Source organism: Eleginops maclovinus, chromosome 22 (assembly GCF_036324505.1).
Source record: "Eleginops maclovinus isolate JMC-PN-2008 ecotype Puerto Natales chromosome 22, JC_Emac_rtc_rv5, whole genome shotgun sequence".
Lineage (NCBI taxonomy): Eukaryota > Metazoa > Chordata > Actinopteri > Perciformes > Eleginopidae > Eleginops > Eleginops maclovinus.
Window position 1 is genome coordinate 19,775,515 of NC_086370.1, and position 72,089 is coordinate 19,847,603.

A 72,089-nucleotide genomic window follows, 5' to 3' on the forward strand; every position below is an offset into this window, starting at 1 on the left:
TGACCTCTGCAACTACAATCTTTTCACTAAAGATATAAGAATGTAGATCATCCCTATTTCTAACTTTTTGACAGGTGTGTTAATCTGTCAGAGGACCAGAAGGGAAACGGTTAAAAGAAAGCATTAGATTAAGATCCAGAGACAATGTGTGTGCAGGAGACAATGAGAGGAAAGGTCATAAAGAGAGGAGAAGAAGAAGAGGGAGAGAAGGAGTGAACAAGGCAGAAGAAAAGCAAGAAAGAGGAAAAAGAGAAAGAAAGCAATGGAAGGTTGCTGCTAATTCTTCCATATCTAAGCCTCTTTGCAGAAACTCCCTTTGTCTTCCAAGTCCCAGTCATTAGAGCCTAATCCTATCAACCAGGGGCTAATCTGAGGGCAGAGAGTTCAGCCCCCTCAGCTCCACAGGCCAACACACACACTCACACAACCAGGTACACACATAAATGCACAGGACATGTAAACACGTGAAGAAAAACGTGAAGGTTTGGATCATTTATGCACACAGGCAGAAAACGCAAAGACGTTTGAACAAACACACACACACACACACACACACACACACACACACACACACACACACACACACACACACACACACACACACACACACACACACACACACACACACACACACACACACACACACACACACACACACACACACACACACACACACACACACACACACACACACACACACACACACACATATACTACTATACACAGTATTCATAATATCTCTCCAAAAAGTTCACTTTCTGACCAAACTTTTAAGGTTTTGTGTGTCTGGGTGGATCAGAAACCTGCGTACGTGCCGGTGTGTGTGTGTGTGTGAGTGTGTGTGTTGGGAGGTGGGAGGTGGGGGGCATCAGTTTCCCACACATTCCAGCAGAGCCTCTCCCCACTGCCATCATCATTCTCCTCTTTATTTCAGCGCTGACTATGCCCCAAGATTAGTTATTGATCAGCGGGGATATAAATTATTCTAAAGTGAAAGCCCAACAACACAGTCGTTATAGATCGACCATTGACCAGCTCCGATGCATCATTCCACTTCCACCGCACTGCACCCCTGCCACCGGCCGGAGAAATGCTCAAATAATGAGATGGGGGATTTTTATGACTCGGGCACACTCTGCTTGACCTTTTCCGGGGGAGAGGTAGATGGATGATATCCGCATCGTGTTCTCGAATGCGATGCCATTCGGAGAGTTTGGCCAGAATGACCCGGGAAATTAAGACACAGACGGATTTTGATGGAGATGAATAGCCACCATGAGAGGTAGCCTGGAGTTACTTCTCGGTGTCAAGTAAAGGATCAAATATGAAGAGTTTGCTAGAAAATTAATTATCCGCCTTGTGGAAACTGCCTGGCTGCAGCGTTGACTTACAGAATGAATGACAGCCGAAAATGGATTTAATGAGATGAGTCTTTGGTTGACAAAGAATTGACCTCGCTATCTTATTAGAGGCATTAGATGATGGCTAGGTGATATTCAAAGACCAAATGGGCTTGTATAAGTCCTTCCAATCAGATAACTTATTAGTAAACCTGTGTTTTAGTCTAGTATTACCTAAGGGCAATGCTTTGTACTTGGTGGCAGTTAGTGATTATTCTAAATATTTTCTGTGTCGTTTTTTTTAAGTCAATTAATGTGAAAAATGGTGAAAAAATCCACGACAGAGATCAGTAATCACGCTTTTAAACTGCTTGTTTTAATGTGGGTTAAAAATACTCTGTTAACCTTAGGAGAGCGGGGTAGACATGGCTTAATTAATAACCAATTGGTTCATTTTAACCATACAGTCTGCCACCTCCATCCACCCTGACCTATTCCACGTATGGACTTTGTCGCTCTACAGTAACTGGATTTCTTTAATACTTCTTTATTTCTCAACCTCCCATGGACGACAGTGTTGTTCCTAAAGCGCCTAGCAGCCTTTGCCACTTAAACGTAAACATTTCAGCGCAGTTTTTTTGTTAGCTTTCATTACATGAAGCTGTTCAGTGTAAGCTGCGTCTCGCCTCGTGTTGCTTCGAGGTTTGATCACAGTTTGGTTGAGTTGTTGCTTTGTGCAGAGTAGTGAGAAGGCGGAGATGGGGCTTGTACAAACGGGGGAATTTATCCATGGAGGTGTCAGAGAGTTTAGTAAAGTGTAAAATACTTAAAGCATCAGGGCAACACAATCCCTCGCTGGTCACAGTATAAATCACCATATATTCTTATTGGCCTAAGCCCTTGTTATGAGTAAATACATCCACAGGCAAGAGAGGCTGGCAAGGTTCACAGGAGACTCATCCAGCAATGGCAGAGGGAAAATCAGTGTGTGTGTGTGTGTGTGTGTGTGTGTGTGTGTGTGTGTGTGTGTTCGTGTGTGTGTGTGTGTGTGTTCGTGTGTGTGTGTGTGTGTGTGTGCCGCTTAGGGAGGCTAAGGAGAGGATAAGGAGATCAGCAGAGGGGGAATATCACGCCTCTTAAGCATGTATACACTTTCTAACTTTTACTTTTTCACCCAAAACCTAAATAAATCCCCGCTCATCTGAGCATAGCCTCCCCTCACCCCGCTGTATTTGTCCGTCAGATAATCAAACTTCCCTTATTGGCACAGCCTGAAACACCCTAAGCCTGACAAATTTCAAACTAAACCAAACATATTTAACAACAGCGTCTTATTTCCAATCAGTGCTGCCTGTTTACGACGTTTCTTCCTCACTGTGTTGGAACAAGCCTCCCGTATATTAACCGAAAGCACACAACATCTAGTCATTTTCCATCCCAGGCCCGAATTATTTATTGCTTTCAGTTCCTTGTCTATTTAATGGATGAATTGGGTTAACGGACAGAAGAGGGAGTGGGGTAGGGGGGGGGGGGAGAGAGTGGGAGGGAAAAAAACAGTTTCATATTTCTGTAAGCCTCAAACTTTTGGCAAACAGAAGAAAAGAGAACTTGGCCCTAATTCCATCTCACGCTGGCGTTTGTGCATTCTAAGTTCTCGGGGGCTGCTCTGGCGGAGGGCCTGAGCCCGTAAATTGGATATTAGGGGCCGATATAAAGGAGCCTGTGTGTGCTCCCGTCCCGGGGAATTATTGCCTGCAATATCCCTGCGTATGCGTCTGGGGCTTCCGAAGCCAGGCCAGATAGATCCTCATCTCATAAGGGGGCCAAGACTATATCCATCGCTCCTTAACTTTTATGAAGCTCCCAAGCTCTACAATGGGATTTGCCAGGGTGTCTTTTCCCCTTATCCAAGCAGTAGGGGGGGGCAGGGCTGGGGTGGGGGGGGGTGACAATGCAGATATAGCTGCATTCTTCGGGCTCCAAAGCTCCGACTTCCTATTTGAATACAAGCATCCAAATTGTAAAGTGGCATTCTTCTTTTCCTCTGTGAAGCCTGCTCCGTGGCGAGATTTCTTTCGGTTTAGGAAATGCTCCCCCCACCCCTCACTTTCCCCTCTTTTCCTCCTACTCTCTTTCTGTTTATTCCTTTCTTGCATCTTTTTCCTGTTGTTTACTCTCACTCCCAACCTCTCCTTGATTGCCTCTCCCTCCCTCGGCTTTCCTTAAGTCTTGTTCTCTCTTACGAAGGGCTTCAGTGACTGCCCTCCCCTCCTCCTCTCTCGCCATGCCCTTGTGCCCCCCCCCCCACCTCCTCCTTCTTCCCTTGGGTAATCCTAAGAAGGGGCAACACCATCAGAGGGTGTGAAATTAAATACATTACAGCATTGCGGATTAAAGTGTTTCATAGGCAGTTGCTCATCCACATCAAACTTTAGCTTTTTAAAGCCTAACATTTGATCTAGGTTAGAAACCGAGGCCGGAGGAAGGGATTGGGACACTTGTGGGCCCCAGAGAGCCGTACTCAGTAGAGGAGAGGATGCTGAGTAGATGCAGACAGAGGGAAAGTAGACCAAAGCTCGAAAATTATTCTGTTACTGGTGCAGGGAGAAAGAGAAAACCCACTGTCGAAATGAAGGAAGTGGCCGTAAGAAGAGGAGTTGGACTTAAAATTTACAGCAGTTACTGGAAGTGCCAGCGAGCAGGAAAATAAAGCAGTCGTGTGTTCTGTTTCACAAGGCGTATATATGAGCATAGCGTAATCTGGGAATTAAAGTGTCTGCACACAGGGCTGTGTTTAACCAATGCACACGCAGGTATTTCAAAAGTAATAAATGTTAATGTGCCATTTCCCAGTTAATGAGAATTACTCACATCATCCATCACATCATCACAATCTGGGCCACACATGGCTGCCATCTCACACTGGACCTCAGATGCACGGCTGTGGGAGAGTTTTGTCCCTGAAGTCGGGGCGGGTGGAAGCAGAGCCGCTGATGAAGTGCGCCGGAGCAAGCCTCACAATGGCGGAGCTGTTTAAAGGCCAATGGCAGAAGGTTGTGGTGGTTCAGTCATACAGTAGCTTACATGTGTAAATGTGTTATAACTATGCACAGACATGGACAATTGAAATGAGATTAGTTAAAATGACGTTTGTCCGAAAAGCCGACTGGGAGAATGTGTTGTAGCATGACAAAATCTTATCAAGATTCTGATTGGTTTGGACAAAAATATACAAAATTAAATGATTAGGTGTTTATCCATTGAATTGCCAACCTTTACTCATTAGGAATAAGATGCTTAAGTTGTGCATGAAGCAAAGGTGGTTGTTTTCCAGCTTCAAAGTGTGCTTTTTCATTAATATCATTAGGTGTTGTTGCACAAAACCAAACATGTAAAGATATTAAATGCAGCACAGCTTCTTCTGCCGTCTGCTTTGGGTACCTGACCAGATGGACGTCCATGAAGCCTGATGAGGTCAGATGTGAAGGGAAGTCGGTCCAGCTGGGATCGGTCCTTCTCTCTCTTTCTCCTTATTCCTCTCCCCTATTCTAATGAGTCTCCGGGGACGTCGGCTCTCATTTAATCCACTCATCTATTTTGACTTCCTCTGCTGGAGAACAGTAACCTCAGAACTCTGGTAAAGGTCATGTTCTGTCAGCTTTGCTCAATGACATCTATTGATGCGGCGCCCATGTACAAAACCCTGAGTTTGGGTTACAAAGCATCGGAGGGGAGAAAAAAAGAGATATTCCACAGAGACAAGACTTTAACATCAAAGGCGTCAAAACAGAGAGAAATGTGACATTATATCAGCATTAGAAGAAGCTGGGAAGGAGAAGGAACAGATGGAGTGTAAAGATTATATTCTTATAACTTTTTTATTTATCCTGGTTAGTCAACCGAGCGCAGAAAACTTTTCCCAAGATGGACAGAAACCGACGGCAGCTGTCCTAAAGACTTAACACAACAACTACTTAAAGATCTGACAGACACAACAGGAACATCTGTTGCTGTCTAGACATAGCAACTTATTAAGAAAAGGCCTGAAAGCAGGACAGGGCTGCAGCGCCTTCTCTGGGAATGAAAATAAGACATATTTTTATGTGCTTTATTACAGAGCTGTTGGCAGCACCAGCAGAAACACAGTACAGAATGAAAGGCGTCCCTCCAGTTTAAAGGAACTTAATTTTGTGAAATAGTTCCCATAGAATAAAGTGCCTCATTTTATCAGGTCATTCCAATAATGAAAATTCACAAAACTGCCTTTTTCTTTTAGTTGCACAACAATGCCAGCTGAGGTTAATTGAGGCGACTCAAGCTAAGAGTCAGAGTTTTCCCGAGCAGAGACTAACGACTTGCCACATTCAGACCAACTCGTTCTCAGCTGGAAAAAACAACCCTCTCATTAAAGTGAACGGCGGCAGTCCATCAGCGCAGATGCCAATACAGAAGGCTCCGACAAAACAAGGGTCGTTCGGCGAGGCGCTCGATGGCCAATCACATACGTCAAGGAGCACATTCCTGCTGGATTATTTTGTAACATGAACGCAGTATTTCTACTGTGCTGCCATGATCACTTTCCAGAGTTTCAAAATCCTGTCTGTTAGCATTAACAACAGTTGTTCACTGTTTTGGCATCTAAAAGGCCTTCAAATTCTGTTACTCCAACTGGACTCAAGCCTTCCTGTCGCACCAGGCCTCAAACAACAAGCCGTCCCTAATGCAACCCCTGGCATTGTTTTAAACTCAAAGCTGTTTTTTGGTCTTATGTGCCCTAAAGGGGTGAGTATGCATCAGTAGTAGTGCTGGTCATTTGGCCCGAATGATGTATGAAACCAGTTCTAACTTCCATTAGGACTGGGTGGGCCGGCATTTGGACATTTTTTTGACCACTTTCCAAAACGGACAGCGATGAGCAAGCTTTCCCTGGAAGAAGCCAGCAGGAGTTGCTTTGTTCGCTAAAGCTTTCTTTTTTAATTCTTACCATGAACATTCGTATCATTTCTCACCATGTTCAACCCTATGACCTCCAACAGTGCGAAAGAAAGCACATTTGTACCATCATTGTGTCTAGCTCCTCTCTGTGATTGCTTTTCAACCAGACTTTGAGTTTGGCTCTCTACCTTCAAGTACAGTTCACTTTGTTATACACACAAACCATGACATGTTTGAGATGTAAATCCACCAAACACCCCTATATATTTTTCTATACGTTTCTTTTTCCTAGTCTTATGTTTGTCACAGGCAAGCTTTCTACTGGAGATGGTGCCGTCCTTGATTGACAGATCTGGTTAACGGCAAATCCTCTATCAATGTTCAAGTCTTGAAATTGTTGCATCTGGTTGATTGTGTTACTGGGAACAGAATCATCCTAGGTATAAATTATTGATTGAAGGATTTCAGGTTTACCTATATCGGGTTTATAATGAATGTTAAATATCCTCCATGTGATCTTCAATCGTTCATAGATTGACAAGGGAAGTAAATAGCACCAAAGATGGAAGAATATTTGCTACTTATCTCAGCATGAATGGCCCAAATGACATGCTCAGTTCCCAATAAAGCTAACCTGACAAATGTCTTAACATCTCCTTTGCATAGACGAAAGCTGGGGAGGCCTTTGTGCACGGGCTGACTGAAACATCTAGGTTGATGCTCCTGTCATCCTATATCCACTGTATGAACAAGCTTTCGCCAGCGACAAGTCAATCATCCTCAACCCTCCTCCGGTAAACAAGCGGCGCTGAAAGAGCCGCCACGTGCTAACCAGCCGGCGAGCCAGGACACTCGCTGACAATAACACTGAGGGAAAAGCAGATTAATAAAGAGAGAAAAGGGGAGTAAAATAAAGATAAACACAAACAGAAAAGGAGAGCAGTCGGAGGGGATGGTTGAGCGGGGTTAAGAACGTTTGCTGGCTGTGTCTCTTTGGTGAAATCTAAATGAGAGTGTATAATATGGGCCCTTCATAGGATTGATCCAGAACATTCCCCCCTTCACTGGGCTTTTCTTCCTGCTCAAATTGAGGGATTACCCCAGGAGGAAGTGCTTTGATTAGGCACAATAGGCATCTATCCTCTGTTGATTTGTGGGATTGAGGAGGCAAATCCCTGACAAAAAGCTGATACAGAGAGCGAAGGCCGCTGGATGATGCCTGGCTGGGGGGGGGGGGGGGGGATAGTTAACCCATAGAAAAACAACCAGGGATGGCCTCTTGAAAAAAAAAAAAAAAAAACTTTGGCAAACGGTGAAAAAGGAAAGAATCAAGGATGGGTCGGAGGTCGCATGTGAGGGAGGGGGGAGGGAGGGATGTCTTGGGAAGTTCATGGCAAAGGAAGACAATCAAATAGAGATGGAGGTTGTTAGACAGCTGCTTCTTGGGAGACTTTATCCAGAGAGGTTTCACAGTACGTCTGTGCAGGCAGCGTAAAGAGTTAAAGGACATTGGGAGAAACATCAAGGTATGATGACTGAATCCAAAAATCATATTGAGAAGATTTTTGCTTTTCTGCTCGAGACAACCGTTCACTTGTGTGTTCTTTGATGACTTTCACAGATGTGAAAAACTATCAGAATGCCCATTCATAACTACGAGGGAGGCTTTTCATTGACAAAAACCCACTTTTGACCTCTTGTCTCATCTCCTTAAGATGAGCCACATAACAGTATCAGTAAAACCCAATAAAACCTGATTGGTTCCCAGAGTTTGGGGTACAGAGGGGTGTGAACAGGTTTATGTTACCCAAGGGTCATGAAATTCTCTCCTCGCCCAAACCAAGCACTGCACTTGTGTGTTTTTTGTTAGGGTTAGTTGCAGTGAAGTAAACAAGAGGATCAGCCTCTTTTGCAAAACAGTTACTGCTATTCCTTCCATTTTAAGCCTCTAATCTGCTCTCTCTTTCACCCCTCTCCCTCTGGTAACTGTTGCAAGAGACGCCGGGTCAGCCTCTCAGCCTCAGTCGGGAAAGCCCTGTTATCCCAACTGAATCCAGATCTCCTCTAAACACTGCTGTTATCCAGTTTCCGTGGGGACCTGGAGCTACAAGGCACAGACAAACGTGGGCTGGGCGGGGGATTTTTGTTGGATTTACACATATATACGATTTCAGGGTTAGAAACTAAGTCCCCCCTCCCCAAGGTCAGAGCCAAGGCAGACAGGGGGCCGTCAGTTTCCCCAGCTCGAGCTGCCAGTGTGACACCCAAAGGTCACATGTAATACTGAATAAAGGGACAACAAGTATTGACAAAGTGGGCGTGTTGTACCTGTTTGAGGCTAGAAGAGTAACTACAGTGAGGGGCAAAACTTCAAAGGAGGAGGGGGTCTCATTTAAATTCTTCAGTCCAGTCCCTGGGATTTGGTTTAATGAGCTGAGAAGTAGGGGTAGACAGCTGACTCCTGACTGTGTGTGCACGCCTGTGTGTGAGCGTGCATACACACATGTTGGAGGAGTTTTCCCACCACTAAGTCCCTATGTGCACGTATGCACGGTACGTTGCCAGACTACAGTGGCCGTGCACACACACACACACACTTTCTCTTCTCTCTGAAGCCTCTCCAGCAGTAGATACTCTGCGCACACACACAAGCTCACACACACTCGCACTGTAAAGGTCCAGAGGTTTGCCAAACTGCAGCAGACTGTGTTTCTACTCAGAAGCCGCAGCTCTCCTCTCTGTCGCTGAAACTGGTCAAAGCTGGCTGTTTCAGTGGCTCCAGAGCTGTTGGCAGTGGATGTTGGCAGCCTTGTATCTCTTTACTTTTTATTTCTCTTCATGCCTGGGTCTGTATGCGAGTGTTTTATTCACTCAGACAACTGGCATCCAAAGTATGGAAGCGTGAGCCCTCACACTAACCCTGGATGAGCGACACTTACGTTAGTCCGTCCTGTGCATTCAGCCTTGTGACGTCACGTTGGGGACAGTCACCGTTTCTCCCCAACGTTTAACCCTAAACCCTCAACCAACGCCTTTTTCTTCTCCTGTTGTTCTGTTTTTCCACACACGTCACCAGCCTAAAGGAAATTACGTTGTAGGCCCTTTGCTCTCTGGCTGAGAAGGCGAACCTGGAAAAATGAGAACGACACAAGAGGGAGGCCTTTAGGTATAACGGATGTTCGCTTACATCAATATATGAAGTGTGGTTAAAGCTCCAACTTTGCACGTTTCATTTAATCTGTGCTGGATATAGATGTTACTTAAAGCCAATTTACTATATTAAATTCATAAAATATAGATTTTTAATCCGTGGACTATTGTTAACATGCTGCATGAAGTAGCAAACATAAATTAAGACACTTTTTCGCAAAGAAAAGGCTTGAAGAAAAAACTCAATACTGTGTAGATATTTGTTCTCAGGCCTGTGAAATGTTCAGGCTTGTTAGGGAGTGTGACAGAGAGCTCCGTCTCTGGCAAACAGAGGCGAATATGACACTAGTGTTAATCTCCGACCCTGCAGGGGAAGCAGGCATACAGAGGGATCCTATTACATCTTTCATTGGGCCCCAGCGGGCCCCATCGCGAACAGAGGGATTACTGGGGGCTCTCACAGTCACTTAGCCATACGCTGCCCCCTAAACCAAAAAACCCACAATCCACCTCTGACATCATCAAACGGGGACAGGGCGGAGGAATGTCGGCGGGAAAGCAACTGAGGTAAACGATTAGACGGCAGATTTTTCACCCTGGCTCCAAAAACCCAGTCAGGATTACTCATTAATTATGACCAATCAGCAGGTGACGGTGAAACGTTGCTCAGAAGTGGGGAAAAAAAGAAACGGGTGAAAGAGTAGAATGAGAATGAGGGTTGGGATGCCTTTGTATGGGAGTGTGTGCAAGAGAGAAGGAAAGTAAGGACACGAAAGAAATGAGAGTGAGCTGTTGGCAGGAACAGCTGCTCCGACCTCAATGCCCGGGCTCCAGATTGAACTGGAGGCTCGTACTGTAAGGCAGCGTGTAGGAGCGCCGCTGTATGCATGTTCTGTCGACTGCGAGATAGATAGCGCAGATAAAACGACAGCTCTATTGAGCGGCTCTGTTGTGCACCTGTCCAGCTCCATTTTTTTCTTCTGGCTTCATTCTCCTGGATTCCTCTGTGATTACCCGGCAACATGCCTCTGCGCCGTGACATCAGCCTGCAATTTACATCCAAATTAGAATCAGATGAATACGAAGCGGCTCTTTTCTTTTCTTGTCTTTTGGCCATCCTTCAGCCATTCTCTTCCTCCATCTCTTCATTTCCCCCTCCTCCCTTCTTCCTCTCTGACCATATTGAGGCCAAGTAAGCACGAATGAGACATGACTTTCACTGAAAACGGGCTGGATGTCTCTATCAAAACAGCTTTCTGAAGTGGGCGAGTGCCTCAGTTCTGGGATAGAAAACGTTTGTCTGACTCACTCTATAGCTCCTATGAGACTAGTAAACGTGCAGAAGTGCAATAACAATGCTGATTAAACACTCTGAAATATAAACTGCTATAGAGAATATAATCATTTGAGCTTTAGCTCGGCTTCTCTCTGGTGTTTTATTTCCTTTTTTAAATTGGTTTGGGAGTTTTCTGACAAAGTTTCAGTAAGAAACAGACAATTATATTTATCCTAGCCCCCTCTTGTGGTACCCAAAAGTGTTTTAAAAATCTGATTTCCATCCCTAGTGATCCTTCTTCACATAATTGTGATTATATATGCAACTACAGGACTATCATCTTATGTGAAAGTAATCATTGACCAGCACTTATTCTCCTTCTGTTTTTTTATAGAGTAATGTGAGCAGCATGATGGTCAGAAAATCAAGACAGTCTGTCAAGAAGGTATTTCCAAAATCCCAACACTTATTTGTGGCAAGTATAGTTTGACTTGGTTGACCGTGGTTCAAAGACATCACCCTCCTTGGCCCTTCCCAGTTGCTAAAGCTCTACACTGAACGGTTGGGCATCCTAACACACTCTTATGTCAAAGCAAAACATTTGTACTGATTCAAGCAATCAACTTTGAGACAGGAATTATCAAAATAAACAAACCACTTCTTGTAGAAGTCTTGGCCATTCCTACTAATCAGCATTATGGGGTCTTTTTATTAATAAGTCCATTACTAACCACAGCATTACCACTGTCTTTTTGGCTCTGGTTTGGTCTTCACTCCTTCCTTAGGAAAGTATTTTGCTCTTTAATGCTCCACTATGTTCACTAGGTGGTAGCTATATGTGTCAGTCTGCCCTTTGGTGCTAGCAAAGTGGCTTAGAATGGGTTCATATAGATTTTAGCAGGAAACTGTGTCTGTAATTATGAGAGCATTGCTTGCAAACCAGAAGAGTAAAGTCAAGTGTCATATGACAAACAAAAACAATGAGCTAAAAGACACTAAAAACCTTCAGGTGTATATACATTAAGACTAAACCGGGGTTAGAAACAGATCCACAAAAGGTGTAAACCCATTTACAGTATCTGTCTTACCATCCACATGGTCTGCAGAATATTCCCAGTAGCTCATGGACGAGACCCCACCATGAAACTTCTTATCTGGATCATGCATACACTACTACATGGACCACAACGTTAAGCCACACAGCAGACAGGGGCTCTAAACCTGAAGCAACTCTCCACCAAGTTGGCTCATCTCTGGAAAGCAGCGTCTTCACATCAACATGTTTGCTCTCCTGGCAGTGGTGGGGTCTGAGGGGACACACACAGCGAGCCTCTATGGCTGCTGCGCCAACAGATCACAGAGACAAACATATGTTCACTGGCTGCACAGAACCCTGGAGAATGGAGACTGGCAACCTTTTAACCTCTACACACTCGCATATGTGCAATAAAATGTATACATAAGCAATACAAAAAGGGAGGGATTACCATGCATGCATGCACACACACACACTTGTGGTTTCTTCATGCTTAAGCAAAGGTGCACACGTACACACACACACACACACACACACGAAAGCAATATGTTGTATTATTCATCAGGGAGAAAATATTCAAATAACTATAGTAGAGATAGAATCGGAGGATGAAACCCTCTTTATTGTCACACACACGCACACAGCAGAGCACACACAGTGAAATTGGTCCTCTGCATTTAACCCATCCTAGTACTAGGAGCAGTGGGCAGCTATTGTGCAGTGCCCGGGGAGCAATGGGGAGGGGGGATTGGAGGTGTCCGGTGCCTTGCTCAAGGGCACCACAGCAGGGCCTAGGAGGTGAACTGGGACCTCTCCAAGTAGCAGTCCACTTTCCATATTTCAAGTCTGTTCGGGGACTTGAACCGGCGGCCCTACGATTCCCAGCCCAAGCCCCTACTGACTGAGCCACTGACTGAGCTTCTGCTTCTGCCAAACGCTGTTTCTGTGGTTAATACTCTCACAGAAATGCTAACCACCAACACACTCTATCTTCAACTATGTCACACCTAAGTTTGACCAGAAGAAAAGTGGTTTGAATTATGTGTAAACGACAACAGCATTGCATATGCTGAGAAGAAGTTATTACTCAAACTAAAAATAGAAACAATATTAAATGGCATTTAAGAATACAAAGTTCTTTGGAAGACAACAGAACAAGATCAAAAGTGAGCATACTAGATATACTTTATGGCTCTTTGGTAGTAAATATAGTTGTAGTATGTTGACCCTCGGACAGACAACATTTCCTCCACCTGATTTTACCACTAAATAAAGTGCAGAACATCCATTCAGTAGAGCACTGTGTCTCCCAGCGTCGAGGTGTCACTCAACCTCCTTCACCAACACACCGACTAAAACAAACTGGCTCAGCGGACCCCGTCTTTGTTCTCCCCGTGTTAGCTGTCCATCACTTTGATTGACAGACAAGTGTCAGAGTGAGGGAATGTCGCGGGCAGCCGGGAAGAGCAAAAAGCCAGGGCGTCAATCTCAATATTTCATCTCGACCCCTGAAGAAGGGCTCGCTGGTCTCATAGTTTAAATTCTAATCGTGTTAAGCCACAGGGGCATGTCATTTAGAAAAAGCCAGCCTCCGACTCTCAGTCCCTCTGCTTTCCTCCCTGGCCCAAACAAATTATTAGAAGATTCCATTATTTCTCCATTATGCATATGTGTTTGCGTGTGGCTGGCTGTTAGTGGTCGGGGAGAAAGAGCATGGGCAAATAGGCTTGGTTTAGCCCATCATGAGCCAATATGTCTAGCCCCTGACACAGCTGGGGTCCTCAGGGGTCTTCAAATTGGTCATCATTAGAGCCATAATGCTGCTGTTTTGCTTCTGCTAATGCCTCTGCCGGGATAATCAGTGTGCAAAAAGGTTACTCCTTTCTCTGCTCTTCTCTCTTTCATTGTCTTAAGTCTCATTCACAGGGGACAAGTCGTATTTGAGGGCCACAGATAATTATGGAATTACCCTCCAACCTTTGCACTTTGACGAAGCTTGATCAAATGTGCTGGTTGTCACTTAAGACCTGCATAAAACAGCACAGGGGATCTTTGAGGAAGTTACACTTTCAGATTCAAAAAACGTGCTGAAAATGAATTGAAAAGGTCTTGGATATTCTGGTGCGGTTTTTCTCTCTGCTGCTTTTTCTAAGGAGTTCATTTAACTTTTATCAAGGGCTAAAAAGGATTTTTTTAAAAAGTGCTTTAAATTTAGCTTGTATTTGCTCACTACAACTAGTTTAAATATAGATCCATTTTGTGACCACCAAGGAACCACAAAACGTTTTTCAAATCACAATAATGTCTGGGTTTTAGATTTGTAATATCCTGTTTGGCAGCAGAACATTTGTACTTTTTAAAATATCTTTTATATATTCCACTCCTCCCAAAAAGTCAATTTGTATGAGCACTTAAAATTTGGTGCAGGATTTCTAATCTGCACAATGTTTTTTACACAATTCCTACAAAAAGTTATGGCTGATTCATTCAGGACTTAAATGATTCATATTTCCTGCCCTTTGTTCAACTATGGACAAATGAGACAATACTAGTTCTGTGATGATGGAATTAGTTGAGTCTTAGATACTTGGTTCCTACTCTCTGAATAAGATCCCCATTTACAAATAATCTCAAAGGAAATACACAATACCCACACTCCTCCATGGACATCCTCAGGTTTTACCATTCATTATAAATGGGAGCAGAGGGAGTTTTCCACATCATGAACGATATAAAGAGAATTGTTTTGCATTAGACGATAATCCATATTGTGTGTCAGGGTTACTTTTGGCTATGTCAGCTGGCTGTTAACGGCCGGCATATTCATAATGTCAGGGTTTTATATTTTACAGCCTCAGACGGATTTCCTGCCGTTGCAGGGCCATAATCATGGTCAGTTCATAACTCACCTGGGATTATTGATGCACTTTTACATCAGCATAACATTTCCCATTTGGTGCAGCAGATGCCATTAGCCGATGCACCTTACAGTATCAGGGGTAAATATATTCTCGGTGTGGACGGCTGCAAGGGCAGTGAAACATCTGAAACTGGCAGGGTTTATTCTACCACTCAAACCACGGTATAAACACGTATCACACTTAAAATAAATATCCAAGGAACCTCATGAAGACTTTAAACGTAATGAAAACAAGCAGGTTAGTCTAATTATGCTACAATTCATTTTGCACCATCTGTACATTGTGCCTATGATTTTCCAAGCTCATGTCATATTACATCTTGTTTGCCGTTTTTCACTGAGGTACTTGATATTTGGGCACAATGGCACTTGCCTGTCATTTTTAAAGTGTATATCCAACAATTGACAGACACATATGTGACCCATCGTGCACCAGTGTTTGTATTAGAGATTGAATCATTACAGTTTATGGGTTTTAAATACACCTACATTTATAACACTTCCCCATTTTAATGCCGATTTTGTTGTAGAGTTGAAATTATTGGAACTATTTGGCCAGATGTCATGATAAAAATCTGTGTTTCACCTATCAGTTACACACTTTTATTAACAGTGTGCCTATTATATAGTGCTATTGCCAGAGCAGAAGAGGTAAAATAAGGGCAAAAGTGTCTTGTGTTTAAAGTTCCTCTGGTTTGGTTACTTTAGGGCCATAACATTTAACTTATAATCACAATATCACTTTTCCTTAAGATTGGGAACGTTGACCAACATGTTGTTTATGAAATCCCAATGACAAAATATGTTGCAACCCCTTGTCATAACAGCCCCCATATCACATGAACAACCCCAAATTGAGTCACATTAATCCATAAAATGCAGCGCTTCATCCAGATATGGTCTCAGCGAGTACAGCAGCAGCATTCAGCTCCTTCACCTCCACACAAAATGTGAAGACTCCTGTCAGTAAATCAAGTCAGAGGGGATCATTTAGTTCTAATGGCTCTACTACAACTGGACCCCCTGTCTATCTAACAACAGGCCCCTCAGCACTGCAGCCCAATGTAGCAAAATGTCACCTCTGAAAATTAGCCATCAAGCGGGGGGCAATTTTCCCCCTAGCTAAATTGCTAAATAAGTAGGGAGGCTGTAATAGGTAGCAATCTGGGGCTAATCTGATGAGATCATTTGGAAAACGCTGGACTGGGGGTTGAGGGCACGGGGAGGGAAGCTGTGTGTGTGTGTGTGTGTGTGTGTGTGTGTGTGTGTGTGTGTGTGTGTGTGTGTGTGTGTGTGTGTGTGTGTGTGTGTGTATAAGTGAAGTGTGTAAAAAGTCATCTGTGTGGATGCATGTGTGTGTATTTACAGGTGTACTGCCTTAGTAGACCTCTTAATGGCATACTGTACATGCACTCTTTACATCTTGTGTGTGTGTGTGTGTGTGTGTGTGTGTGTGTATCGTAACTAAACGTCATCTAAGCTCATGTAGTGAGTATAGACACAGCTGGTGGGCCATGTGACCACAGACGTATAGCAGTATGTATTACTGTGTGTGTGTGTGTGTGTGTGTGTGTGTGTGTGTGTGTGTGTGTGTGTGTGTGGGGGGAGGGGACATGATGGCAGGGGTGGAGGGTGAATATTACTGTCGGCGGGCACCAGATGCCAGCTGGCAGGGGCACAAAGGGAATAGACGGGGAGTGGGTTGAACAATTACTGTTATTCATCGCTGAGCCAACAGAGAAGGTCTTCGCCATTGGGAAGCACACAGGGCCGGATTCATGCAGATACGTGTGGATTTAGAGCTATACAAACAGGAGAAAATAGCTGTCGATCTTCCCCTGGTAGCAAACACACACGCTCACTGAGACCTACACATGTTGTATGAACAAACACATGATGTCTGTCCCTGACACAGGAATGTTAATATGTGTGTGCAAGCAATCAAACCAACAATAAGATCCTGTATAAACAGTGTCATCACAAGGTAACACAACCCATCTCCTCACCATTGTTATGATTAAGTCATAGTGAAGTGAAACTTGGACGATGGGTTCTTCCTTTGTTCCAGTAGTAGAGTTTCTTGCCACCGTACAACCTAATTTTCTCATAACCCACTTTCTCAGAGAGCTACAGTAATTGTTATCAAGTTCAATCAGAATGGGGTCAGCACTGGAAGCCACTCGGCCCTGTGTTTAGTAATTAACATTTCACAGTGAATATCTCATTACGGGAGACAAAGGTTGCTAATAGGAGGCTCGGCTAGCGAGGAAATGTAGCTGCAGCGACAAAGCCCCTCCAGTTTCAGTCTGGATGTAATCAGTCGTGGAATTCAGCAGCAGCTCAGACATTTCTGAACCGAGCAGCACTGTGCTGAAATTCCTTAATAATGTAACAGTGTAGTATCCACACACGAGAACAAAGAGTACACTAAGATTTTGAAATGGTATTTAAGGATACATAGTCCTAACATCCTGGTGTTGCTTTGAGAGATGCTCACAGCTGTTTCGATGGTTATATTGGTTTGTCTTGATCGGATTGAAATAGCTTCAAAAATATAGGATTGATTTGTGACTTTTTAATCCAGCAACAAATGTTGGATGGACTTTAATGCAATGTGATGCACACATTCACAGGCTTTGTTATTTAAATCATGTCATCCCACTTATCCAGCGCCATCATCAGGTCGATGTTCCAATTTGTCCAACATGTTACTTTAATTTACTACACACCTTTAACTGCAAGGTGTGAAACTAATGTAGTGTTTTCTGACATTTCGAGATGTAGCTGTGGTTGTTTCACATGAAAGGAGTTGAAAAACAGGTCCTGTCAAGGCTGGGAAATGCTCTGGCTTTCTTGTTCTTGTACAGTACGTGAGATCTAATTTAGTTTTTTCTTTTGTACTTCAACACACATTCAGACAGAAGTTTGATCAACCACTACACCTACTGTTCCCTGGAATATCCCTCTCTGACTATGTCATAATTCAAGCATTATCTAGAAGGAAAAAGGGTCACCATAGATTAAGGTTAGAGGACGTTCTCTTCTTCCTTTTCAAGCTGGATATGGTAGCTATGAATCTGAAACATATCCACATCTGGATTCCTATCAGACAGTAACAAGTCAGTTATTCTCTTTCTTAAAAAGGCCTCTAAATGGACTTCATCACCACTACGCTTCACTTTAAATGGGAAGCTATAAGTGATAATGAAAAGGTATTGAGAGATTGCTGTTACGACTCCTTTAAATGAAGTTTGGAAGTTATTTGAAACACCGTAAAATACAGACATTCAGACAGGTATGGAAAAAAAGATCCGACACGGTGTGATCGAAACAGACATTAGGCAGAAACCAAACCAGACCTCATATGCTTCTGATATGGTGAAATACCATTTAGTCACGTTTTACCCCCTACCCGGCACAGGAAAATGACTGTCAGACTCACTTTTCTTCAGCGTTATCTCTCTTTCTCCTTCATATGACGAGAGAAAAGAGAGACTGAGCGTTTGGATGACTGCCTCTATTGGAAAAGCACCTTCTTTGATCTGGCATAGGTCAATGCTGGACCTCAGAGGCCTCATCTCCCTCGATAACAAGACGAGGAGGGTAAATGTGTTGATGGTGGCAGACGGTGCAGGAATTCTGGGCAAATGTGTCAAATTAGTTCTCACGTCTGCGCCTCATTCCTCTCCACCTTGCTGTGATCTCTTGCTCCCTTCTCTCCGCTGCTCTTTACACCCCAGTCAGTCTATCCACCACTCCTCCCACACACAGCGCTCCATTCCTCCTGTGACCCTGTCCCTCGTCTCTCTCCCCTTCCTATACGGACGTATAGATGTATACAACGACGGGGTGAAACAGTAAAAAAAAGTGCGGATAAAGCTACAAGCTCATCTGAGGCTCATAGATCCACACCACAAGAGCCATTCTGGGACACAAGTAGATAGAAATCCGAACACCTACTCTGTGATTTTCATGTTTGAGTCTCTTTAAGAGTGATTTCCAGTAGCTAAGAAGGTAGGAGCATTGGTAGCAGTATTAGCTAATCGCAGATACGACCTGAATTTCGGTACACAGCAGGTGCATTATCATATTGTTTGGGTACGAGGTTCATCTGAGGCTTTAAGTGAAATGCTAAAATACTTAAACATTATGAGACTTAATCTGAAGCCTAATCTGCAACATAATCTCTTCTCTTCTCCTTTAATTGTTGACTGTACAATAAGAAACTGCCTTCCCTATATAAAACAGTTATTTGCTTTACTCAGAACTTCTTTTGAGGTAGAGTCATTTTGCCTGGATTTAACTTCAGTTTTCCAGCAGTAAGGTGCCAAGAAACACAACACGAATACTACTAGCAAGCGAACAACTCAGCTTTTCAAACCTTAAGGAAATGTCAATTTAAACATTACACATACGTCATTTTTTGCGATTGGGACTCATTCACAATAAATGCCAAACATTTTAAGGACTTATTTTTCTCACAATGTAACAACGACTGAAGCTAAGAGGGGATATGATATCAGATGATACCAGGTGCCTTCAGTAGCTCAGGTAGCCTTCAGTGTACACTACGTGTCTGTGTCCTCTTGGAGTTTAAAAAAAAGAAAGTCAGGACAGTGAATAAAGTAAACACAAGACGGAATTCACAGGAGTGTGATGGTGTGTATGACCTAAGGATATTCTCTCGTGTGTCCTCCCTGAGTTTGCCTTCGATGCATTCTCCTCCCCTCCACCAAAGGCCCCTTTAAAAAGCACAGGCGTACAGCTTTTTATATGATACCGTATAAAAACCTCTCAGTAATGCGCTCTGTGCTCGGAGCGAAACCCCTGAGCAAGGTTATAGTGCTAACATGTACTGTATGCTTTATTTATGCATGAGCCACCCTTCTCCTTTCCGGGGAATTCTGATTCTTTTCCAGTGATAAAAGTTGCATGGCCTTACCCACTCCAAAGGGAGTAAATGATTTAACACCGAAGCTTATGGTATGATAAGTAAGCAACTAATGTTAATTCAGCCTTTTTTTCTGATAGGGTACCAAGTGAGGGGCATTGCTACATTTACCCTCCTGTCCCCTTCAAACACAAGGAGAGGATACACCAGGGGAAGAGAGAGTGAGCCCCTGCGTGTCATGCTACATATCATCACACGCATTAAAAAGGGAGATGTGAAGTTGTTGGTTCAGCTTTTCTAGCATTGAGGAAACTTTCATTGCATTACCTACACTAGTACTTTAGTATAAAGGGCATACACGAACGCCATGCTCTCTATTTTCTCATCAACGCGCCTTTAAACCTGCATGTTTCTTTATTTCTGCAGGACTTCTATGCACTTGTATATTTCAAAATTAATATATTTACCAGCCTCAGACTGTGCTAATGTGTTTATGAGCTAACGCATCCTCCCCTGATCAGGACTGAGGCAGTGTGTGCTACTTAAGCCCCCCCCCCCTCTTTCCTCACCGCATCAGAGAGCCTCAAAAATTCAAATCAACATTAAAATAGTTTTATGTGTAAGTAAGATTCAGTGAACTCCATTATTTTCCCCACTATTTGCTTGAATAATTCAGGGAAGATAGCTGAATTATGGATAAAGTGTACAGTTTGAAGAAGGGGTTCATGTGCAGCCTGCAGCTATAGCCTGGCTTTAATGATGTCTGGAGATGGTGGACGGGCGGAGGGAGAAGTCGTTAGCTACACAGTCATTTTCTCAAGGATTAAAAAACACGCTCTTAAAGCAGCAGGCTGGATCAGTGAATTGGAAGGGACCAGAAGGACCTTGAATGTGAAATTGTGCAAAATTCAGGGGAATTTCCTGAGTCATATTCTCATCAGGAGGAATGTGAATGAGATCAATTCAAAATGAGAAATGCTTCTTGATTTGTGGGTTGTGTGCTTTTCTACTTTAGATGTATAAAATTGTATTAAGTGTGTTGTTTGAATTATGTTTGGGGGATTTGTACCTCGGTAAAGTGTCTTTGAATTTTTAGAAAAACGCTCTATAAATAAAATTGATTATTATTATAACAATATTAATAAAACATCTCATCACTGAACTGTTTTGGAAACATAAGGACAACAAAAAAATGTAAAAAAACATTCATTTTATAATTGTTGTATTTCTCCTCTCGTCTATTCCCAAATAAAATCTACTACGTGCAACATTACCACGTAAGAGAGAAACCTTTTTAAAAGTCCAATTTTGGAAATAAATATGGATATAAAACTAAAATGTTACATGCAGGAGCTGAAATCTTGCCTTTTGTACATATTAAAATGCATTTAAAGTACGTTATGCACATCAGGGCTTAGCTTCTCCTACCGTAAAGCCACAGTTTCTAGTTTCCTCTAACTCACCACAACCCTATTTTAATGTCTGGAATCCTAAACTGGCACAGCGAGGATTTATACCATTAGCCGGTGGCAATGACATCCAAAAACACACACTTACCCGCTCACACACATAAACACCCTTCAACAGCCAGCAGGGAGTCTTCCTGTTCCTACTCACTCCAACAGGGAAGCCAAGTACAGACTACTCCTAATTACCCACCTTCCTCTAATTATCCAATCATAAAGCCATTAGCAGTCTCACACCATATTAACATGGTCCCGCCTACATGCCAATTTGTGCAGTGCCAAGATGTAACTAAAAGGGATTTTTCAGCATGTAACCTAACAGAGCACGGTGTCATGTAGGGCAAGAATGTGCTTTTTTTCGGGCGTTCAACAAACAAATAATTTCCAAACAGGATTTTACAGCAGCTGCAGGGGTGTTTTTTTATTTCACAATAAAGCTCAGCAGTTGATTCACATGCCTTTACAGGATAACTAAACCCTCAAATTCCAATAGAGCTGTCTTACGGGATGATACAAAACTATTCAGCAGAGTTGTGAGGGATTAACAACTGTTGGAAGCACGGTCCTATACAGTCGCTTCGTCAAGAAGAAGTGGACCAAGTCACTGTCGTCCCATTGGTTTGTGGATCATAGTCATTTGGTGGTCACCATTTTGTTTTCTTTAAACCAGAAATGGCAGGAGAGGCTGGAGCATGTATAACACAATGTGTTTAGCTGACCAAACTGTTACACTCAACTTTCACGGACTCTGAAAGTTCACATTTAAAAACCTAGAGGGCAACCAAACCGGACATCGTCCTGGTGGCGACCTGTCAATCACAATCTAGCCCTGCCGTAAAGCATACCGTGCTTTACTGCCTATTTAACTTTAAATGGGGACATCATTTTCCAAAGGAACATCACGCCACATATACTGTAAGACAACTTGTAACTAATCATGGACACAATAAAGTAAAATGTTTACTGAGGTAACAAATCCAGAGAGAAATAGGGTCCTTTTCTCATAGACTTCTATACAATCGGACACCATACAGGGGAACTGACCGGGAAATCGATCAACATTTTTCCCTTTCTTCCACTTTGTCAAAAGACGTCTCCTGCATTACCGTCAATGCACCAAGCAAAATTTTTGGAGTGTTGTGTTTTGCTACTAGCAGCTAAATTAGCCTTGAGCTGCTAGCCTCAAGCTGGGCTGAGGATCGAGTTGCAGAAGCCAAAAAAAAACTCACTAAAGGATTATATGATGTATATTTTTACATAAACCTTATCCCCATTGACAAAATAAGATGCAAAAGGGACCAAAAGGAGAAAGTGAATCCTGGGTAATTTATTATTGATATGTGTTTGGTCCCAGCGGCATGTTGTGTAACAGAGTATCCAGATTGTTCCTTCCTTTATTCATACCCATCAGAGGGATGGCAGGTTATTGGAGGGAATGGGGCGGACGAAGAAGACACAGAGCACAGATGTTGGCCCAGCTGCAGCGCAGAGGAGAGGCTCGGGTTAACGGCTAGCGTTGGACGTGCACAGACTGCGAGAGGGATACTGCGGCGCTAGCTGTAGAGCTAGCTCATCCACCTGACTGATTTAGAGGTCAAGGCGGAGGTCAGATCTGCCAGAGTGGAGAAAAAACAAGCGGAAAAGTAAAAAAAGATAAAGTAAAGAAGCTAAAAACAGACTGAAGTGCATGATCATCACTCAAAACAAGTTAGATTAGAGTAATTTTGAGAACCACTAAATATGATGTAGGTATAATCCTTCGTTATTAGCCTTAATCCCAAAGTGGGACTGCATCACTCACTCTGATAGGGCTGTGGTGACTGCTTAAGTTCTCCAAAAGGAACAAAAAAATCTACTTTAAAGCAAATTTAAAGCAGGAAACTGTCAACAAACAGTTACTCATCTAAATGTTCTGCTTTTTTTCTTTGTTTTGTTGTACTTTGGCCCCAGTTTTATGGAAATCAAAGCATTATTATGTTATTTGGAGCAGCAAACATGCAAAGTTTTCCAATACAGCCATAAAAACTGGAATATCGACAATTACCATCTACTCACAAAACTTTTAAAAACTGGAGCCAAATCTGTTCTATAAAACTCTTTAGTTTTCTTAATCGGCCTACTCCTTTCAGTCCAAAATCCCACTTGGGTTTCTGTGTATGTCTGGATCCATACAGCTGATGGTTGCGAGTGAAAGGTCCTGCAGTGCGGCGCTTTAATAGACTCCAGCAGAAGCTTTGGCAGAAAGTTGTGCCAAGGCCGGGACTGAAACTGAACCCGTCAACATTGGCACAGGCACAAACAATCCACAGAAAAACTGCATCGGCACAAAAAGTGGAGACAAATCCATTCATTCTGCCTCAACAGCAACTGGCTCCACAATGACATTGTTTTATTTGATGACTCTCTCAGTCTGTCTCTGTGTTTGCCCGTGAAAACATCCTCATTATCTGACCACGAGAGCAAGGTGACGACGAATAATGGCTCTTTGTCAAAACTGATCCATGCCCAAGGTATGTAGTGACAATGAAGGATCTCAGTGTCTCGTCTTCATAAAGCCACACAGCTGTTCCCCCTCCCCTCGGTACACAATCAAACCTCTACCATTCAGTGCCACAAACAAATAAACGCTGCCTTTGTTTTAGCTTGACACCATTGTTTGGTCTTCATAAAGATTTCTCTTCTTTGGCACAGATGGTTTTTTGTTCCGTTTCAAACCACGTTTTTCTCTTTTTGTTTCAACAAGGATGATTTTTTCCCTTTCTTTTCTTGTGATAGTCGCCCTGATCCACATCGTAGTAACGTGAGTTTACAGATGATGCCATGCCATACTAAAATAAAGTGATTCTACTTTATCATAACTATCAAAATGTCTCATTATGGTTTAAATACTCTTCCTTTGGGTCGAAAAATCTCTATAGAGCAGCTAAAACATTACATGTGTCATGTCTTGTAATTGACTGTGAAACAACAGAATCCAAACAGGAATTCAAAGATCGAGTCCTCATAAATCAGATGAGGGTCTTCGTTAACATCATGCTAATAACAGGCCAATTGTATCTGAGAATGTAATCATGTTCATCTTTTTCTTTTTCATATGAAAGCCGACATGGGCTCTGACAGAGATGCAGAAGATTCCAGACACTTCAAACGGACCTCAAAACCATGTTTGGGTTCTGCACGAACACACACAGCGCGAGCAGGAGAAAGGGAATGCCACACCCGTGGAATAAGCCGCACACATGACAGATGCAGAGACAATCTAAAGATAGATTAGAAGTAAAACGCTTCCATGTGTGAATGACCAGGGAAATGCTTTGGTTTGAAAAGTTCTCAAAGCTAGAGCAGCGATCCACTGACCTGCTGTGCAGCACCCCCTGTTGATGTGATTGTTCCCCACAATGGCTTTATTTAGATTGTATACAATTATTCTTTATAATGCACCATATAACTGGAAACTACAGGTCTGCTGCAACTCTTAATTCATTAAGACAAACCATTTGCTGCAGCTTTGTATTAAATGAATTAACTACTTATATTTTAGTGTACATTTCTTTTTATTCAATGTATTTACAATGTGCTTCTTTTGCACTTTCTCTAAGGCACTGGGAATCGCCTTGTTGTTGAAATGATGATACTGCTATATGAATATACCTGCCTTGCCTTATCATATATTCAGTTAATTGAATCAATTATGTTACAGAAAAAAGCATCAAAAATTAAAAACCTTTCAATCCCAAGCTGGTCCCCCAAAGCAGCTGAACTGTCTAATCGACTCTAAGAGCATCATATTATTACAACATATACATAATGATGTATATAAGAAGACTTAAAACAAGCCATTAATACAACACAGGAAATGTTTACTTGGGTAATACCTCAAGAGACAATTCAGGTAATTTTGTCATGAGCTGCTTTATGACTGGGGGGGATGCGACAAGAGATTTTCCACTTAGAGCTTAAACTAAATGACTGACACGCATAATAACTAATTGAAGATAAAGAGTCCTTAAAAGCAGTGCGTTCCCACTAGGAATATAAACACATTTCACAATACCTTTTATTTTTCGATTAGCCGACATGCAGCGAATGCATAAAATATTTAAAACTAGATCTGTGTCCAGAATAATGTGCACATATGAAACCAAACTGTGGACCAGGGTTTAAAATGACCTCAGCTGAGCAGCCTACTCATGCCTCCCTGCCTGCATCTCCTCTTTCTCTCTTCTCTCTCCTCTTTTTGGAGCGATGTCGTCCCCCGTCATCTTCAGGTCATAATGTAACATGACACCAGCGGTTGCAACAAGGCCGGCCGGCCAACCCGAGCGTTTAAGACCAATGAATATCATTTGCTCCCGGTAGGTTCCCTGGCGCTTTCCGACGCTTCCACCGCCAGACTGAATCAGCGTTCGCGCCTGTCATGTCTCTGACGTGACAGAACACACACGGACACACGGACATGCACACAAGACTGTACAAGTGCACACACACACCGAGCTTCATCGCAACCTGCAACATGCACACTGTCAAAAAGAGGCTCAGCTCAGAAGACACACACACACACACACACACACACACACACACACACACACACACACACACACACACACACACACACACAATATCGTCAGCCTCTGGAGAAGACACACACACATACATACATACACGCACACACACACATACACACACACACAATATCGTCAGCCTCTGGAGACCACTTTGTTGTTTCTGATGCTTCTGTCATCCTCAATACACTTCACGCTGCGCTGACAAATCCAGAGATTCCTCGCATCTCACACTTCTTTTAAAAAAAACAATAGCTTTCAAGGGTTATCACCATGCAAACCACATTAGGGCCCTTTACAGGTGAAAGCAGCCTTGGTGAGATCCCCTCCCTCATTAAGGGGATTAAAGACGGGGCTGCCCTTCTCCTAGGCGAGGAGCAGCCACAATAACTCCCTTCACCTCAGCTCTGATTTCCTGGCTTAGACCACTGTTTAAATTCCCTCCCGCCTCTGAAAATGTCCTCCCTGGGGATCCCTTTGATCAGCCGCCCCCAATGGATGCACCCGTCCACCTCCACACACACCCCTAACCCCACCCAACCCTACCACTGGGGGGGAATGAGAGGGCTGGAGGGGGTCAGGGGTAATGCTGCTGGAGATAAGAGAGAGGAGGCAAAGAATGAAAGGGGAGGCTGGTCTTGAAAAGATCAACTGGGGTTGGGTAAAAAGAGAGATAAGTGGGAGGGTGGGCTAATGAACCCCACTAATACCCCCTACACACACACACACACACACACACACACACACACACACACACACACACACACTTAAGTAGCCTAATTACCTGCCTGATCTGGTGCAATGACAGCACCTGCATGGAGGGGTCAAAGCACAGGGATGGGATGTGCTAACAACCTTGTTAAGAAATACCTCACGTTAATGAGAGCTAATCATGGAGCGCATTTAGTTTCATGCTAATAGGGCGGCATGTGATCTTTAAAGATCACTAGTAATGCACAGACCGGGCAATGTCTTTTCATCTTGAAAGTAGCGTGGGGCAGGAGTCGGGTCTTGGGTATCAATGTTACATGACTGGATGTATATTACATGCAAACGTGCACAGAAATTATAATCTGTATTTGACATGCTCATCAACAACAGATTTTGAAGAACACACACATTAGGAGAGCTACAATAAGTCAAAGGTGTGGAGCGACTCAAGTCTCATTTCCCTAGAAAGTAAGAGTGATTTAGTCCAGGCCTGTTTGGATTCAGTCATTCCAGACCCTTGTTTGAGTTCCTTACCTACACTGTATATTTAAATGAGTTATATCACTGAAAAAATCTGCTTCCTGATACAGTAAATGTTCTGTATATATGCGGGGAATCTTCTCCCGGACACCAGCATATCAAAGCAGATCAAAGATAGAGGAGCCTCTCATCAAATTAACATTTATTAAGATAAAATGATGCTCCGATAAAAAATGTGTGTATGACAAGAGCAGAGAAGAGAACTGCCTGAGGCCCGAAGCCGTGACCAAATGCAAAGTTTTTTTAGGAAGTAAATTGGGGAGAATTGGCTGGGAAATGAGACAAGGAGCCAGTGTCATTTTGCAAAGAGTGCTGCTGCCAAAATATTTCCCTTTCCCTATTTAAAAAATGGCAGGTGAGCCAATTTGGACTGAATTATGTTGATCATAGAGGTCTGGAATTGCACATTAGGCTCATAAATGTGAAGAGAGCTAAAGCACTTACTTTCTGCTCCTCGGCCTAAAACTATCATACATTTATTCCCTATGACAATACAGCCTCATGAATAATGACACCGTGCACAATCTTTACTGAAGTTATCATGATGAGATTGTTTTCATACTGAGAATGCTAGGAAATTATTTACTTCTAAAATATATTTTACACATTGATCCTGGGCACAGTTAAAGGAATGGTTAGAGCATATAAGCATCCTTAATTTGGGCATGATCGCATCCTGTTGGGACAGTTAAATGAAGAGGTCCTGGCACACAACGCACTGTAAAACTAACATGTTTTCTTACACACTTCCGTTTTGTACAGATTAAACCGCCAAGATATTAAAGATGTAGTTAGTACAGCCGTTATGCTAAGCTAACAAACGGCTAGCTGGAGCTTCATATTCACAGAGGGACATGGGAGTGATTTCTATCTTCTAGTCTTCAACAGAAAGGGAACTAATAAGGCTCGTAGGTTGTTATTTACATGTCTAAGTTACTATCTATCTCCAAATGAGGTAACACAATCATAATCAAGTATTGCATTTATTAAATATTTGAAGAATTAAAAACTGAGTGTCTTTTGCAATGTTTCAAACTCTTTCTTTTTTGTATAATCTACATTTCCACCAGAATATATGGTGTCCCCAGATCAACAACGTCTAATATCTTACTGATTGCCACTCTAAGAGCCATAGGGACAGGTGGTACAGTGTATTTAAAAGGTAAGATTGCACAAAAGAAGGAGAGGACAAACTAAAGCAAACTCATGTACTTTCTTCACACTAAAAGTACAATGCTAAGTTTGAAATGGCCAGAGTGAGATCATCAGCAGGGCATCACAACTCTGAAGTACTTTTTGCTACTGAGTGGACTCTTCGGTAAATGGGCACCTGCACTTAGGGTGGCTAAGTATTAACGTCCTGCATTTGATGCTAAGTGCTCATTAAGGTCCTTGAGGTCAATTCATTTTGAAATGCAAACCATCTGCATTCAAACACAGAAATGACACCCACATATCATAACATGGAGACGCTCGAGCCAACATCTCCTCCCTGTAGCTCTGAGGACGGTGCCTCACTAAACAGCTCTAAACAAACTCTCTCAAAGCCCTGATGAATAAGTGAAGGGATAAAAGCTACATCGATACCATTCTAACGCATTAACGTGCCAAATAAATAAATAAGTGGTGATGTGCGGGAGGGGAAGCAGGGGGGAGGGGAGACGTTGCACATTCTTTTGTACATTGAATCTATCTTATCGGAGCGTGTAAAAATAGCTTGACAGAGGCTAATTGTGCTTGTTGCTGAATAATGGATCACAGCGGAGAGGGCCTTCCTGGAACTGGGGCGGGAGCGACTGTTCCCTGCTGAACCTCCGGGTTCCTCTCCCCGCTTTTGCCTTCAGGTAAAAAATCTGCCACAACTCCCCCTCCGCCTCTCTCCCTTCCTCACCCGACCCAGCCCTCTCCCTTTTCCTCCTTCTCTCATTTAGTTCCCTCTGTTTTGTTTGCAGGTGTCCAAGAGTTTTCAAATGGGAAAGAGGAACAAAAACTTTAGAGTTATGAGAATGATTTTCTAGGTTATCAGAGTCTCTTTCATTTTAATCAGAAATCAAAAAGAGGGATTTAAAATGACTAACATCCATGTGAAATTTCATATTACGTGGGCATAAAATACCCTCAATGTGTTTCTTTTGTTTCCAAATGTCATGATACAAAAGTCCAGTTTGCTTTTTAGTGAGCCTAATATTTTATTACCTGAGAAAAAGTAAATAATCTAAGGATTTAGCATAATACTGCACCATCATCACTCCTTACACACTTAATGTATAACGGATATATCCTACTTTATATTTAGTGCTATCTTACTTCTATCTTGTCTTTATGTTGCTGCAATGCAAAATGTCCCAAATTTGGATCAATAAAGTACTCCTTCTATATTATCTTATAATCATAAACACCAATGAAGCACTAAATAAAATCAGCCAATAAGGGGGGTAAGGCCACAAAAAAAAAGGTACAAAATAGTGTTTATGTTAATGCACTCAAAGTATATTAACCCCAAATTCCTTTGAGAATCACAGCATCAGTTGAATACAGCATCAAAGTGACTATCTCCTATTATTGGTGGCATTGAAGTCATATAGCATGAAGTCAGATTCCTATGTTTAAGACAACGGAACATCAATTAAACTCAGAAGTTTCCTTAAACCCTGACAGCAAAACAAAGAAAGAAAAAACTAATCCTCTTACTCTTCACAACCCACAAGTGAGAATGAGGCTTTGTTGGTAAATACCCGTATCAAGTTTGTTGCTTCACATCTAATATGGCATCAAAGTTGTCGTCCATGTGACTGGAGGGGGGAGGGGGGGGGAGTTGAGAGCGTGAGGTTGCATCTTTGCATAAATGTCTTAGCCGCGTTCGTCTCATCAGAGGAATGTGTGCAGCTGACGGAAGACTGCCTGCACTTATTCCCCTCAACAACTAAAGGCTTGTTAAAAACTGCTTTTCCTCTTTTCTGTCGTTTGAAATGTGTGTCGCTAATGAATCATGCTGTTTGGGAAGCTGAAATGGTCTTGGCTGTTGATGTCAAAGAAAGAAAATGTAGTTGTTTTTATTTGATTGACATGGCGCTTTCTGGGTCGAGCGTTACATGTCTCTATTGTTCTTGGAAAGCCTATTGAAATATTTCACCATGAAGAGTTATCAATCTGTTATTGAAAAGCTGACATTCTGCAGATAATTCACCAAAAAACAATGCTGTGTTTTCAGGGTCGGAGCTTCTGATAAACGGCAGATAGCTGCTGTGATAATCGTTCTGACAGACGTAACATCAGATAGACGGATAATTTTATCTTTCATTACTCAGATTTTACACTGTGCAGCATATATCAAGATGCACCTCTCAGATAGGACGGCTCTGTTGAGTGTTCAGCGTCTCTTTAACAAAAATGTGAAATATTTCCTAAAGAAATTCAGTCTCCAGTATCTATAATCTCCACCTCATCCAGCTTTCCAAAACAAGAAATGTCCTTTTAAATCCGTCTATATACCCATCTACATATTCATTATTTACCAATTTATCTACTAATTTATTTAGTTTGTTTAATTCATTTTTATAATTCACACCACTGGAAAAGCTTGGTCAGGTAAGTCCATCCATTTAGATTTGACTTACTTAAAAACCTTAAACATGTTTAATATTCTATATTTATGTACTTAAATAAAGCCGAAGAAATGTGATGGAATAAACAACAGTTTTTTGTATCTCATCTTGGCTCTTAGTTACATTTATCATATCTTTTTTCTAAAAGAAAACATATCAGAGAAATCTGCAGCAGACAAGCTTCCAGCCTTCAGACTCCACTCTCATGACGCTCAGTTCATTACATCAGCAGCTCGAGTCTGGTCAGTTGTCCATTTATCCGTCCATAAGGCCTGATGGGAGAGGAGCCCACTCTTATCAATATTTCATATAATCATATGATGTTGTGTTTGGTCAATCTGCCTTTTATGGTCTCTTGCTATCTTAAGCTGAAGCCGTCAGTACTTAGGCCCTCGGAGGAAATCAATGATCAGGATAACATCAGAGGCCTGCTGGTTACTGTAAGTTCAGCATGACTATGTTAACGTTTCCTGTAATGTTGACATCACAATGTTGTTATGACCCACTGAGGGGGAGTTGTAGCTACAGCAATATGTTTCTAATGGCACCCATGAGATCATAGAGCCTCTTAATGTTTGACAAAAGAAAAGTTCTGCTAGTCTTTTATTTTATTCTTACAGTAAGTGCTTTGCAGCTATTATTCTGTTTTAATGCCTTTGTATTATTGGAACAAATGTTTATAATTCCTTTATGCTTCTCTTGGTATTTTTAATGACTTTTATATGTATTTAAAAGTCATTTTTTAATGTGTCTTGTGTTTTCTATAAAGCACTTTAAATGCCTTGTTGTTTAAATGTGCTGTATAAATACTGTGAGTATGTGTGCACATTACAGTGTAGGTTATTCCACAACATCAAGACCTCTTCCTTACTTTTCCCCTATAACGTCCATGAGCTGTTTGGGCTCCCTTCGATGCATCCAAATGATACCTGACATTTCCGAACTGTTTTAATATTCCAATATTATGATCAACGGCTCGTAATGCAGGGCCGCATGAATAATCTCAGCGCATTTGGTGGAGCCCTGATTATTTGAAACAAGTACTGTTCTGGGCTTGCGGGGAGCCTGCAGATCCAAAAACACCATTAGCCAGGTGGTATCCCATGAATTAAAAATAGCCGAACACGGTTTTCCAGTCAGGCTGCTTCTCCACCCCCCCCCTGCAACATATCTCCACCCAGCACACACAGTGTTTCGTGACAGAAGGCCGCTCTCCCTCCCAACCTGAAGGAGAATTCTGCCGGAAAGAAAAAGAAAAGAGAGAGGGAGAATAAAAATCTGCCAAGTGATCTGGACACAGATACATGACCCACATACCCTCTCTCCAGCCCCACCCATCCCCCCCGCCATGGTACGACTGTCATCTGAGGATGTTTTCACAATGTTTTACCATCCAATTTTTTTTCCGAGTGTACTTCAGGGACGTGTGAATTAGATGCCAAATGGGGAGAAAATGTGGCAGAGACACCTCGGAGGAGCTGCGTTAGCGAGCTGTCAAGAAAAAGCCTGCGACAGCACCCCGTACCCGCCAGAGCCAGAGCCAAAGCCGCTCCATAAAAGGTTGAATTAACATCGAGGTTAGCCTCAACTCAATTCACATCAACTGGTTCCCACCGCCAAGGACTCCAGGACTCATTCTAATAAAACTTCTCTATTTAAACCCTGTGGCTGGATTCATCTCTGATTTATGTTGCAAAGGTGCCCCGATGAGCAGGATGTGAGGGAAACAAGAAATAAGACGGGAAGTTATTGTAAGGAAGACAGGAAAAAGATATAGTAAGAATAGCAAAGAGAGGTAAGAGTAGATAGGAAATACAAACTAAATGGATAAGTACCCTGTAAAGGTTTAAGAAAGGAAGGATAAAAGCAAATTGGAGGTCCGCAGGGTCTCAAAGAAGCAAGAACGAAGACAGGAAGTAAAAAAAGAAAGATGCTAAAGGAAAAAGAAAGAAGATATAATAAGAAGAGGAAATGAAAAGTAAGAGTGGAGAGAAATACAGCAGAAAGACAGTCATTAAAAAAAGAAAATGTGGGGTTTGTGTAGTTTACAAGTTAAAGAAAGGAAAGCAAGTGAATACAGATAAACAGGTATTAAAGGTGGCCTTACATCCTAAATGAGGAGCATGTCAGGAAAGCAAGAAAGAAGATAGGAAGTTATTGACTAAGGCAGTAAGAGAAGGAAAGGTAAATAAATATCTGGGAAAAAGATAGGACATATAATACGGAAAATAAAAGGGAAAGTAGAAAAGTTAAAGATTAAAAAGGATGAAAGCAAGTTAATACAGATAAACCAGTGGAGGGGACTGATAGAAATGGAGTAGGGAGTGTAAGGAAAACAGAAGAAGATGGAATTAGAAAGGGAGGGAAAGAGAATAAGGGAAGTCTGCAGAAAGTAAGTAGTAAAACAACAATAAAACAGGGCAAAAAAAACAAACTTTACAGCTAAATATTAGGGAAAAGAGAAAGAAATGAGATGGAAAACTGAGGCGCCACCATCATGCAGAAGCCTCCCAACAACACCCTGCATGCTCCTTCCTGCCTGCTGTATATTTAATAGCCACTCCATCATTCTGCCTCCTTTCCTCTCTCTCCCCGTCTCTCCATCCTCTCGTCATTCCCCCGCTCATCCACGGCTCGCCCCAGCAGATGGGGATTGTAAGGCTCGGTGGAAAATTCCTGATCCACAATCTGTCTCTCATGTGCTGCGCTCCGATCCAGGGGTAAAAAGGCCGGAGTATTTCCCACAATGCCCCACCGAAATATGCAGCGCTTTAGCCGGCGCCCGTGTTAGGGAAATAAAAAATTCAGCGGAACGGCTCGGAGTGGCAGCATGTCAACAGAGGCAGACAGAGGAAAGGGAATAATTGTTGGGGAATTAATCAGTTGGGAATGCTCTTCCCTCATGCCATCCTGCGTGGGCGAGAGTACCGGCAATGCAGGCCAAATGGAGAATTAAATTTACACCATTACAAACATGTTTATCTTTATCCCTGTGCTGCGCCGTGTGGGGGTTAAGTCTGTGTGATGCCAGTTCAAAGCATTGTCACATTTAACCGTGTCACAAACTTATCTCCCTCTGGGGTTTGTTTATTTGCCATTGTCCGTCAATGGCATTATTAAACAAGGAAAATAGTCTGGCCAGTAGAAAATAAATGTCATGGGTCTTTTTTGTATCTTAATACCTTCTTAAAAAAGTCAATAAAAGATCGCTAAAAGGTCACTTCAAGTCAAACAACGGCCAATATGTGAAGTATGAAGTTTCTACTTTCTCTAAACCCCTCTCCCATGATGAACTTCTTTTGTTAAGAGCGCTTCATAAATAAATTCGTTTTGACTCCACTTGCCCTGTGGGTAGCATCAACACATCATTTCCATATTCACCTAATTGTGTCAGTCACTCATCCTGAACAAAACCGCCTCTTCCAGGGCAAAGAGATGCTTCTTTAGCAAAAAGTTCAACACAAACCAGAAGAAGCAGGCAGAGAGAAAAACATCCTGTGAGGTGGCGACTCTTGACACTGACAACGGCAAAAAACTTGGTGGTGTGAGGTGAAGAAAAAAAAATGAACGACACTAGACAATAAATCTTTCATGTACCATACGCACCCAAGGTGAAATAGGCGGGCTTCAGCTGCAGCGTGACGTGTAAAATGTGTTTGGATCTGGCCTGCAAACCCTGCTGAGGAGCACATGAAAGATGCATGGGGCCACTGGAGAGGTATAAAGAATTTAGAGATATAAAGGATATATGACAAATAAATCAGGATGCAAATCTCACCGGGTGCCACTGGGAGTTCTCCAATGAAAACGGCCTAAATAATTGAAGAGGAAGAGGAAACATTTCATCAATGAGAAGAGCAGCGGAAAAGGCTCTTCCCTCCATTTTTTAAAAACCTTTCTTAGGAAGCTCCTCTTTTACAATGTCAAAGCAGAAGGCAGCTCCACTGAAAGAGGTGCGTTTGTAAGTACACAACAACTGTGTTTGAAAACAAGATCTTTAACGAAACGACAAAGCTTTTCAAATCCTAGAGGGAGTTATCATAAACCACAAAACCTATTCAGCAATCGTGCTAAAAGTGAAAAAATGTAGGATTGGCGGAAAGTCACAGCAGGGTGAGACAAAGAAAACAAACCAGAAGCCAGTTGCAGATTTTCCCAGATGCCATCAAATGCCACTGCTACTCGAATGTGAAAGACATATACATTTCCAACGCATCATTATACCTCCTTCTCCATTAGTACTTTAGCAGATGGGATTTCCGCTTTTTTTTCCAAACTAAATGCCTGCTTCTTTTCCTCGCTCTAATTTTTTTTTTAAATCACTAAAATTATGTCTTTCTTTCCTGGCTATCCCTCTCTTTCTCTCCCTCATCTATGTAACTTTTAAAAGAGGACATATTCTGTGTATTTTGTGTCTCTACTGGGACATGTCTCCATGCTTTAATGTTCAGAAAGCTCTTTCTTTTTCTCATTCTGCCTGTGCTGCAGCTCCTCTTTTCACCCTCCGTCTGAAACCAGAGCCCAGTCTGCTCTGATGTGCTTGCTGGCTCTGTTGTGATTGGTCAACCGCTTAGAGATGTCCCGCCCCTCAGCCTATCAGGTACAATGTGTTTGAGTGCTAGCCAATAGAAGCACAAGTGTGACACTTGGGGAACACAGGGATTTTAGCCTCTGCTGACCATTGACATGCACAAAAACCTCTATAACACACAAAAAAACCCCCAAATAAATAATAAAGCCTCTACAACTTAATCTCAACTTTTAGTTTGTAACTTTTTTTGACAGGACTGTTAGCAAAGCAGCAAACTAAATTTGAAACTAACAAACAAACCAGTTGCGTAGTTAACCTCTGTTTGTCCCCACCAGTAAAAAGAGCAAACGCAGTGAAGGAGGTGGAAAAAGAAACTTAGCATAATGACTCTGCGTTGCCAGTTCAGCCAGACGCTCCACATCAAGAGGGGGAACTCATCGCCATGGTGAACCCGGGTTGCCAAGCACGACTGTCTTGGCAACAGCGTCACCAGGGAGACCGGCTCCCCGTAGATGGGGCTCATTGATTAGAGTTGGAGCTCGCCCCAGAGTCCCTGGAATCATTAAACACTGTAGGGTTTTTTTTTGGGTGGGGGGGGGGGGGGGAGAATGAGAGCCAAGGGAATTGTGGGAAGGACTCAGAGGTCATATTCATTAAGAGGTTGGAGGCCCTGTTCTGAGTCCAAACTGTATATCACCCCCCTTTCATTCATGACATCATCGGGGAGATACTGTCTGCATAAGCTTTGTTCACGGCGATCATCTTTTCTTACCCTGCTGTAAACTTTGTAACTGCTTCAGAGGGGGAAAACAGACTGAGGTTTTACAGTAAATGTCCCTGCTGAGTGTTTGTTGTTTAATCTGGCTACTGAAATGATCTATAACAAATATGTATGACTTAGAAACAGTCAAAGTAACATCAAACCACCATTAAGTATCTATTTAATATAACGAATCTGCTTCTTGTGATGGTGAGGGGGTAGTTTATTCAGACTTGATTGGACAGTGATCAACACCGTACCTCATCCCAACTTCATTCAAATGTTGCTCGACTGATTGATGCACAGAGGAACATGACATCACTACTACTACCACCCGCTCATGCAAGACAAAATGCAGAAATCTAAATGTGGCAGAAATCTCTGTATTCTTTCAGGTAACTATCATTGAAATAATAACGGATTGAGGGTTTCACACTATACAGTAACACAGCAGGACATAGGTAAAGCATTTTTAGGATCTAAACTTCAGTTTATATTGAATTCACTCAAATGTTTGGCGTTAAAAAATATGAGACTGTTAATAAAATAAAATAGAAACTTGGTATTGATGACATTTAACCAGATTGAAATATCAAACTTAGACCCAGATCTTCCACTTTCCACTATTAAACGGGCAGATATCGACTCTGGAGGAGACCCTATAAACATCTCTACTCCTACATCAGCCTCATTAAGACCAAATTGCAAAGGCAACAACAGACGGGTTGCACTTTGTATGATTTGTTTTCTTGACATGATTTCTTTTGGTGACATATCTGACAAAAGCAAACTCTGAAGCATATGTGCCATGTCTGAACACTTCAGTGGAAACTTTCCTGTTCCTCATCAGTCTAATTGAAACTCCGCTTAAACAACAATTCAAGTAAATGAAACAAATGAATGCAAACACAGTGTGATGCCTTTCCCTTCAACTAGTCAACATGTAGGCATGATTTAGACGTACACGCTTGTGAAGGATTTAATTTACCAGAAGAAAACATGCTTGAATTAAACCCAGAAGCTGCAGATATACACTAAATGCATTTCATGATTAGCGAAAGGTCAACGAAAGCGAGAACAAGAGAAACTGCGCTAATAGTGAGAGGAAGGAGGAGGACGCTGTTCTAAAAACAGAAAAGCTCACTTGAGATTTACCACGTTCTGCTCTGCCTGAGCGGTCACAACACAAGTTGTCTTGACTCCAGATCTGTCATTCCGAGTTAAATACAGGTATGCTTATGAGTCGACATGGCACTGTTGTGACAAATGCGTGAGCTCAGTGTCACATCTCATAGTATAGAGTGACTGACATAGCAAATAATATATACTCAACACTTGACACAGCCTGTCTACACTCTTTACATTTCAATGCAGTGGACCTGACACAGATCATGCGTCCTCCATGTGGAGCCTGTTAGGATGCGAGTAAGGAAACTGCATTTTGCTTAATATTAAGATTAGTAATACTCGTCCTGGGAAGACAGCTTTAAAATACATTCTGTGTCTCTGAAGGACCTTTGGCAAGTCTAAATAAAACAACCCCGGTGATGTCATTAAGTGTAGGTTGCGCAATGAGACGACCAAATCAATTATTAACCAAAAGCTTGCATTACAAACCGAGGGCGTGGAAGTGGAAACGCATCAACGTTTACCGGGCATGTACAATCAGCTGCATTATGGGAAATGAAGGATCTTGTTGTTTTTGGAGCTTGACCCATAGTATGGATTCATATTAAGGATATCTGGGCCTCTTTTGGCTCTATTTTCGTCCATTATTTTTCATCCGTCCCATGTGAGTTCCTCAATTTTATGGAAGTGCAATCCAACTAAATTGCTGGATAAATTTTTTCAAAGACTGAGGACGAAGATGACATCGGTCAGTTTGCATGTTTTGTTTGGTTTTTAGAGAAAAGGGAGATGGAGAAGATTTAAACTTGACTGGGATTTGCTACTTTTGCAAAATGAACGTGCATCTTTATTATAAACTTGTATAATGCCATCATGAGGAGACATTTTGGTGTGTGTTCTGAGTGTTTACCAAATAATAACCCTTTAACCAAGGACACACTGGAGAACAAAACCATATGAACTTTGTTACCTTACAGAGTGTGTCATTTGCATGTCTTGCCAATTTGTGTGTGTGTACTTATTCAGCTCTCCCCGTGTTAGAGAGAGGGGCATGGGTGGCAGGGCTACCTTAAGAAAAAGGAGATGAGAGGAACTTCCTCTTCTTGGAGCCGGCACAAAGCGTCAGGCAGCGATGTGTGTGTGCGGGGGGGGGGGGGCAGGATAGCGGGTAGACGGGGTGAGGGCCGGTGCCAGGGGCGAGGGTCTTTGTGTGTTTTGTTCGCGGTGGCGGCACCCCTCAGGTCCGGTGGACACACGCCTGGTTCACTCGACGACAGCTTTGTCTGCGCTTGGAGGGCAGCCATTAGCCAGGCGCGCAGGTTGTCCTGGCAACTGTGCGGAGGGACAAACGGACACATTGACACGGGGAAATCAGAAGGGACACAGAGTTTCAGGAAAGTCATGAAGAAATGCTCAATGTTTGAAGCGTTTGGGGCAGATTGTGAGCGGCTATTGATGCACTTATACCGTTTTATATTTATCATTTCTACTGGCTGCTTTCTCTTAGTTAGACGACTCAACTACTGTAAATAACTGCAGTATATTCTTCACTTTCACTACTGTTATCTGCATGCTATCACACTACTTCTACATGCTACACTGATTTTATTTTAAATACTCTTACTGTACTTATTGCTGTCTACCTAGATGGATATAAAAATTATATTCTGCCTTTTACTTTGGCTGTAACGTGTAAATGTCCCCTCTGTGGGACTAATAAAGGTATTCTGGTTCTGATACTTAAAAAGGTTGAACTCAGATATTATGTAGGTTGCCAGATATTTCATAACTTGAAAGGGCCTCCAGATACAAAGCAGAGTCCACCACGTGTGTACTGATGTAGGTCTTTCTGTGTGTTCACATTTGTGTGTCCCCCCGTGTTTGAACCCCCTTCACCTGCAGCAGCAGCCGCACAAAGGAATGCGTTTGGCTGCACTCCTCTCCAACCCTTGTGCATCTTTCAACCCTAAACTATGCCAGGATCTCGGAGGAACAGAGCATCCGTTGACAGCAGGCGCTCCTCCAAAGACATGCTTCTCATGCCCTGCGGAGGCCCCCTGTACGGGACACTCACCCCCGTCAAACCCCCCACTGCAACCCCGGCTCTCCCCTGCAATCAAAGACAGCTTCATTATCTGCTGACTAATTTTGTGCCTGCCCCCAAGACGACTCCCAGGTAATGGCGGGGCAGGTTGACCCTCCTCCCCTGCACCTCTCCCTGAGACTTTGAGGCCACAACGCTGCGTCTCCCCTCTAAACAAAGGGCTCTCTCAGGGGCTGTGTTGCACTCCCCCCACCTGCATTGGGAGGAGAGGGTGAGGAATCCGAGAGGAGTGAGGGGGGGGGGGAGTCGAATCTTGAATCTCCGCAGCAGGAGAGGAGCCAGCACTGGGACAGGCGGTGATACAACATTTGAATACCCCGACCGGGGACACACCGTCGTGCCTCTCCAATTAAATTATCCAGTCCACAATGGCGAGGCCTCGAGAATTGACACCTCCATTGAGAGTGTGTCAGCAGCTTTGTGGGGACCGACAATTTCCATCTATGCAGAAATAGATTTGCTCCCAAGAGAAGCAACAATAGCAGGGCAATCCTTCTTATGCTCGTTTTTGGGAGGAAAATAGGGATGAGAGCTGGGGATTTGGAGGGTTTACTCACGGGGACTGAGGGAATTCTCGTTTCAGAGTGATAATATATCTGAAGTGTCTCTGACAAAACGCATGTGGTGATGAACGTGTTGTTTTTCAGCTGTGAGCCAAAACCACTCTCGATAATGTAACATGTTTCAAGAAGTCTAATCAAATGCACTTTGTTTGCATGTGAAGAAGTTAAAGGATTTTAAGAATTTAGCATGATTTTAAAGGGCTGTATTGGTGGCTTCGGTGATTTTTATTCAAGCTACAGGACTTTAACTAGTAGAAGTGTCGAACCGTATCGTACCCATTGTCAATGTATATACAAAAGCAAACACATAAAATGTTTGTTTTCCCCCCAGAAGTTAATGTTAACTCATCAATTGGACAAACTTAAACCTAATAAGTCTATATAAAGTAGTTTGTTCTGTACAGAAACAGTACATTTCCTCTGACAGCAACATTTTTGGGCCGATTCACCATTAGTTCAAAGTCGTGGGAGACAGGAAATACTGTAAAGAAGTTGAGTGACATGCACAACTTTCTGTATTTACATTGGACCCATCTGAGCCAGCAGGACACACACACTCTGTGTATTAAAAGGCCGTTGACAAGAGGTGTCTAACAAAATCAAAAACCTGTCTGACACATAGCAGCTCAGTGGGCACAGCACACACATCTCCAGCTGAAGATGGAGGCGTCCAACACCGACTGCCAAATCCCTGAGGCAGAGTTTGGAAAACACACAACCTCACACCTTTAAAGTGAGTCACACACCGACACATCTGCATACTGTGGCTGTCATCTTTTGGGCATGGTGCAGTGGCTCTTCAAGTGGGTGTCCCGGTTCGACCGACAGAGCCCGCTGTTTGCATTCAATCTTATCCAAGGAGTTTTGGATGTCTAAAATGAACCAAACATCAACAACAGAGGTGACAAACGCTTTTTTCTGAGAGTTCAATTGCACTAACCAGGTCACAGAAAGCTATACAATGATAAATAGGCCCTACAAAGTTTGCATTGGGGCTGTGATTGCACTACGGCCAGCTTCAAACAAAGTTATTTCTAAAAAAAAATTATTTAAATACCAGAAACCTGCAGGTCAGCTGCAGCTCTGACTGCCTTTAATGTAACTATTCTTATCCAACATTGCACTGTAACTGTTACTCATGTATCTTATACCTGTGATATTGATGTTCATTTGATTCTCTTTGCTTTTTAATAACTGTTTTTAAATGCCATTTCTTTATGCCTTTCTTGATGTCTTTCATTTCTAAAGCACTTTGAATTGCCTTGTGTTGAAAGGTGCTATATGAATAAACTTGCCTTGCCTAAAAATATTGTCTGTGTTTTTGCAAAAAAACCTAGTAGATAAATCTAATGCTCGTTTTCAGGAGAAAAATAGGGAGGAGATATCTATGCCAGACTGTATTTAAGTTCTCATATAAGTAACTTTAAATATCTTGAATTAGTTTAGAACCAGAAAGTCAGCCTCTCTCTTAGGATCACTCTCAAATCATCTCAAATATCCTCTGTGCATAGTTATGCTTTTGTAAAACATGATATTCTTTTCCCAATTTATTTTGAAAGCTCTGAAATATACACATATGAGTACTCTCCAGCCAATCATATTCCACGGCTTAAACAAACTTGTTTACATCTGAACTCCCCCTCAGTGTCCTCTCTTCTCTTTTATCCACCTTTACAGAAACCTCAGGCAGTCGTTTACCTCGGCCCACATAAAGACACAGTTGTTCTGTCGGACTGAGCCAATTCAAAGTGAACATGACGGTCAAAGGTACACGGATAATACGTCTGTCTTCCATCTTAGGGCTAAGTGGATGCTGCTGAAAAGGCGGGCCTTTATGTCTGAACCCGAGAGGTCAGACTGATGCACCAGTGTGTGTGTGTGTGTGTGTGTGTGTGTGTGTGTGTGTGTGTGTGTGTGTGTAGCTGTTTTTTCCACAGACGTAGCGACCTGGAGTAATAGCTGCTTATCATTTTGTCTATTTCAACAGATGAAAGTAAAGGTAAATGCTATATAGTAGGTGTTAGCTGTCTGTAGATGTCATTGAAAGTATCATGAATAAAGAAGAAGACAAAGAAGACATACTTTTATTAATCTCTTACAGGGAAATTGCTTTTCTCTACTCTGTTGTGTTGACACACATTACACACACAGAGGATATACATGCCCACATGCAGAGGAGAGGTGGCAGAGCAGAGAGGCAGCCAGGTACCCGGCGCCAAGGGAGCAGATAGATAGTTAGGTGCCTTGCTCAAGGGCACCTCGGCAGTGGCCTATGAGGAGAACTGGCACCTCTCCAGCTACCAGCTCACTCCATTTTTTTTTTGGTCCGATCGGGACGTGAACCGGCGGTCCCAAGACCAAGTCCCTACTGACTGAGCCACTGCCGCCCCAAATAATTCCCTGAATGCAGAGTAGATATTTGGGAGAGTAATCATAAAAGCACAGAAAGAAACAATCAGGGTCTCAGGTCCCTAAATATGATTTTCCAGACAAGATTCCTCCATAGACATGAACAAAATTAGATTTTTTTTTGTTGCCATTAACGCGTGAATATCAATGTGTTAACTACCAGCAGAATGCAGTTATACATCTGCCAATTTAAAAGTGAAGTCTCAGTTATGTTAGTTATATGGTAATGGAATTGATAATTAGATTTCATCACTGTATTGCTGAGGGTCACATTAGATAAATAGATCCATTTATAGTTATAATGTACATGCACCGTCTCCTAATCTGTTAAGAGCAAACTGTGAAAGCCCAGAGGATTCTCTTTGTCCAATCAGAAATACCAGAGGGTCCAAGTGAGGAGATAAAAGAGCCAGAGGAAAGAGAAGAAGAAAATAATTCTCCCTTTGTCTCAGTTTCTGGGTCAAGGCCTAATTGATTTCCTGATTAGTCGTCCATCAACCTAAATCACAACCTGCTCCACACCTGCGATGGGAGTGTGATTCCATAGTTGAAGAATTCATTACTTTAGAGCGTCTTATTTATCTGCTTAACACGTCTATTCCTGTTATTCTTAGGTGTAACATCTAATGAAACTTGCAGCACAATGAGGTAAAAAAAAAAAACGGTTTATTGCAAAATTAAAATTATGGAAATTACATTTTCACTTAAAGTTAATTCTGAGTGTTGTTTCCCCGTGAGGAATCTGACATGCGTGATTATTCATCTCTTGACAACAGCTCAATTAACGCAATAATTTTGTTTTTCGTTTGTAATCATCGGGGGAAATATGCCACACAGAGGAACTTTCAGTGTTCTACAAGTGAAAATATACATAGCCTGTTAGTGACATTCATGCATTTAATTTGTGGAATGAGGCTGGATTCTCCTGTGATACGTATGCACTGCAATTATCTCCTCAAGAGCACAATGTAGGCATAATTTCCCCAGACTGCATAATTATCTTTGGGCAGGATGACAAACTCATCACAGAAGTTTCGGAAACAAGCGCTTTCACCTCGACCAAGTAGGTAGGCTCCTTTTCTTAATCAAGGATAATCTAATTTTAACCTGTTTGTACCCGGGTAGGTCATTTACAGACGCAGCCTGAGGGAGAGAGGTGTGGCTGCAGGGTGAGAAAGAGTTGCATCCCTCACCACCGTCAAACTTCAACGTTTTCCAAGAGTCCAGTGGTGGATACAACTTTCTAAGCCTTGCTGTAGTGTCCCGTATTCTCTTCCACCAACTGAAGAATCAAAATGTTAAGCTTCCAGGCAGAAACATGTTTGATCTACAGCGTTAAATGTTGTCTCCAGGGGATCAAAAACACCTGAAGATTGCCTAGTGGAAGAAAAGGCTCTCAGAGGACCGAGACTTCAGCAGAGTAACCATGGAAGTTTCCAGCCTCTGACACACACAACGCTTTCCTCTTGATTCAAAGCAACGCTGGCGAGCTTTGGTTGCAATGACATACAAGATCTTCTCTTTAATTTGCATGCACAGTAGCAACAAGAGCCAGGAAATGCCCAGCTGTATTGTTGGACTCCTCAGCTGATATTCACAGAGTGTCTTTATTGCATCTGTTGACCAAATAATCTCATGTTTCAGAACATGGTGGCATGATGCACCAGGTTGTAGTAGGCTTACACTTCGAAGCTGCCTAGGGTGTCTTAATAACCCTCCTGACTCTTTTATAATCCTATAAATGATCGCTTTCTATCCCTACTGGCACCGACCTCTTCTGCCTTCAAACACATATCAAGGAGCCTTTCTGCAGAACTGAGGGGAAATTTACCCAGTCACTGATCCACTTCCTCTTTTGGTATTTTATTCAGTGTTTGCAAAGTTTGCATGAAAACAAATATGCTTCTTGTTCATTTCTTGGAAGTTTTACATTCATCTTTCTTTGTAACACTCAAAAGTAAAAGCACACAGACACACATATAATTATATTTATACATTTCAACCTGCAGATTTATGATTATCCTGATGATTCAGCTGATTAATAAGATAACAGTCAACAGTTAAAGACAACACAGATTAAGGTCAGGTCTCTTTAAATAAAGATTACTTGATTCCTTGTGCAGTATTTATACGTGAAGTTACCCTTGAGTAATCGCACATTAGAAAGAAAACTGCGTGCTGTATGTCAGCGATGGAGGTGTCTGTCTGGCTTTGTGTTTTTCCACATCTTACAAGGCCATGTGAGGACCGTCCGTACCGTGTAGAGAAATATTGTCTTAGGTTTGGTTTAAGCTTAGGTCAATGCTTTTCCTTCAATTTGGCCGTCATTAAGGGAGTATTTTGGGTTGCTCGTGGTAACCTGATACCATTGACGGATGCTGATCGCTCCCCACAGGGCCCCTCTCTCTCTCTCCCTCAGCAGGCCAAGGCGAACACAGCTGCAATTATAATACTTAAAATAATTCCACAAAAGTGGAGCCATCATTGAATAATTCAGCCTTCTAGTTTTGTCAGGACTTTGCTAGACTTATGACATCATTCGAGCAGATGTGTGAGCCAGGAAATGCTCAAACAGGAATCCCTCTCCCAGAACATTTGAACATTTTTTTCTTTCATTCCGTTTCCTTTTGTAAGCGTCGAAAAGTGTCCCACAAACAAGTGAAATCGCTGCCCGCCGCCCTGATTAGGCCTTGCAACAAAGCTTCAGAGTGGTCTGATTTGCACGGCTTTGTAAACAAATCGTGTTTAATTTTACATGAGTATTTGCTTGGCGCCCGACACCCTAAGAGCACGGCCATATCATTAATAAGCCAGACTTGCTCATCAGACTGTAAATGGCTCGCTTCATGTATAAAATATCAGAGGAATAGAGTGGCCCTGCATTTCTAAAGAGGCCTGAATGCACCGCTACAATCTTAGCTGGAATTTATGGAGCACGTCAACACCTGGACACGACCACAGCGCCTGATGGGTGATGAACGGCCGGTATGGAGCCACTCTTTTGTTGATCCCCTGACAGTTCCGAGGATAAAACTGTCTTTTGGGAGCCTATCTGCCCCTCTGTGTACAAGCCTGTTCATGGAGTTTATCAACCAGATCATCTGCTGCCTAAATTAGGTTGCAAATAGTTGATGAAAGCAGGAGGAAGTGCCATTCTTACTCTATATAATAATGTTATAAACAGGGATACACAGGACACTTGTCTCAAATATTTCATCATCATTATCTCAGGAGCTAAAATTCATTATGTTCTCAGTCACTGTTAGAGACTGTGTTATCCAGTCAATTTGTACAAGAAAGATAAACAAATCCTCATCAGACATTGATATACATTAGTTATCGCAGGCGTTTGAATACAACACTATGTCTTAGAAAGCGTATTTTAAAGGGAGTAATTCCCAACAGGAAGAGACACGATGCCATCTTGAATATGTTTTCATATTTGAGAAATTGTTACTGGCAATATATATCATTGTTTTTTTAACTCAGGAAAATCCTACCTGTGTGTATCAACCACAGACTTATTGTTACTTTATATTTGTTCATTTTAAGTTAGGAACAGCCTGTGGTTTTGATAAAATACTGAAGAAGTGAAAAACAAAGACAAACTATTTCATTATTAAGAGCTTTTGTTCCCTAAATACTAATAAGAGTCATGTTGCAAAAGCATGTTTCTGCTATTTTTAAACCCACTATCCTCTCCATTTCCCTCTAAATTCAGCGTGTTTTATAAAAGTGTAGCTCCTCTTCCAAAAATGTTGCCACAGAAATGAATAAGCACTTCCGATTTCTCCTAACATCAGTTGAATTCAAACACGATTCTTGAAGCGCGAGTTGAACGTTGAGGTTAAGGGTTGAAGTTCACCGTGCCAGAGCTGCTCTTTGATCGGATCAATACCACTAATATAAGTCAGCTGTCTGTTAATGTACTGCATACATGCAAAAGTCCCAATTAATTTTCTTAAGGGATTAGTGTGTCACAAAATTGAGAAGTGTGCAAAATATCACCAGATCGACTATGGACAGGGACCCAAAAATGGATGCAGGCATTAAAAAAAAAAGGTGTTCAATAAGTCATGAGTTCCACAGTGATGCTGCATCGACTCAGTTGAGCTGAAAAAGTTCCAGAGGGTCGGCCTTTGTGCAGCATATAAAGTGTGTCCAGACTTCCCAGCAGTTCATATTAACTATTGAGCACGATGAGTCTCAAACCCACAAGTCGCCGAGGATAATGCAGCAAGTTGTACAGTACATGTCTGTTTTTCTATTCCCTGGATCTTTTTCAAAGTGGATGGCACAAGATTTTCCCCCTCAGCACCCCATTTGTCTGCTCTGCGGTGTGTAATTGTAAATAAAGAAGAAGCCACTCTTGAACGCTCCCTCTGCATAGATGATGTCCTAATTGAGAGATGCAGTGAAATGGTTATAGGGTGTTTTCATTTCATGGTTCACTCCACACTCAACATGCGCTTGCACACACTCACTCACACACACACATCCAGCCTGTGGTTTGCATCATGAATAAATTGAATATCCTCTTACTAAGCTACTAAATACATCTGCAGTGTCACGCCACTGTGGGCGATGCCAGGTTCTATACAGACCGGTGCGTCTGCAACACGTACAGGAAGAATATCAACATTTGGGTCATGTTACCACAGAGGCTTCATCGATTGAAGGCCCATGTTCTTCGTAAGTAAATGAGGTGTGTGTGAAGCAGGGAGACACGCAGTTAGAGTCTCAATGTGATCAAATCAACAATAGGGTAGAAGTCACAATAATATGATAATGAAAGAGAATTTCCTGCTTGCTTTTGTTGATTTATTTGAATAACTATGAACTTTTGATTTTGAAATTGCAGTGAGTTGAACACTAAAGTCATAAAATCACATCCTTTTTTGTAAAACTTTTAATGAACTAAAGTATTTTTATGACAATTTTTGGAATTTAACTCCAAAATGGAGGGGTCTTGTTCCCATCTGCCATTAAAAGTGTGTAAAAAAAAAGCCCAACACTTGTTTGAAAACACCATATAACACAGAAGATCCTAATAAGGATTTTAAAGGGAACATATTGTGCTCATTTTAGGTTCATATTTGTATTTAGTGCCTCTACTGGACATGTCTCCATGCTTTAATGTCCAAAAAGCTCTTTATTTTTCTCATACTGCCTGTGCTGCAGCACCTCTTTTCACCCTCTGTCTAAAAACAGAGCCCAGTCTGCTCTGACTGGTAGCTGGCGAGCGTTAGCTATGGAAGCGGGAGCATTATATAGTGACGTCACTGTGCTACCAAAGTAAAACAGAGTCCAATCGAGGCATTTCAGGCAGGGGGTTAGTGTGTGGGAGAGAAACTCCCTAAGGAGGGTACTTTGGGATTGTAGCCTTTATAGAACACACTACAGGAAAGAAGAAAACCTTTAAACTAAATCACAGATAAGGTACATCAAATATTTCTCCTATCGCAGCAACAAATGAAGCCTAAAATATGCAGCTCTCATGATACACTACACTCGAGAATTTTCCGAGTTTGCGAAGTTCTTCATGCACAGAGCCCAGCACAGGAAGTGTGTTCGAGGCAGCCTGACATCTCCAGGTCTGCAAACTAGATGCCAAACCAGCCAAGCGAAAAAGACACAAACACACCATTTCAAAGTTACTGAATTTCCATGTAGCCCACCCTAAATCTGGGGGTTAATCGCATGAATATTTCAGCAGACATCCATTAATTTGGTTGTTATAATGCCTTATGTATAACTTGCCTCACATAACCTCTCCTGCTGTTCCTACCATACTTTACTGCATTTCCCTCCCATATTCCAACACCCCTGGAGGAGAAATGCACTTAAACTGGAAGAATGGGAGCTCATTGGCTATGCAGCCTGCTCCGTACATCATTGGCTATACCTACAAGAGAGTGCTCATTGTTCTCTGTATTAATGGGATGTTCCTTTTGGTTCTCTAAGGAAAACATTTTTTATGCATCATGGACACAACAGGGGAAAAATAACCTACTAAAATCAGCAAATGAACTGCGTGGAGCAAAAAGAAACTTCCATAACCAAGTTTTACAAGAACTTAATACTGTGTGTGTGCGCGCGTGTGTGTGTGTGTGTGAGTGTGAGTGTGAGTGTGAGTGTGAGTGTGAGTGTGAGTGTGTGTGTGAGTGTGTGTGTGTGTGTGTTCTGTGTATTACAGTAGTACTACAGCACAGAGCCAGAGGGTTCAGTGTTTGATCCTTGGCTGTAAAATGGATTATCTGGTGGCAGGAGGGTGAAAGGATAGCAGTGTGTTAGCTTTGAAAAAAAGAGACAAGTGAGTGCGGATGTGTGTGTGTGTGTGTGTGTGTGTGTGTGTGTGTGTGTGTGTGTGTGTGTGTGTGTGTGTGTGTGTGTGTGTGTGTGTGTGTGTGTGTGTGTGTGTGTGTGTGTGTGTGTGTGTGTGTGTGTGTGTGTGTGTGTGTGTGTGTGTGTAACGTGCATGTGATCTCAGCAGAGGACAGCCCAGGGGAATGGGCGGCCCCTGAGGAAACGTGTCTTAAAAAGCTCTATGGCTCCAGCTAATGCTCACTTTGTCACCCAAACAGGGCGGGAAAGATAATCAATAGCCTTTGATAGCTACTATTAGGGTTTTAACAAGCTTTTCCTCACGCTGGGCTGCTCCACTGAGGAGAAACAAGCAGAGCCAAACAAGCCTTCATCATCCTGTCCCTCTCAAGCTTCCTCACCACACGCTCTATTTCACCTCCTGTTAGCGCTCAGATTCCCAAAGCTTTCATATCAGGGAACCCCAAACAGATCAACACCGAGCAGTGGCTGCACATTTGATTTGGGTCTGCAGGCTCCGGTATATGCATCGCTGTCTTTGTGTCGAGATGGATGAAACCAGGAAGAACAAAGCCTGTGATCAAACAAGCCATCCCTGTGTATTTACTGCTCAATCAAACGCATAGATATGGGTTTTATTGATCTTGGACATCCGTTTCAGTGCAGGTGTGGGGAATTTTCCATCTTAAGGAGTAATATTTATTCACACACACACACACACACACACACACACACACACACACACACGCACACACACCTCACAATGGTTACCGGTAGGGGAGCACCTATACTAAACTAAATCTAATTTGCAGCATCTGCGTTTGTCACACCATTAGAATAATTGTTCCCTCCTCAGCCGTTTCCCTGCTGTTTTCTATCAATTTCCGCCCCTCAAAATCAAATGATCTGTTCATTTGAAAGCTTGCGTGGGTTTTTTTTTTATTTCCCGTTGAATCTCAAGCCACTTCTCTCAGAATTAGCCCCTCCCTAAGAACACATGACGCTAATGACCATAATTAACCCAAAATGGAACTTAAATAATTACGGACCGCGAGGATTGCTCATTCAAGAGAACCCGTAAATGAATCCTTCATTCGAGAGCCTGATCAAGGTGTATTGTGTTTTATTCCTGCTAACACTTAATCTTCATTTGCTAACAAGCTGTATCGATGGCAGCCGAGCGGCACCGCAGCCGCAGTCACCTTGACACGACGCAAACAGGTCGTAACCAAACCATTAGGTGCTGGGAGGAGGCTGATGAATAATGATTTCTACTATTTTAACAAATAGCATCGAGAGACCAAGGCCAAATATAAAACACTCGGGTGTGTGTGTGTGTGTGTATTGTGTTACCAATACAGGAAATGCATGATCAAGGTTTTCTTAAATGTTTCCTGCAAGGTGAAAAGCTGCGTTTCTCCTCTGGTTGAAGCTCCAAACAATAACTTGAATGTCGGAGCTCTTTAACCATTTGATGTGAACAAAAACAAGATTTTTTGGGGGTTAACTTCAAACCCAACTAACTCATGGGTTTAATTGTTGCTTGATTATGATGGGTTTTTGTAGTTTTTCTTCACAAACTATATTTGGTTTAGTCTCTTGGCATGTTGGACCACTGTTTTTAAATAAAAACGTCAATACATTTAGGAAACTGAGTATTTGTATCAAAGTTATTGACAATTATGCAGTGTAAATATCATATGGAAGTCAATTAATAAGCATTTTCTTCATCTTTTGACTCTTGATAAGGGTTTAATAAGAAACTGTTTGTATGTTATCTAAAAATGCTCTAGTCTGATTAAAATATGTGGCATTTAACCCCTTACTTACTAAATTCAAAGCCACATGTATGGTCTTTCTAGAAGGGATTTATATTGGTGCCTTTTCCTGTAACTATAGGAAGCTAATTCTACGTAAGCGTAATCTTATAAAGGACCTTGCTGAAGGCATTTAAAGGGCATTGTGCCATTAATGCCACCTTCCTCCTGGTGTTATCCAGGGAGAAAGGCATGATGGGTAAGGGAAACGGTGGTGGTAATCCAGGTGGGGCTGAGGAAATTCAATAAGAGCCATTAGAGAGGTCTGGCTCATTTGAGCGTCTCATTTAACAACCTTACACAGGGTGGGACGATATTCAACACGCAGGCAACAGGCTTATTCATACTGTGCACGCAGATGCATTAGATTTCTATGTCCCCTAGCACAGAGAAGAATTACCAGAATTAAAGACGTGCATCACACATGTTTAAGAGTCTTTAGCATGTTTTCATTTTTCCTCAAACAGCACATTTAGCTGCAGAAACTCAGAGCGTATTTTAAACACCATGCCGCACAAGGAACCTGCTGAAAGGCTGGAGGGAAAACAGAGGCAGAGTAAATGAAATCTCATCCAGCTATCTACGTTCCTGGTTTCCTCTATCTCATCCTGCAGAGGAGGGAGGAGAGGGCGGATTTGTTATTTTTTATAGGGTTTACTGTAATGCTCAGAGGGTGAAATTATTCCTGGAGCCCCGAGTTTAATTATTTCCTCTCGTATCAATACAGTCCACCGACGTAATTTCCGTGTTGATCTGATTAAAGAAATATTACATTCTGCCAGGGCACGGGCAAATTGACTTTGGTGGCAAGGTCTTGACAAGAACCAGACACGCAGCTTTATGCATCAGTAACGGCGTAACCATATTATCCATGCACTGCTTCCTTCAGTGAAAAGCAAGATGCAGGCTGTTTCCAATGAAGACAAAAGAGGAGAGGAAGGAAATTCAGGAAGGGAGAGACGGTGCAGACGTGCAGACATACACCTTCTCTGAGAATACTAAAGCCATGTCATCGGGACCCCAGATACACCAGGAGCATCACAGCTTACATCAGTCGCTTATTCTTAAGACTTGTCGGAGATAAGCTGTACTGTACAAGTAATATATAAACAGAACATTACCAAAGCCTCACAAGCAGGAGACCTTGTTGCTGTTTAGGAGGTGTATCATTACAGCTTGACCATCATGAAATGTACTGAAACAATGGATCACTATTGGCCATACATCAGCCCTGATAATTACAACAAGTCTGATTGTGTTCAACATGGTCTGCTTATATTTATGCCTGCGTTTACCTCCCTTTGATGCATTCTGCTTATCTTCTTTTTATTTATTTCATAAATTAAGCCTTTTCTAGATAAGAACATCATGTGATTGCTTTATGCAGTGGCTCTTAACTTGAGACTCCAAGAAGATACAAATAATCATTCACTAGATGATTAAACAAGGACACCCAAGTGGGGTTTGACTACATGTCCCAGAGGACCTTTCACCAATCCTACGTAAAGAGGCATTAAGTTATATTTGGGAAAGGCAGTGACTTTAGCTCTGACCCTTTACACTACATTCAACAGTGGGTGCAGAGATTGGTTCTTTCTTATTGTACCACTAATATACAAAAACCTATTGATCAACTTTAATTGTCCATTGCTTGAATAATGTCTGATATCCAATCTGTAAAATCAGCCTTAATTAGAGCAATGACCCGGACATGCTTTATCAACAGCTGTTCTACCCCGCTGTTTCAGGGAGGATTACTTCCTTGACAAACTACTCGGTTACTCCGTGCATGTAGAAGAAGCTTTAATAAATACAAATGAGTCTTGCAGTGCAGGAATGTGAGTCAGAAAAAAAACAAGAGAAAGTGCTGGGGGGAGGAAGTGGGAGATGGAGCAAAAGAGTGCAGCCATGTGCCGGGGTGTACACCTGTACCCAGAACAGGTGTTTCCCGCCCCACTTGCAGGACCCCTGATTAGAAACCGCCACGCTTGCCTTACCTCGTCAAAGGCTAGCTTATCCCCCATCAGTGCAGCTTAGGCTCTGGGTAAAATGATGGTTAATTAGGCAGCAAGAAAGCCACAGGCTGGAGGTTGATGGAGGCACCCCCTTCCTGACTCTCTGTTATACACATGGATCTGTGTATACTGTACACACACACAGTCAGGACGCAGAACTGAATTAAACACTGGAGGAAGAACAGGCATAGCTGGGAAATAGTAGATCATTTATTTACTTATTTCAAGGTTTGACTGATATTTTAGGATGCCTTCAATCCATTTTTTGTTTTATTTTAGGTACAATTGTGAGAGTTTTACAAATCAGATCCAGCACTCTTGATAACGTATCGTTGTTATTATTGGAAACATGTTCTTGATTAGCCATTTCAAAAGAACAGCCATGGCTGCAGCGAGGTTATTAAAGAGGAAGGGATTATCAGAGCACACTGTACTTCATACTGTATAATATGTCTTTTCATGGCGCATACAGTACATAGGGAAACAATCAAAAGAAAGAGAGAGAGAGAGACGATAATTATGCGCAGCTGCAAAAGCGGGGGCCAAGATAGGGTTGCATTACCCAGCACTAAACACTTTCACCTGTGCAGCTATGCTACCCGGCCGTAAACACTTTCACCTGGACGGAGCCTCGTTTGAAACTTGTAATCATATCTCCACCAGGGAGCCGAAGTACTGCGTAGAAATGACCCCGTGCAGGACGGGTATGAGAGAGGGAGTAATAATGAGAGGGGATTTTCAAAAAGCAACAGCTATTGGTTCAATAATCTGTGTTAACTGTTCTCAGGTTACAACAGTGTCCTGAAAAGCAAAAGTCAATCGCGGCACAGTTTGAATACTTTTGAGCTGCCTGTATATTTTAATGATAATACTGTTAGTAAATTGTATGCTTTATTTTCTGCCTCTACCTTGCCCATCATTGTTCCAATTGTTTAATACAGGAATGGTCTTTCCCAAAGTAGCAAAAATGGCAACTAACATTAAAAAACGTTTTCATTTAGTTGCTTTATTTGGTTTAATAAATGGCACTAAATCTGGGGCTGAATACATTTAATGAAACCCAACAATTGTGGCCTACTGTATCATATCAGGATTTAATCTTCTTGTAAATATGAGCATCCATACCAGATGCAGAATATCTGTGAACTCGTGGCAGAAGTGTTGGTAAAAGGGAAGCACTCACCTGATAATAGTCCCCATAATCCATCGTTTGCTTCGCTGTGGACACTGGATATCCTCTCCAAGGAGTTGCTTGATACGCATCGTGCTGAGGGAAGAACAGTCGACATGAGTATCTATTTGAAGGCAGCACACTGCATGATTAAAACCAAATGATGCTACAGTGTCACCAGATGAACAGAAATGGATGCAATACAAGACCACAAACTTCTCACCTTGAAGCAAGCGGTGCATTTTCATCTCTTCAGTTGTCACTAATCTTCATCCTTACTCTGCTGCTCCTTGTAATCATTGTCATGGTGACAGCTTAGAGACCTTGATGTCCTTCTCTTCAGGATACAACAGAGTTCAGTCTCTGGAGTTTAAATCCAACACTAGAATGCTGCGTAGGGTCGACATAAAACCAACTACATTTTAAAAAATGTTCATCCACCTCAGGTTATGGAACCCTGGCTTTGCAAACTATTAAAAAGGCACCAGATTGCTACACCTATCCTTAAGGGTGGTGGTGTACACTATATAGCTGTACGACCAGATCTCCTGTGCAATGGCAGACACTAGGCACTGTCAGGTAAGCTCTCCTCCGGCCTGGTTGCACAGGGCTCCGGTGTCCCTTGGAGTCCAGGTGAGGTTCCTCTTTCCCTCATGCATTGTTCCCTTGATGTCTTTGAAGAGCTCTTAGTCAGGCCCCCTCACCTGGGACCAACCGGAGGGGCATGCAAACCTATCAACCCCAGTAACGTTGGCATTCTTAAAAAGGGTAAGGAGGCAATTCTCAGATACCGTAGCTCTGACGGTGAGTCTCTGATGGGGATGGTAGTGTTTTGGGAATCTTCTTGCAATGTGGACATTTCCTGAAAAAAAAACACATGATTTTCACAATGTTTTGTCCACGTATGTTCTGATATTTACTCCTCCATTGATGTTACTAAGTTTCCATCACTGTTGCCAACTCCATCCCCAAAATATCCAACAGGGAAACACAAAAAGGAAATGGGGGGCTTCAGGGTTGGTAAAACAAAAGGCCCAGACAATAAGTGACATAGACCCAAAAAAATGGGCTGCTTTAAATTTTGACACTTTAACATCATGCATGGTCCGTGAAGCAAAACATTTTTTTACAACTTAGATAAGACACAATGCAAGTAATGAGCCGCTATAATATGCTTAAAATGAAAACCAGTGCATGCAGGTGGTCTGTGCACAAAAGCAACTCAAGACTATTTGAGAGTAAGGTTGTGCAGAGCGATACAAGTGAGGGTGGATAATGTTCAGGCGGGTGGGGGGGAGGTTGTGAGTGTCAGGCTGTACGGGGGAATTTGGGTTTTGGCATGCGTGGCTCTCTGCGGAGCTACTGGTGCTCACACATCAGAGCTGCAGGCATCCCATGCAATACACAGAGGTGATGAAACGCATGTATACAGGCACACTCACGCGCTTGTATGCTTACATGGATACACACACCCTCACACATTTACTGTACGTACACATGTTCCCTGCAGCCATAAGCACTGCTCTGCAACCTAATTAAGAGAACAATTAAGTTTGAGGCGAGGAGGATTGGAAATGAGGGCTGTGTGGCTGTGTGTGTGTGTGTGTGTGTGTGTGTGTGTGTGTGTGTGTGTGTGTGTGTGTGTGTGTGTGTGTGTGTGTGTGTGTGTGTGTGTGTGTGTGTGTGTGTGTGTGTGTGTGTGTGTGTGTGTGTGTGTGCAAGGAGGCAATAATAAAGATCTCATAGTATTCAACTAAAGAATGAAGCCTGTTGCCAAATTGTCAGGCATTAACTACCATTTAATGTTATTAAATTAGGGACAATTTTCATATACGCATCTTGTACTGCTCTGTTATTTTAATTTTCCTGTTTAAGTTTTATTAAAATCCATCTTGTTTTTTATTTAATCTTTAGGTTTAAGGAAAATGAAGGCCTCTTTTTACTGTATAGCTCATCTAAAGCACTCTTAAATGCATTGTTGAACTATATGCCTACATCACCAGTTTAAGACATCGAAGATAACTTTGTGACATACATTAGAACAAGACAATGACCTATAACCGACTCTCTCGTTTGCAGTCGCAGATTGTAAAAAAAAACAATCAAATGTAAAAAAATTAAAAAACAAAGCCTTGCAAATCTTGCTACAGTCAAAGAGCTCTGACTTTCCTCACTGTATGGCGATATTATACTCCAAGTTATCCTCCTTACGTAACGTTTTGGTCATTTCCTCACAGCTGGGAGTTTGTGTGCTTATTTCCAACCTTCATAAACCTACCTTAGGATCCAGTCCAAACCCAACCTATCAAAAAATGGTTGTTTTTTTATGTTTATGCATCTGATGTCCACCTGACAGAAGTAATATTCCATCTGACTTTATACCGCACTGAGGGTCTGTGCTGGCAGCACTAACGGGCTTCTGTGGCCAGGACGCCAAGAAGCAGGGAAATATTAAACAAAGACGGAGAGAGCAGACGCTGAAAAATACCTGCTGGCCCAATACTGAGGCTCCATATGCCCAGCTCTACCCTGACTGCTGGCTGGCCAGCCTGTATGCCCACTCTCTCCCAGGCCTGAACACACACACACACACACGCACACACGCACACACGCACACACACGCACGCACGCAACACACACGCAACACACGCTTCACTGGGGACAAGCCAGCAAGAGTAATCCTGGCCTACTTTTCTGCCGGGAGCGTACTGCAGCAGCATCTACACACCACTACAGAGGAGGTGCAGGAGGGGAGGATGAAGAATGAGGAGATGGAGGGAAAGTTAGGACGAGGGTGGAGGGGTGGAGGAAGATAGAGGACATTAGACATTGAAAAGAGGGAGGGAAAGCAAAGGCATGTCCAGAGAGGGAAGAATGTTTCAGTCTCAGTTTAGGAGGCTATTAAAGAGGACGAGTTAATGACTGAAAGCACAAAAATTAAAGGATGTGAGAGGGAGGGAAATAAAGATCGAACACACAAGATGAAAGGTTTGAAAGAGACCAACAGAAACAGGGTTTGAGCGACTCAGTGAATCCTAATAGAAAACAGTGCAACAGTGGAGTCTGCTGCCAAACAAGAGGAGGGGGTTCTCGCTGCTTGATTTCCAAATAAGCAAATTAGCTATAGCGCCACTTCCTCCTGCCGGGAGTTCCAGATGATGCATATTCTGAGAAGTCCCAAACTGCACTGGGGAATTATTTTTTTTACTATATTCCCCACTATGAGGTTCACCTATGATGTTCTATAACCTTATGACCAAACAAGAATGCAAACCCCTAGAGATGAGGCCCATTAACCATGTTTTTATTACATCCAACATATTACCTTTCTCAACAACATCTGTGCATGGCAACTATAAGGTGGTTACGGTTCGGGCACGTTGGGGTTATGGCAAATAATCTATGTAATGGTGCAAGACGAGTGTGGTTATGGTTAATAAAAGTATAATTTTCACTGAAGGACTTGGACGAGGACTTTCAGCCACACTGAGCTACACACCCGCTGCCTACAGAGCAAACTACCTCCTGCTTTGGCATGAGAGGTTTGCATTGTGACAACTAATATTTCCTTTGGATACTTGGTTGAGATTCTTATTTACTTTGTGGAATTTCTGTTATTGTGTCCATCCCATCAGCACTCTTAGTGTATAAAGCCAGTCCTAGGAAGGTAGATAATTATCTGCAACCTTCTTATTCTACTGTTCCTGCAGTACAGACACAATGAATCACTGATACTGCGCTGTTAAACCACACAGAGGTGCCTGATTACATTTTAGTCAGCAGGGAGCAAGAAAATGTTCTGGGCGATCCCAAGGCCATGAAGAAAAAGGAAAAATATGGATCGCAGGAGAAGGGGGAAGGGTATTTAAAGGGTCAAGTCAAACACAGACACACTGCCTCCATACACACACACAGTCGTCCCATTGCTCCCATCGCTCTCACTGATGAAAGGTGTGTCTCTGCTCACGGGTCGTTTGTCGCGGGCATCTCAACGGACGGCTCATTGGAGAGTGCAAGGACCCCTTCATCTTTCACCGTGACAGGTCTCGGACACTGGGCCCCCCCCGTGACAGACGACCCATAATTCACCGGAAGGGGCGGGGAGCTAATGGCCTTGACTCTCGGCCTCGGTAATGATCACGTCCAGATTTCCAGTGTCACACACTGATGTCGGACCCCACCCACTAAAGACGGTTGTCACTGTGGATCAGAGGCAGGGGGACACGTCACACACTCCTCTAATGCTCGTCAAGTCAAATTCAAACTGGGGTAGCAGGGTAAAAACATGCTGCAACATGCATAAAACTAAAACACAGTGTCCTGTTGTCAATAAATATGACTGATTTAGCTTCTAACAGCAGACATCCGTCATGCTGTCCGGCTCTAACATGGAGATTCCTCAAACTAATGGACATAGGAGTAGCTTGGATTATTTTTAATTGGTCAGTATCATTTCAAAGTTCATTTTTCATACACTGAAGGACAAGCATGTCCCACTGAATGAGGCACAGCCATGTAAGCTCTGTTCCATGTTCCTCTGGAAGCCTTTCAGAAACCGTGTCTGTTTTTCTGCAGCCACACTCTGAGATTGTTTATAAATTCTTTTGCTGACATTGTTGTGTCTTTTACAAGCACATTGAATACATTTGCAGCTTATTTTTGATGGATGTGGTAACAGAAAAATATCTGGCCATATCGGAGCAAGTAGCACACCGTTTAATGTTTGTTTGTTTTGTAACAGAGGCTCCTTAACAGAAGCAGAAGTAAAAACCAGAGCACATTATTCCTGCGACACAAGAAACAAACAAGAAAAACAGGGTTTCTCTTTGCGATCAAAGACAAAGTTAGTCAATAATAAGTTCATAAATGTATTATCAACATATAAAAGGTATTGATATACTGTACATTCAGGGAATTTGTAGGCTGTTAAACCAAACGTTTTTCTGTGCGGAGAAAAATCTGTTTCCATAAACAATTTGAGTCTCGTGACGGTCAAAATGCTGTTTTAACAGATGTGAAACTCTTGCCGACATGTTGCCCTGTTGGGCATTAAGGGTTGTCAGTAAAACCCGTTGAAAAAAGGAAGGATATTGGTTTATTTCCTCCAAAATCACTGCTCTGAACCAGATGTTTGCTGTAACGGTACTGAACTGCAATCCTTGCCAGTGACAAGTTTGCTACATCCCATAAATAGTCATATTTCAATGGTGTAACTATACTGGAGATGGTGCTCATCAGTATAATCAAAAATCAACCAAAGAAAGTCAGCCCTGTTTATATGATTCCCACAGGTTGTTTGCACCTTGAGTTTGAACCTTAATCATCTCTTCAGGGAAATAAGAAATAAAGATATCAAAATAATAAAGAACTCTGATCTCCACCGGCAGTCAAACTCAATTACCCCCTACACGCTCAATCATAAATGTATTCAGAAATCAGATGTGATAACTATCTACAGAGTAAAGAGCAGTACTCTGATCATTCAGGAAAGTTGTGGTTTTGAATCCAGAGTTGAAATTCTGTCCCTCCATCTCCCTACAAATCTCCCTGTCATATTTTATGAGGCAGGAATCCCCTAAAATAATCTGTGAGGAAGTGTTTTTGAAAAGGACTCTGAGTGTTAAAATGAAATTCAACAAGATGTTCCCCCTCGTCTCCATCTACATGCTCTCCACGGGTGAGGAGATCTAACGACTCCCCCCAGTTGTCTGCACTGTGTAAGTTTGACGTGGCCTGTCTTCACGTGTAACTGTATCCCTCGGAGCGATGAGGGCCTTTCCCAGCAGCTTCTCATCACTCCGTGGAGAAGACGCTCGCTATGATTAGTAATAGCGCCGTAGATATGGTAGCGTACACTTGAACTAAAACATGTAAGAGATGTTTTTTCAAAGGGGCATATTTCACATTCAGCGAGAGAGATCAGGATCTATTAGGGCGCTGGTGATTGCGCTGACAAGAAAGTGAGGGCTCCCCGTTCCAGACAGCATGGGATTTGCTCCCTCACAATTTAACTACAGTGACGAGTTCAGAGGAAATAATATCACATTGACCTCGTGGAAAATATGAGCGGTTAAGTAGTTTTGTCTCTCCGAAGCCCACCGAGACTCACCTCCTGGTATCAACGCACACATGTTCAATCTCCAGAAATAATCATCCGATACTAATCACAGAATCACACGGGCAAAGGATGTAATTATAATTTCTTTCCTTTTTCTACCATTGTAAAAACCTTAAGGGGTGTGACACAATAACCTTTCATATGCCGAGTGCCTCATTTGGAATTGAAAATGAGCTGGGAAGGATATTATAAAAAGATGAATAAAGAGGCGGGTTTTGCGGGGGACTGCACTCTTGCTTATGAATATGCTTATTTATATTTGGACTGTGTGAAAGACAATGGGGTCTCCGAAGTTTCGCTGGCCCCTCTGAGTGCATTCAGAGCCGTCCCGTACAAAGACACAAATTTTCCGCTGAGGCCTAGTGAGAGATGGCGTGGAGGGAAGCTCCAGCACCCCTGAGCGTCCCTGAATCAGACAGACAGGAAGTGGTCCTGCGAGAACCCCCGTCCCCACGGCGATTCCCAAGAATTCCCACATTTCCACTGGCCCGTTGTTTGGTTACTTATTCAGCGATGCGCCACCGTGCTCCCCGTGAACGCAGTCATAAAAGGGACAAGAGGGGGGTGAGAGAAAGGCAAAAGAAATCATATTTCATTCACCGTCACAACATGACCCAGATAACTGTAGATTGGCCTTTTTCATTCTGGACAAAATTGCCTTTGTGTCCAAAGTTAGAAGGGCAAAAGGGAAACAAAAAGCCAAATGAAAAGGGGGTGCTTCAAAGGTTAATCCGTTACAAGCAAGATCAGAGCGTCCCTTCTTTAAGGAACAGAAGAAAATCTATCTCTTTTCTCTTTCCCTCCTTTTTCTTTTATGTCTGGCCATAAAGAGCCGGTTTTATGTACACTCGAATGGCTGAGGCTCACAGAACATGCATGCGAATGAGAGGGAACCACAGGGGACCGATATATCTTTACAAACATATATGCACATAGACAGAGAGAGAGGAGAGAGAAGGAGGGGAAAAGAAAGAAGACGGAAAGATCCAAAAGACAGATTAAGAGAGACAAAAATAAGCAGGACGGAAAAGGAAAAGATAAAGAGATTGGAGGAAAAGGGAGGGTTAAAAGAAGGTTGTGATGGAGAGAGACAGTCTGTAGGAAAAAACTGGAAGAAAAAGCAGTCTGGTGCTTTAATCGCAAAATCAGAGCTGAAGGAGCGAGGCAGGCATGCAGTCATCATAACGGATCCCATCTGAGAATGCTATTACAGGCCTGGCTCTGGTTGAGGCTACTGTGCTTACAGCACCAGCACCGAGGCTTTCTACTCCAGCCATGAGCCGCCTTTAAAACCTGCTGGAAACTGTGCCTGCTTAATATCAGAGCATTCATCGATTCCCAGGCTGCTGTGGTGTAGTACTGGAAGTTAAAACGCCGCCTTAAAACAGCATGTGTGAAATGCTTGCCTTTTTCTTACCTCAGCTGAATACTTTCATAACCAAAAATAAACTAATAGCACCTTAACATTAATATTTCAGAGACTTATAGACTTTTTTAAATCAGCACTTACAATTTTGCACGTATACTTAATTCCTACCGTTGGGATTAAATAGCAGTAGCTCTTTAATTAGTCCCTTTTTTTCAGAATAATCCCGTTCAGCACGGAATAACTCATTTGCTGAAACACTAGTTAGGTTGCTTTGTTGCCTAATGTACACCTTATACTTGCTTGTTGCTTTTGTTTGAATCTGCATATTCCCTTAACTTGTAATTATGCAAGTATGGCAAAGAAAGTAACAAACTTTTTATAAAAAGGTTAGGAACCCATATTCGTAACTGTAAAATCAGTTTTTTCCTCCTACAGAAGCTAAATGACCTGAGTTTACGGGTTAAAACACCCACAACTGCTCTGCATACCACCTCTAATTCAAGTTACATGCTAAAAAACGATATCTTATATTGGAAAAAGAGTTTCCCCAGCACATATTTACAGTACAGGTCTGTTGAGCATACGCCAACTTACCTGCAGGACTGGGGGATGGAATGATGGATAGCGGGAGAAGGAAGGTGGTAGGAAGAGAGGGGGAGGGAGGAGAGACGCTGGAGGGGAGCAGGAGTCTGGAGTTAAATATTAATCCGTGGTGATTCATCTGCTGTGGAAGCCTCCAGGCTCCTTCTGCATACCGCCAGCTGTTGGCCCCTGTCTCTCGGCCCTGGCCCTGGATGTGAAAGGCTGGGTCGCTGCCCAGAGTGCCCAGGCATGAGCTTCCTTGGCTGGGGGAGAGGCAGCTCAGGCCAGGGCAGGTGGTGAACCTGGCCGGGACAGCAGTGAGGGAAAGTGTATGCGTGTAGACGTGTGTGTGTGTGTTATGGAGTGTTACACATACTGTATGCCGACATCTCTGGGGTCTGGAAGTGCTGTGCAGCGACACAGCGTCACACCCACGGAGGGCGATGAGGCTTGACACAGTCAGGTTGTGGGGTGAGGGCGATCTGTAAGAGGGGGTGGAGGAAACTGAGTGAAGAGCATGTTGAGCTTTTGGGCTTTGCAGAAAAATACATTTGTTTAAATTAGGGCCGTCAGATAAACGCGTTATTAACGGCGTTAACGCACCTTCCTTTTAACGCGTGTGTGTTCTGTGACCCTCGGCCCGCTCTGTAGTTTAAGAAAATATCAGGAAACCATGGTAACGTTGTGGATCACAGCAGAAACACACTACAAATGGAGAAAGTAACTTTTGAATGGAAAGATGAGCTACAAAGCCTGCCGGGTGGTTTTCTCGATAAGACCGAGGTAATATGTACGTGGTGCAAAGTGAATTAAGTTTCCTCCGGAGTACGCCGAGTTTAAAATATCACTCGCTGACCAAGCACAGCGCTGATTCAGAGACCCCACGGAGGACAACGTAATAGCTAAATGGTGGCTACAGACTGTAGGTCAGTAAACACTGTGGAGGCACGAGGCTCTGCTAGTCAAAACGACCTTCTTAGGAGCCTTGGAGAGCCGCCACTGTAAAAAAGATTCATAACTCTGTTGCAGATTGCTGCAATAACAATGATGTTTAGTGTCTTGAATAAATATAATTACATTATTTATAATACATAATAATTATAACATTATGTTTATAATAAAGAAACATAATTTACGATTAATTATAAAGCAATCATATTTATCCACCTACAAAAACTAGACAAATATCCTTTTTAAGGTACACTTAGAACAGATAAATAACGTCGATTAATCGAGATTAACTATTTGAATCGACTGACAGCCCTAGTTTAAATGTAAAATATAGTTTTGAAAGTAATACGAATCCACAACCTCTTTACATAATACAGTAGCAACTTATAAAATGGTGATTGAGCCTAATCTCAAATTATTAAAAGACATATGAGGGGTAAAATACTGTGATGCATAGTAAAGGATGTGTTTTACATTAGATAGCCTTTGCAACAGAGTTTGTTTTGGAAGAAAAGAGAAGCAAAAGGTGGTTTATATACAATTACGATAAAAACACCTGCAGAAAGTCCAAGGATTTTTTCTATATCATGGTCCCACAATGTTGATGCAGTACCAAAACAATGAGCACTAAAGAAGTCCAGAAATGTCTAATATGAACTTAAACTGGGTCAACAGCAGGCTACCACTATCATCTACAGCATGGATCTGAATACAGCAGCCCGTGAAGCTGCACATGTGCATTTGAAACCTGCCTTTCGTATCTCTGACAAACATGTGACCTGGTGTGTGATGTGAGACAGACGGTCACACACAGCTGCTGCTCTGGCTAACACTCAAAAGCTAATGTACCTTCAGTGATACCACCACACGAAGAAAAGCCAGTGTGGCCACGGGGAGAAGGGAAATGAGGATATTGTGGGTGGCTGCAAAGAGGCAGCACAGTTTGTTATCAACACATGGTCAAGCACTTTGAGCAGGCACCGTTATTTAGGTGTGTGAAGCTCAGAAAGTACGATTTTAGTGAAACTTAAGTTGAAGCAAAATTCCAATTATTCAGATCAGTTAGATTTTTTTGTCGTCCAGATTTTATTCAAGAACTTGTAGCAAGTGAACTGTGTCATAAAGCCATAAAAGGACCTAATAAGGGAAGGACCTACAATGGAAAAACATTATGCAATCACAATCCTTTCTCACAGAACAAAGGGTCTAGTAAATTGTTGCCCCTCATGTTCAGAGGGAGGCAGAGAGCAGTAGGATGCAGGCTCGTGATGAAGACACCCACAGGAAAGACTGCAACTACAAAGAAACAAGAATCAAAAGGAGGTGTTTCTCTCTGTTTCTCGGCAGGTGTCCCCAGAGTTGCTGATCCTCGCCTTGAACTACGCTGTTTGACTTGTTTCACCGCTCACTTAAAAACCAGAGAGGTGGGATGTGTTCGCTGCCAAATGAAAAAGAGAAATCTTCCTCAAGTACTACAGGACAGCGTAAAGGCTGGAGGAGGTTTGTCAGTTATCTCCCACTCCTCTTTTCTCCCCCTATAAATAGTTTTACTCCCCGATTACTCATTCCCCACTTGAGAGATGTGAAAATATCTTTATAAAATACTCTAACTGTCGACATGAAAGTGAAACTCTAAGGAGTCAATCTTCCCAGCCTTTAGACCACATTTTTAAAGATCAAACCACATGAGTCATACATCTTAAAAAAGGGCTTGGGTAGATGTTTTATTACTTGTGTCAAGTCATCTGAAGGTATAACCTGTACATCTTTATGGTGAAACAGAAGGTATTTTGATATTTCTTCAGTAGAAACTCATGGGAAGAACGTCTCACTTTTTCCCTCCTCCTGCAGTTACTTTGAAACGGCTTGTTAGCACTCTCCGGATTCCTCACTGAAACGCAGCTGAGCCCATTAACACCCTCCATCCTCATGTTCATGTTTGACATCACACAGCTCTTTTCTGAATACATTACACCTCCAAAAACGCCCCTCGTTCACGGCCTGTGTCCATGGATGATGCCCACCCAGTCTCATGGCACCTCTTCACGACGATAAAGGTTACCGAGGACGAGGGTTACTACAGCGTCTTTGGGAATGAGAGAAAAAATTTGAGAGGAGAAGAAAGAGAAAACGCTGGGTCATGAATTATAGAGCAGATCACTTTCGTCTGGGTCCAGGGAGAGAAGAGAGACCACGAGAGAGAGAGAGAGATTCACCCCCTTTTCTTCCATGCCCTGTCTGGTACGTGGGAAGCCACTGGGGAGAGCGATTTATGGCCAATTGAAGCGGCAGCAACATCCCTCGGAAGGCAACGAGAGGATCCATAGCAACGATCCTAGCGGGGCATATTAATCCCCTGCTTTATGTAGTGCTAAGTGTACAATAGTAATCAGGATTGGAGTAGGCCCCGCTGATCATTAAGGGAAAAGGCTATATAAAGAATTCATAATGGGATTAGCCCACGGCGAACGGAGAAAGAAAGGGAGACAAGAGAGAGTGGGTAGATATCTGGAGGAATGGGCAGGGGAAGGGCGGGTGGGACGGGGTGGCACGACGCTGGAATTAAATCACCCATCAAATTGCACGGAGGAATTTTAATTTACAGGTTAATGTCGTATTGTGTGACTAATCACAGGCAACCGTTTGGATGAACCAGTGGGGGGGGATCACAGGCTGATGCAAACACATTGGTAACACTTATTATTAGTAGAACCTGGTGTGTTAATCTTCATAGGATTCATAGTTAATATCTGAGCAGAGAAAGATAAGAAAAAGTGGCAGAAAATATTTGCATCCAACACAAACATGTTGACTGTTTGGTTACTAAAACTCAGTGTGATTACATGGCTGTTACCGGCCAATCAGAACCCCCCGGACCCTTTCTACATGATATTAAAATCTGCAAAACATACAGTAGATACAGAAATACTATTTCCATCAAGACATACAATCTTATCTTCTAGGAGAAAAGATTAAACTGTACCAGTATTTACTTTTTGATGTTCCTAACGTGTCCCAGTTTAATACAACCTGTTTCTACATGTGTTTTTACGTGTCATGTGATTGCTGTAGTTTCATGGTGACTGCATGCGATCAAATAACTGGTAAGGTTGCCATTACCACACATTTGCTATCTCCAATGATTCTCTACCACTAAATTAAATATCCAACTTGGCCTCATTTAAAGGAAGGTTCACATAAGGTCTCGTCCCGCAGCATCAGGTGCTAGTAAATGCTTGACAGAGTGCAGGGGTAGTCCAGCCACGTCCAACAGGAAGGACACCCTAAGGCTCACCCAGAACATGCTGAAGGGGTTGAGGTATTATGGTCAGTGTGGGAACGCCTCGGGATCCCCCAGGAGCAGCTGGACGTGGCCGGGAAAGACGAGGCCTGGGCTAGAGTGCTGACACCACAAACTGGACATCAATTGAAGGGGAGAGGAATGGGTAGAGGGATGAAGGGAAGGATGGACAGTAGAGGAAAGGAAAGGATGGCAGAGAAAGGAAGGGATAGAGGGAAGAAAGGATGGTAGAGGAATGGAATGGATAAATGGATTAAGGGAAGGTAAGATGGAAGAGGAAAGGAATAAGGGTAGAGAAAAGGGAGGGACAAACATAATCTATTTACATTATATTTATGTTGTGAGCATAAACAGCTTCTAAATTCTTCTCAGAAACTAAGCAGAGGCTTTGTTTGGGAATATTATTTTAAATAACATCATTGATTGACTGCCTAAATGCCTTACCCGTACTTTTTAATCACACCTAGACGTTCAACATGGTTAAAATACCTTTAATTATATCACAATCTTATACAAAATGGAGCTTACCCCCATCACCAAGCACTAACAATCACAAAGTAAGTTCAGCCGAAGTCTTTCCAGTATTAATGCTATCTCGGGCCTTGGCGCGGTTGCTTTGGGGAGCTCCTTCATCACGGCGGCAGACCGGGGGGAGGACTTTATTACAGCCACAGCTCGTTAGCTTGAGTGGTCTTAATGAAGCAGCGTGGCGATCAGACAGAAATCATGCTGCCGAGGCCCTGCGTCATTACACCAGCCTTTAATTACGTTGATATATGGCCGGGACGGGCTTGCACATCACAGAAATTCACCAAGTCTTACTGGACTTCGGTTTCCTACAAACTATCACACATGCATTTCCTCCAAGATATTACTGGCTTGTTCTGTCACCTTTATGATAGATTTGACTGTTTTATAGCCAACAACTAATCAAATTTTATACCAGCCTTCCTTCAAAACTCCTCTGAAACAACATTTCGTCACTAAGACTCTCCCTTTGAAGTGAGGGAAGTGTTTTCAACCCTAGCATGCTTCTCAGCACAGCAGGTGGGAGAGTGGATCTCAGGACAGATAGGCATTTGAGGCCAAGTCTCTGTGAGATCGGAAAAGCAACTTGACTGGGTGACAACAGACTTGGAAAAAGGTACTGATGTGTTTCATTACTATTCATGAGCTAAGTATTCTCCAGCTGAGGAAAGGGAGAAGCACTTCCAAAAGGGGTTTGTGAATAAGCAAATCATCAGACTTGATAGTCTAATAGTTACAGAGAATAACACCTTGTCTGCTTAGAGTTGCAAATCGGCGAAAAACGGAATAGTTTTTTCCGTCCCTAACCTAAATCTTCTCTCTGGAGATTTTGGAGGTGTTGTTCATCTCATGCACGATGAGGCATTTGCACAATCTTACCAATGGTTCAACATTATTACACTTGTCTAAAGGCGGCAGTTAGGTCCCAAAATATACTGCAATGTGCCAAAAATGACAGGGAAGAAGTATGCAAGCTACTTATCCTGGATGCAAGTTACTCTAGATTTCAAATAGTCTTTTAAACAAATGTTTTTGAAAAAATAAATTAATGGATAGCCTTTTTTAGAGCTAAAGGATTCACACATACTGTATGGTGAGTAACACCACATACTTGTGTCTGTAAAAGAAACCTTTGCAGGCACCTTTTCTTGACAAGTTTTTTCAAGTTACTTAATATATCTTAAAGTACGTCCACCCACAGAGCATAACAGGAAGGGGGAGTGATGCGGAAGCTTTCTGGGGTCCCTAAAAGTATTTCCTTTTTTGGATAAAGACTCAAGGCGTAGAAGCAGCAGCAGAATCTGCAGGAGTAAAACGTTACTGTCTGGCTTCCCCTGCCGCTGTGTGAAACATATTCCACTTTTCTTTCATTGGACTCAGAGTTATGATAGCCATATTATGTCATGCTCCCCTACCTCCTTCATTATTCAAAATGAAGAGAGGAATCCAGTTATATAATACGAGGGCAGAAGTTCTTATGAGATTTGGAAAGCTCAGCACTAGACATCTCCACTTTGTGTTAATTGGTTTTGCTTTTGAAAGGCCATCATTTTCTTTCGGGACCATTAACCATAATGCTCCAGAGTCCAGGATTAGTTCGCACTCAGTAAGACTGCTGTGTTGTCGTTAAATTCAATTTAACGGGGCACCCACCGGTGCTAATTACTGCTAACCCCGCTCACAGCTCCACGTTAGCTTGGTCACTGTCCCCGTAAAAAGACCTCTGTGTTGGAGAGCTTTTCCTTCACCTCTTGGCCTGCTGGGTGATTTTTTTGTTGGGTGTTAGTCCGGGGTTAACTCAGTGAGATGTTTCCCGTTATGCTGTTAAATTCTGGCTTTTCAAAATACCACAAATAACTGCTGAAGAGTGCTTACAGGGCTGAAGGGATGCAGACCCTGGGGATTCACTACTCTTGTTAATTTTTATTGTGACCTTGTTCTAAAATAGGCCGAATCAGAAAGACTGGCTGTACGAGGGTGACTCTGTAAAGGTTTTAACAACTAAACATCCCTAGCTACTTCTATTTTCCACTTCTCTGTTTGCTTGCGGCAGATAAGTCTTGTGAACTTCTTGCACTACGATGTAAAGGAAGAGGTTGCAACTAGTCACTATTATGCAAGAAACCTGTCATTTAGAAGTGAGATTTTATCCCAAATCTTTGATTCTTCGTGCCGCATGTGTAGTTTTAGTTTGTTAATATGAACAGGCTCACTTATCCCATTTTACAAAAAAAAGCCTCGTCTTTGAGTTGTATTCTTGCAAAAAATGTATGCATTAATCATTTTGATTAAGGGGTATTGAGTAGTTTTTGCACATAATTGATGAAAACTTGAATATGAACTAGGCTGTCTCCTGTTTGAAGAGACAGTGACATAACTGCAGAGGGTCCTTGAAAAAGTGGGAAATCAACTACTTGAATGTAGATCTATAACCAGGGTTCATTTGGGATTACAGTTCTGGTGTGTCCAAGGCACTTCTGCAGTCTTCAGTTTGCTGCTTAAAGAACCTGACCTTTAATATTAACTCTCCTTCCCATTTGGCCGTCCCCGATATGCTTAAGAAATGTTTGCGCAGGTAAAAGATTCATTATTCAGCCCCAGGAATGGGCAGGGAAGGCAATGGCTTTTACCTAACTACCCACCTAAAAGCCTCCCAAGAAAAATACCTGCATTACAGAGCCATGCTGTGGAGAAAGTGTATTCACTATAGAAGCACTCCCACTACCTGAATAAAAGATGAAATATTGAACATAGACTGGGGTTTTAAGTTTATTATTTAGGCCAAGATGGTCTAATTGCCCTAATGCAATGGAGTTGATTTTTTTCTTCCAAGCACTGTGGAGTCTGCTAGTTTTTAGACCTCTACTTAAATGCAGGATTATGGAGGGACCACTTTAGAGCGCACACATATTTCAGTGAGCACGGACTGAGGTCGGCACTGTACATTCACGGTAGAGACAATAATTACTTTTTAATTTGTTCAGAGGGTTTCACAGACTCTTTCATTTTACCCAGGGCTCTTTACCTGAGGCTAAGAAAGGTGAGGATGGAAGATCTAAATCTAAATGTAGAGGTTTTTAATGCAGAGAACGATTACACCGCTTTCATTATTGATGAGTTAAGCACTGATGCCATCAAAGCTAAAATAGATCCAGAGGAACTTTTCACTTAGGTGTACAAAATATGATTTGTAATGCTCATGATTTTAAACATTTCCTCTGATATTTCAAATCTTTCTAATTTTGCATGAAATATTTTTCCTTTTTTTTTTTTACTTGCAGATCAAATTGGCAGGATAATGCTTACATCTTTAATATCCTTTATCTACATATAGTTCTTTATAGCCGTTGCCTTCTAATACTTTTTTAATTCACTCATATATTACAAATCCTAAATGTAAAACTAAGTACCTGCTATAATGCTCGCTTATTGAATGCTAATTACATCTGTGTGTGCTGCGTTGCACCTGCTGGTACTTGATGCTCAGCCTGGATCGTACCAACAAATGAAATTTAGAGGGGTTTAGGAGTGATCCATTATTTCAACTTCTTTAAAAAAGCATTTATTATGATTACTTTTACTCTTCTTGAGTTTTTTGGGGTTTTTTTTAGCTTTTAAGGTTCTTTGTACATTTAAATTTGGTGTAAATACTTGTCTCTTTTAATGCAATATAGTTTCTTAAAAATACGTATTTTTAGCATTTTTTTTACCTACTTTTGCAACTTATTTTCCTAGATTTTTATGTTGGCACCACTAGACACTAAAACAAATTCCTTGTATGTGTAAACATACCTGGCAATAAACTTGATACTGAAAAAGAGATTTGAAACCACTTTCTTTGCACTGCTTGCTTCTGAATACATTGTGTTGCTGAGGGGGCGAGTGCACGGTTGAAATGACCCTGAGATTAAGGTTGGCAAACGTTCAGGATTTGGCCACTCTGGATACTCAATTATACTAAAACTGGTGTAACTTGAGATTTTTCAACAGTCCCATGCTATTTAAAGATAACCTTTATACAAACGGCAACGCTCAGGAAAGCTATCTTAAGTTTTACAACTCGTGCAATGCACATTTGCTTAAAGAAAAACTGCTTCCTCAAATGCTTTAAGCACTTATTCATGCCTGGGACCTAAAGGTCTCTGAATGAACCCTTAACACGGCTTCTACAGCAGATTACTCCCTGAGTCTTTGCCCCGAGAGGCAGGCAGAGGAAAACAGAATACAGTAAGAGAGACAGAAACTCTCTGGCATCACCTCTCTCACTCCCTCCCGTGTTGTGTTTGACATTTCCCAGTAATGATGGGAATTTGCTCCCCTTCCTCCCCTCTCCAGCGGCCTGTCCCTCCACGCTGAGACCCAAACAATCGCTCTGCGCCGGGGCCTGTGAAATCCCAGGACGCCGGGGCCCTATGAAATCCAATAGAATGGCTTTTATCCCCTGAAGATACAGTACAAATCATCATTGGTTTTATCTCAGCTGGGGATGTCGATTTATCTAAATGAGCTTAGTCCCTCTAGCTGCCTGTCAGGGTTATTTCTCCCCCTGCAACACCAGCCCCACCCTGACACTCTCCCTTCTTCTCATCTTTCTCCCCCCCCCCACCATCTCTCAGCCATTCTCTTCCTCATCCTGCCCTGATTCAGTGAGGTTTAGATCCTTTCCATGTCCCCGTCCTTTGTTCTCCAGAGAGGGAGGGGCAGCAGAGGACGGGGCAAGTAATGGGATTGGTACCCTGAACTGGGCACCAGTTTTGTTCGAAGCCTGCCTTACTGGCCCAAAGACAAGTGTGTGTGTGTGTGTGTGTGTGTGTGTGTGTGTTTCTTAGTCCCTTTAGTGTGCAGTGGAATGTACTTAATCTGCCTGCCATCATAATGCAAATGAAGCTCCCTGGTCCCAGCGGGTAAATAGAGTGTGTGTGTGTGTGTGTGTGTGTGTGTGTGTGTGTGTGTGTGTGTGTGTGTGTGTTGTGGTATTGCTAGGCCCTCTGGAAAGCTCTTGAGGGGGCATCAAAGAGTGGGCAGGGGCTTCTGTCACACTAACACAAAGGCTCAGGTCCAGTTACACACACACACACACACACACACACACACACACACACACACACACACACACACACACACACACACACACACACACACACACACACACACACACACACACACACACACACACACACACACACACACACACACACACACACACACACACACACACACACACACACACACACACACACACACACACACACAGCAGGTAAAAGGGAGAAACAACACTGACTCTTTCTTCCCTAAAGGCCTCTACAAAGGCACATGTTAAACAACAGGTTTTAGAAAGAAACGCTGTTGTTTCTTTGGAAGTATTGTAGCAGGTTAATATACAGACCTCTGTAAAAAAAAAGCTTTCAATTCTCCCTCGTTAAAGTGACCTTTGATCTCAGCAGGATTCATCTGGATAATAGAAAGAGGACATTGTTTTATTTTAAAAAAGGAGTAAAAAGGATTTCTGTTTTTCATTCTCACTTAACGCCCCCTGTCCTCTCATCCCTCAGCTCCCCCACTTTCTTAACATCAAGGTCAAGGCAGATTTTATTGTCCCAAAGAGAAATTACTTCAGTAGAAAGGTTATAGGAAATGCCGTGTCACATAACAATATATCTGGAGTCAAAGTCAATACCGAACCAAAGAAAAGGGAAATATAGAGACTAGATGTTTCTAGAAGGAGCTGTAAAACATTGTGGTCATTATAGCAGGAGGAAGATTGATGATAGGTATTTCTATTGCCATTTATTTAAGGTGAAATATTAAATACTATTCAAAAACAGCACTTTAAAGTACAGGCAGAGGAGCACATTGTGAAAGAGAGACTTAGATAATTGGAAAACCAGCCGGACTTGCAATGAAGACGAAAAGATAAAGCATTATGTTTCTTACAAAAACAACAATGCATACTGCAGAATATGAACCAATTATCAGTTGCCAGTCA

At 42.4% G+C, this 72,089-nt stretch overlaps 1 long non-coding RNA gene across 1 annotated transcript; it reads right to left on the reverse strand.

Annotated features, from left to right (window-relative positions):
* Positions 1-4,822: 4,822 nt before the first annotated feature.
* On the reverse strand, positions 4,823-53,622 carry LOC134858326 (uncharacterized). The gene is made up of 3 exons (XR_010164943.1): positions 53,478-53,622; positions 53,267-53,350; positions 4,823-5,043 (listed from the first exon to the last, which is right to left on the reverse strand). It is a non-coding gene; the product is annotated as an uncharacterized LOC134858326 (long non-coding RNA).
* Between the last annotated feature and the right edge of the window lie 18,467 nt (positions 53,623-72,089).